Genomic DNA, 65,742 nt, shown 5'->3' with positions numbered 1-65,742 from the left:
TGTTCCTCTGGTGGTCTTGAAAGATGGTTCAAGACCTCCCTTTCTTAGAGGCTCTCTGGCCAATTGTGCCATTTCTGGTCTTGGCTGCTCAAGATCTACCAGCGCGTCCTGTCTGGATGCTTCCAAATCTGTTCCTCTGATGCTCTTGAAAGATGGTTCAAGCCCTTCCTTTCTTGGAGGCTCTCTGGCCAATTGTGGCACTTCCGGTCTTGGCTGCTCAAGATCTTCCAGCACATCCTTTTGGGAGGCTTCCAAATCTGTTCCTCTGATGCTTTTGAAAGATGGTTTGAGCCCTCCTTTTCTAAAAGGCTCTCTGGCCAATTGTGGCACTTCCGGTCTTGGCTGCTCAAGATCTTCCAGCGCATCCTGTCTGGATTCTTCCAAATCTTTTCCTCTGATGCTCTTGAAAGATGGTTCGAGCCCTCCCTTTCTTAAAGGCTCTCTGGTCAATTGTGGCACTTCCGGTCTTGGCTGCTCAAGATCTTCCAGCACGTCCTGTCTGGATGCTTCCAAATCTGTTCCTCTGATGCTCTTTGAAAGATGGTATCAAGCCCTTCCCTTTCTTCCTGGAGGTCTCCTCTGGCACAATTTGTGGCACTCTGCCGGGTCTTGGCTGCTCTCAAGATCTTCCAGGTGCTTATCCTGTCTGGGGATTCCTTCCAAATCTCTTTCCCTCTGGATGCTCATATGTGATGGATGGTTTAAGTTCCTCTTCCTTTCTTGGAGGCTCTCTGGCCAATTGTGGCACTTCCGGTCTTGGCTGCTCAAGATCTTCCAGCGCATCCTGTCTGGATTCTTCCAAATCTGTCCCTCTGATGCTCTTGAAAGATGATTCGAGCCCTCCCTTTCTTAGAGGCTCTCTGGCCAATTTTGGAACTTCCAGTCTTGGCTGCTCTAGATCTTCCAGCACATCCTGTCTGGAAGTTTCAAAAACTCTTCCTCTGATGCTCCTCATGGATGGTACATGTTCTCTTTTTCCTTGAGGCTCTCTGACAAATTTTGGAACTTCCAGTCTTGGCTGCTCTAGATCTTCCAGCACATCTGGTCTGGATGCTTCCAAATATGTTCCTCTGATGCTCTTGAAAGGTGGTTCACGCCCTGCCTTTTTTAGAGGCTCTCTGGCCAAAGTGGTCCTTTCAGGCCTTTCAGAGCTGACATCTGCATGTTTTTGCCATATGCACACATAGGTTTTCTGTGGCCTTAAGTGGTCCACGTCAGCTTCATGCAGCCATGATTCATAGTGTTCCTGCCTGGACTCTTTTTGCCTATGAGAAGCAAATAATTAACATGTAGCACCTCTGGAGCAAATAATCTCTTTTAAAAATCTATTTAAATACCCTCTTTCCAGGTGGTTCAGGCCTTCCCTTTCTTAGGCCCTCTTTGGACAATTCAGTCCCTCCAGGCTGAATGCTGTTTCTTTCCATCAAAATGTAACCCTATTTACAAAGCCTGTTTACACTGTGCCACACAGAGAAACACCTCTCACTATGAAATGCCTCTGAAAATGTCAGACATAGGTGTGGGTGAAATGTTAGGAGCAAAAACTACCAGGCTATAGCCACATTGCCTGGAAAGCCCACAACAAACCTATTTTCTGATAGGAACCATTTTAGAACCTTGCTAAGAAAAAGCAGGGGGAAAATACACTCAAGCCCAGAGCAAATTGTAAAAAGTCTAACACAACCTCTCCCCTTTAGCTCCCCTCTTTCCACTGCCTCTCCTTCCCAAAAATGCCTCTGGACTCTCAGGCCACTAGAACCCAAACAACTTCCAAAGGTGCCAGTCAAGTTCAGATCTTGCTCTGAAGCAGATGCAGGGGGTGACTAAAAAGTGCTTCCTGGGGCAGAAGGAGGGGCCAGGGGGCCAGGGTTTCTTCCTAGCTTTTTTCCTATTGCACAAAAAAGCAGTGCTAGAACTAAGTCCACAATCCCTGTTCTAACTACAAAAATAATGTGAACTAGCGGTACCCGGCCATGAGTTGCAGTGGGTTATTGGGGTGAAATGGGAAAGGAACAGTAGCAGCAAATCAATTGCAGAGGCCAGCAGTACGTGCTCATGCAAACACGCAGCCTGATACTGTGCGATGTCATTAATATGTGTGCCTGCATTCCTGGGGGGGGGGGGGATGGAAAGGCACCCCTCCCACACATCTAGGCTGGCGGGTCATGATCCTTTACCTGGGAGTAAGTTTGGTTGGTGGCAATGGGTGTTGCTTCTGAGGAAACCCTCTGAGGGGCGCGACGCAGCCATTCAAAGTATGTCACGGTTGCTTTACTGAGCTTACTCCTGAGTAATGCATGCCTGGTTTTCTTAACTGTAACCACAGTATTCAGGGAATCTAGGCTGGCTGGCCCCTCCCTCCCGTCCCTTGCATGTCGCCCCTCACTCTCTTTGGCCAACAGGCTTCATGTGTAGGAGTGGGGAAACAAAAACAGGTCACTAGAGAAGAGTCTGTTGCTCAGGTGGAGTGGGGAATCAACCCAGTTCTCCAGATTGGAGTCCAGCGCTCTTAAACACTGCGCCACAGTGGCAAAGGGGTAGGAACACTGAGAACCCAGAGGCACATTTTATGCATATGGAACCGCACTATTTCAAATGAAGTGAGGGAGGAAGAGAAAGTTCAACGGAAACACATTCACTTTGCCAATACTTACAACAAAGCCCACTGCTCAGAGGTTTCCAGCTCATCCAGCTGCATATTGAGTTTCTTAAAAATCAAAACGTGCAAAAGTTAGAAATCAGTAACAATGCTACTTTCCAATACACACATGTATCTCCCACACTGTCCTTCATCTGACTGACTGAAGGTTGGGGTAGGAAGGTCCAAAAAGAGATTTTCATCCAGATTGGTTTTCAGTTGGAGGGAAGTTATCTGGTCAACAATAAATCCATGGTAGAGTTCACTGAATAACCTTTAGGGTCAAACTAGGTGCTCCATGTGACACAAGTTGGATGACCCCCGATTAAATTTGTATTCAGAAATAACAATGGATAACCAACTTTCTCCACTGCTCCAGAGGCCAATTCATCTTGGGAATGCAGTCTTTTCTCTCATGGTGTTTCCATGAGCCACAAATTGCCATGGGGCCCTTGTTTGCCCTGCTGTGAGGCTCTACGTGTACTGCAGCCATGACCAAGTGGACATTTTGGCTCCAGAAAACGATGCAGGAGGGAATGCAGAGGTCCCTTTTCCACCCACTCAATGCTCCTGAATCAACATAGGCCCTGGAAAATAACACCTGAGGACTTCAGTTCCCCAATGTTATGTTGGATCACCAGTCTTTTCTTTCATGCTGCTACACCCCGTAAGGGATATGTATTTTTTTAATGTATCTTTCAGATTCTGGAATATTGGAGATGAAAAATACTGGTGTTCTTGATTTTTCAGGATCACAGGAACAATTTGGATCCAGGTTTTACATGGGATCCAAATTTATTTGACTCCATTATAACTAATAGGAGAGTTACCTTGTAGGGTCGGGGTGGGTGGGGTGTTTTTAAGCTAAACACACCAAAAATGTAGCTCAGCTGTGGGTGTCTGTCCACAGAAGGAACCCTGAATTTGAAGAAGATTGGGTCAGGAGGTCCAATTCTGTGCCTCCCCTGAGAAGGTGCCCTCATCCAACCTCAAGAGTTTCCAATGGAGGAAAAAACACCCTTTTTTTTCCTCCAGGGCAAAAGCAGAGGCATGCTTGCAGCAACCTCTTGGTCAATGCCTCCCATGTCAAGAACCAAAGCCAGCCCAACAGACCCAAAGCAGAACTCGGGAATTCAAACAGAACCACAAGCCAATGTGGCAAGCCCAAGAGACCCATTGTTGAGCCTTAAAATGTAGCAGAACAAAAGCAAATGGGGAGGGGACAGCACTTTTGCCAGCCCAACAGAACCACTGTGTAATCGAGAAGCCCAGCAGAATCCAGGGCCAACGTGGCCATACATGCCCCATAGGACCAATGTCAAACTAGAGAATCCAAACAGGGGTCTTGTGAGGTTGTTTTGCGGAAGGCAAGCGTAATCCACAGAAGCCCAGCAGAACAATCTTATGCATCAAGTATGGCTTTGGCAAACATGACAGAACCAGTGGCAATCCACTGACCATCATTGAATGCCATCACTTCCTCAAGGAGAATCTCAGAAAGAGGGAGGGTTTTCTGGGCACCCAGATTCCCCTCTCTCAGCAGTCTGCATTACCTCATGGGAGGAGCCTTTCTCCTTCCGCCAACAACCCGTCACCACCAGGCCCAACGGACAAATACAAAACATCTAGGAAAACTTTAAATATTTGAAAATAAACCAGTCTTATCGAACCAGCCAATGATCTTCTCCAGGCAGGCTGCGAATGCAGTTCCCGCAAGAGGAATGGGGCTCACTGGTTGGATCCAAGGTCCCCACCATCTTGGGGAATTCCACCCCAATAGGATCCAGGTTAAAATGCCCTGCCGGTGTGAGAGTGCATGAGAGGGTGCACAGGTGATAAGTATGACCACACTGCCCCGCTTAAAATGTCCCTGATAGGTCCCATCTGTGTAAAGAACTCTTTTCTTAGAAGTGGATAACTCACGGTGTGTTTCTTTGGACCCGTCATGCCCTCTTTTCCTCATGCCCTCTTTTTGCCATTAGCTAAAAAACAGCTCCCTTTCAATAACTGGAATACTGAATCCCCCTCTTGATTTGTAGGGAGCTCATGAGATTACTGTTACGCAATGAAGAAGAAGAAGAAGAAGAAGAAGAAGAAGAAGAAGAAGAAGAAGAAGAAGAAGAAGAAGAAGAAGAAGAAGAAGAAGAAGAGAAGAAGAAGAAGAAGAAGAAGAAGAAGAAGAAGAAGAAGAAGAAGAGGAGGAGGAGGAGGAGGAGGAGGAGGAGGAGTTTGGATTTATATCCCCCCTTTCTCTCCTGCAGGAGATTCAAAGGGGCTGACAATCTCCTTGCCCTTCCCCCCTCACAACAAACACCCTGTGAGGTGGGTGGGGCTGAGAGAGAGCTCCGAGAAGCTGTGACTAGCCCAAGGCCACCCAGCTGGCCTGTGTGGGAGTGTACAGGCTAATCTGAATTCCCCAGATAAGCCTCCACAGCTCAGGCGGCAGAGCTGGGAATCAAACCCAGTTCCTCCAGATTAGATACACGAGCTCTTAACCTCCTACGCCACTGCTGCTCCTCCTGTTACGCAATGAGTAGATTGCCAGAGCAGGACCTGAGTGATCCGGGTTCAAATCCCTGAGAGGGGAAAGCCATGTATGTTGCCCAGTAGGAAAGATGAGATAAAAATGTCAAATTTGGTCTTCTGTGTATGGATTGAATATAACTGAATAGAACGTCTGTACCTCAAGATTTTTCTTATGTTCTGACGCAGTTTCTTTCATTTTAAACATCAGCATGTGTTCCTGAAGCACAAATGAAAACACAGCATTTTATGTTTTTGAAAGAGAAATCAGTCATTTATTTAACATGGTACCCAATTTTTTAAAAGCTACCGTTCACTGTGCTATCAGCATCCTCACTGCTACCTGAAAGTGCAACATCATATACAACAGTGTTTTTGGTCGCTTTCCTGAAGGGAGATTACAGGCAGGCCAGAGGGGGGGTGGGACCAGAGAATTCTTCACCAGGGAAGGTGCCACACCTTGCCAGAGAGGAAGGGGCAGGTTGAGCCCAGGTGGAGGGGAGAGCAACCAAGAGATCTGAGGGGGCTTGCTTAGGATACACTGCCCCGCAGGACAACACCCCAACCCCTCTCTTCCCCTTCCCTCCTTGCCCACAACTGCCTGGTAGGCCAACAAATGGGGCATAGAGGCTCACTAATGTTTAAGACCCCATCCCTTCAGAAAAAAGGAATCCATCAAGTTGGAGGAAAAATAGGCCATGTGCGGGTGTGTGTGTGTGTGTGTGTGTTTTCCACACGAGGTGGGTTTTGTGGTTTCCTCATTGCTGGGGTAGCTGCAGATAAACAGCAGTAGCAATGGGGTTTCCACATAGCTGTTTTTCCTCTCAGTTTCCCTGCCCTGGAAATGGCCCCCTCCCACCTCTGGGCCACCAGGGTAATTGCCATTTTTTTTTAAAAAATAAAAATCAACATTAAAATATTGTCATACCAATACACTGTTGTAACTACAGGTATTGCAGGTCCTCCGAATCCCCCACTTTCATCTTTTAAAAAACCCCATTGGTTGCACAGATAAACCTTTCCCCTTTTATGTCCTGAAGGGAAAGGACTAGAAATGAAAGCTGAAAATTCCGAGAATCAGTCGTACATATTTTAACAATGGTATGTCTGTGTCATGACATTCTAGCACAGTGATGGCAAATTGACCATGCTGGCAGGGGCTGATGGGAATTGTAGTCCATAACATCTGGAGTGCCAAAGGTTCGCCACCACGGTTCTAGCATCAGTTTGCTAAAAAATAAAAAGACCCCCAAAGGTGTGGGGAAGAGACGGGTGCCGTGGCAAGGGAAAGGGGAAAAGGCTGCCATGTGGCCTGAAAATACAGATTTTTGTGCCCCCACAGCAACTATCTAGGCTTTCCTGTGGCTTTTCCTACAACTTTGGAGCCAAGCAGCTTTGTGAAAGGTGGGAGAAAAGGCACAAGGAACCTATCAGAAGTGCCAAATCGTGCTGTGATGTTGCAAGAAAGCAAGGGCAGGGGGACCCCACTTCCCCGAAGCGTTGAAATTGTGGCGAGTAACCCATGTGGAAGACCATCAGGGAAAACCTGGAAAGTGGACAATTAAAGGATGGTGCCGTGTGGATCCTCCCAAACACAATTTGGGAGCAAAGATGGAGAAAAAGGTCTGTCTAATACTAATGAGAACAGAACATGTTCCTAACTGTCCCTTCTGCACATGCAAAATAATGCACATTCAATCCACTTTCACAATTGTATGAAAGTGGATTTTGATATTCCACACAGTTAAATCCACCTTCAATGTGCATTGAAAGTGGATTGAAAGTGCATTATTCTGCATGTGCAGAAGGGGCCTGTATCTTCTGTGATCAACCATCCCTCTGATAATTCCTTGTAGGCTGTGGTAAAGGCAGTCCAAACTTTCTCTCCAACCCTTTCCAGGAGGTCATCAATGTCCTTTGTTCTTTCTGCCAGAAGATCTTCATTCTCCATATAGCCAATTCTTCTCAGGCAGTTCAGTTGATATTGCTGCCTATGAAATAGAATAATAATAGCTGCAGATGAGGGGAAAGGAACACTGAGGGTTTTTTTCATGTTGAAGAGTTTACAGAAGGTATTGGGGAACACGAGAGTTTACATGATTTAGCTGCCACAGATTCTAAGACATGAACCACAGAAAGGGCTTTCATGAAGCAAAGATGTTGTGGCATAGTGGCTAAATTCAGTGGACTTTAATCTGGAGTAGCAGGTTTGATTCTCCACTTCTTCCCATGAGTGGCGGACTCTGATCTGGTAAACCAGATTTGTTTTCCCCACTCCTCCACATGAAGCCTGCTGGGTGACTTTGCACTAGTCACAGTTCTCTTTGAACTCTCTCAGCCCCGCCTACATAATTAATTCAGCAAAAGCATCTCTGTTCAGGGACAGATGGCATATTCCGGGCTTATTCAGCTTCCAATTTGCCTTGGGGCAGGCAGGCAAGATAGCAGAGAGGGATTCCTACCTTTCACCTTCCTGTTGATTTTGCTAACTGAATTGGGGCTCCTTGCTTTGTTAATAGCTTTTTTAAAAAAATGCTGTCTTCTTTAATATACTAGGGAACCATTTACAGTAGCTGAGACAAGAAGGCGGTTGAAGGATTAGCAACACTACCCTAAACAGTTACACCCTTGGAAATCTACTGAAGTCAAAGGGCTTGGAAAAGTGTGGCTGTACTTAGTTTTGCTTTGTGAATCTCCTCTGTCTTCCCTGCATGACCAGCGGGCAAATTGAGGCTGTGCACATAAGTGCGCCATCTTCATCACATCTGTTGGAAGTTTCCACCAAGAATGACAGTGGCTACTAATGTGCCTATTCTAACTGCATCTAAAGCAAAACATGACTTACAGCCCAAGAGATGCGTGTATAAAGATGTCTGGATACATTATCCCTGCGCCAGGCACTCACCTCCACACAACTTGTTCCTCCAAAGAACTGCTTTCAGAGCTCGACCGAGAAGAAGAAACCACTCTGAGAGGAGGACAGAGGAAATGGAACAGTTAGCAGAACCCATCCTTGTGCTCATTTGATGCAAAATATGAACCTCCTCACATGTCTGGGGTAGACACAAGTTTAAACAAAAGTTCATTGTACATAGGTTAAATTTTCAGAATTCCTACAGCAAATGAAACCATTATCATTATTCTCCTACCACAGAATGGGGGAGGAGACTGTGACAAAAATCCTGATACTTCCTAAGCAGCAGCAGTGGCGTAGGAGGTTAAGAGCTCGTGTATCTAATCTGGAGGAACCGGGTTTGATTCCCAGCTCTGCCGCCTGAGCTGTGGAGGCTTATCTGGGGAATTCAGATTAGCCTGTGCACTCCCACACACACCAGCTGGGTGACCTTGGGCTAGTCACAGCTTCTCGGAGCTCTCTCAGCCCCACCCACCTCACAGGGTGTTTGTTGTGAGGGGGGAAGGGCAAGGAGATTGTCAGCCCCTTTGAATCTCTTGCAGGAGAGAAAGGGGGGATATAAATCCAAACTACTACTCCTCCTCTTCCTCCTCTTCCTCTTCCTCTTCTTCTTCTTCTTCGGCTCAAGGAGTCCTGCCTAGGGCATTTGGGACCCTAGATCACTTTCAAATAAAGGTTCATTTCACATTGGACCGTCCTGGCAGACTTAATCCCTTTTGGACAAAAGATGATTCAGTTTTGACCAGACCAGGTATTTGTCATGTAAGTTCAGAGCTATTACCAAATGTTTGATGGAGGTGGGACTATATGGGAAAAGTAGAATGTGGCCTCAGAGTTGGGGATTTGTGTTCGATTGGAGACATCTGATTGTCAGTCTCGAAAGGAGGCTAGCTTCAGTCCAGTTCCATTTAGCATAAAGATCTGGACATTTGGGATTTGCGTTTGCATTCAGTTTTCATTATTCAGTCGAAACTGTCCACAGGAAGGGGTGTAGAGATTTTAAGAACTCCTTCAACTTCTTGTTTCCACAAGTAACTCTACACAAGCTCTAAGGAACCAGTTATGCTCTAGGTCCGTGGTGGCGAACCTATGGCACTCCAGATGTTCATGGACTACAATTCCCATCAGCCCCTGCCAGCATGGCCAATTGGCCATACTGGCAGGGACTGATGGGAATTGTAGTCCATGAACATCTGGAGTGCCATAGGTTCGCCACCACTGCTCTAGGTAATATGTTTAACTCAGAGAAACTGCATTGCTTTTCATTTGCTTGTGTACCTGTGGACACCTGTTCTTGTGCTCACTGACATTCACTAGGAATATGGCAGATCTGACTTGGTGTTTTAGCCCATAGCAGAGAGCTTTTTGCTGATTGCCCACAGCCTTTATCACTGGTGTATCTATGGGGGGAGGTAGGGGGTCATTTGACTCAGGCACCATGCATCTGGGTCACATGAGGGTGTACTCTGAATTACATTTCTCCATTGAGGGTCTCTAGGAAAGGCAGCAAAATAGAAATTAAAATCAGATATAATAGGAAAAATTGCTGCCCAGTACATTCCTCACCTCCTCATCTCGTCTCCGATGAATATCTGAAGCCACTGGTTCCTTCTGGAAGCCCCTACAAGCTCCTCTGAATCCATTCTCTATCAAATATGTGGAACAGAACAGCATTAGTGCCCCTAGAGCGGCTATTTTTATGTATGTTGTAAAACTCTTCACATCTATTTTTGTTTCAATAAACAACATTTATACAGACCTTCAACTATATAAAAGCAAGTTATAATGTGTACCTGATCATTTCATTATTGACCCATGGGGCGGCGTCACAATGCGACACTTATTAGGCAGACTATGTTTAGGAAGTGGTTTGCCACTGCCTTCCCCAGTCACCTGCCCTTTACCCCAAGCAAGCCAGATTCAGCTTTTTAAAATCTTTCTATCAATCAACTGATAGATTAAAAATAAAATAGCTGTAATCTCGACATTACTGTAACCTGAGATACTAGAGGATGTGCACCACTGCTTACAACCTATATTGTTACAGCAAACACTGAAAGAACAGCTGTCCTTTGCAATGAAGGAATGCACATGGTCTATTTTCTTCTGCTCCCAAATTTGCTAAAGCTGTAGTATTGTTAAGAGAAATGCTCTTAATCTTTTTATCTACCTTATATACTCGCGTATAAGACTACTTTTTCAGCACATTTTTTGTGCTGAAAAAGCCCCCCTCGACTTATACTCGAGTGAGGGTCCCACTTAATTATTGTGTGGTGTTCTCCCTCTCCCATCTTCGCTCTCCTCTGCCTTCCCTCTTTCAGCAGCCTTCTCTGCCTCTGCCTTCTTCTCAGTGGCAGCCAGCCCCTGGCTCTTGGCGGGTGACAGCCAGTCAACCTGGGTGAGCTGGACAAGCTGCGGGACGGAGAGGTCGGTGGCAGTGACCTTGGGATTGGTGAGATGGGGGGTCAGTGGCAGAGACCCCCAAATAGTGCCCGACCATATCTATTTTTATTTTTGAAATTTACCAGTAGTTGCTACATTTCCCACCCAAGACTTATAGAGTCAATAAGTTTTCCCAGTTTTTTTGTGGTAAAATTAGGTGCCTCGACTTATATTCGGGTCGACTTATACACGAGTATATACGGTAAGTTCTCCCTGAAATCCTGCCTTGTGCCCATTTTCCTCTTTTGAGGAATTTGGAATCTGTTTCTAATCAATTCCATTTTGATCAAAGAAAATAAATCAGAGAGGAGGGGCCGGAAGGGTGAGTCTGCCAAATTTCAGAATTTCACTTGGGAGATGCTCGGAGGCCGGCAGTATGTTCCGAAAACTACCTATCCAACTACAGCACCATGTTCTGATATGAAAGAACTGCAAGGGGTGAAGTTACAAAAGGGTGTGCTGATTTCTCTACAAAGAAAAACAAAAGAGGAATCCCTCTTTTAAAAAAAAGAAAAGAGAGACAGAAAATAAGGGAAATTGCCTGTATCTAAAAGAAGTGGATTGCAAAAAAAATTCCCTCTCCTATCAACACTGTATTGCTGTGGTGGGAGAGAAGTAATGAGCTCTGCTAATAAGACATGAAACCTTCCACTTGGGAAAGAATCCCGTCTCACCTACAAATTATCTCCCAGGATAATAGAACTGTTTTCCTTGTTGTATAGCAGTGGTTCTCAACCTTCATAATGCCACAACCCTTTAATACAGTTCCTCATGTTGTGGTGACCCCCAACCCTAACATTTATCCATTTTACAGATGGAGAACACTGATGCAGAGAGTCTTAGGCGACCCCTGTGAAAGGGTCATTCGACCCCCAAAGGGGCCCCGACCCACAGGTTGAGAACCACTGTTGTATAGAGTGAGCAAGGTACCTGAAGTCACCACCTCCCTCCTCCCTCCTCTCCAGTCCTACTTGACTGCAACTTCTCTAGTGGCTACTTTTAGTGAGGGAAAGCACAATGGCTCTGTGATCTCAGCAGCCACAGCCAATCACCACTTTTAACTCAACGCAGAGCTTTTGTGCATGATAAGCAGCACATCTAAAGCAAGTAGAAGAATAGGGACTACTCTCGGGTTGGCTTGATGTTCTAAAGTTGGGTTGGGTTGGGTTGATGTCCCAAAGTCCTGGTGTTCCCCTAACTAGCAGGGCCCCAGGACATTACAGCTCAATAGCAATGAAGGGAAGAAAGGCTGGAAACAGGTGCCTAAGTTAAGAATAAATATAAGGCAAGGACAGAAGCTGAACAAACAACACAAATCTTTACTATTATGTTGTGACCTAAAAGAAAATAATGATTAGCTCCAGCAGCTCACAGATCCCCAATGGCTGGTAAAATAGGTTTCAATCTAAATTCTAAACTACTAATTTCAAATGCAGAAGAAATTTTCTGCTACTTCCTTGTATATTAGGACTGAACACAGTGCACCTCAGCATCGCAGCTGCCAATTATTATTGAAATGATGGACATTTCCATAGACAACAAAATAAGGCAGCTTGACCAGTTGAATAGCTGGCTGACCAGTTGGCATCAATTCCTTGAACCTTGCACATGACCTATATAACATATATCAGTGTGGACAAATAGATCCCTTAAATTTTTTGGATACATACCAGCAATATCTTCTTCACAGGGTTTCTACCAGCCATAAGGCAAAGACACCAGAAAGAGAATCGTTCTAAGTTAGGAACAAATGCAAAATATCAGGTTTGACAATTTGTCCAGTCTGTTTGATGATTGACCAACACCCCCCCCCCCCCAAAAAAAAAAATCTGCCTCCCGTGGATTTCCCCAAATAAGTGTGCTGGAAGCAGAGGACTGCTAGGGAACAGTATGCAAATAAAATGTTTTCAGGCTGGAAATAAAACATCTTGGGTTAAAATCATTGTGGAACTCCATGGAGTTTCTGCCTCAACATGTTTTGTGTTATGTGGAGTGGACCACTGCGGCCAAATGGAAACTTGTGAATAATGTATGGCCCTTTTTCAAAATGTATCAGTTCTGTCAGGAATGCCGCTGTCCCCAATCGCACCTCACTGTTTGTTAGTAAAACAGCACAATGATTTTCACAACAGAAAAGCAAATTTAATGATGCTTAGAGGAGGATGTCAGTTCATTTCTGGGTACAGACATGAGAGACAGTGTGAAGGCTGAAAGAAATGAGAGCGTGCGGGACCCTTGAACGAAAGCTCATGCATGCTGCTTTTCTTAACTTAGCTGTAGTCAAAACAGCTACACTTCCAAATCATGCCAAAACCAAACAGCCTCCCCTAAAAAGAACTCCAGCAACTGAGGAATGCGAGTCAAACCAATTGGACCTGAAAGCCACATCAAAAAAATGACAGGTTTGTCGTAATAATTCCACAAGTCATTAGCCTCTCCCCCCCACCCCAAAGGAAGTAATGCAAAGAGAGTACAGAGCAAGCTTCGCAATCAATTCCCTCACGACGAGGAAGGATGCTGACGAAGTCGCTCTCAACTCTTGCACGGCTCTTTCCTCTGTTGGTTTTGTTTTTTTAAAAATCTTTACTGCAGCTAAACATAAAATCTCAACCCACAATTCAAAGGCTGCTGGGAGAGGCCGGCACACACAAAAGAATAAACTGATCCACTCTTCCTAAGAACACTATATGCAGCAGTGGTAGCTGTTAAGAGCAGGTGTACTCTAACCTGGAGGGATCAGGTTTGATTCCTTGCTCTGCTGCTTGAGCTGTGGGAGGCTAATCTGGGGATTCAGATTCACTGTGCACTCCCACACCGCCAGCTGGGTGACCTTGGGCTCGCACCAGTTCTTCTGAGCTCTCTCAGCCCCACCCACCTCACAGGGTGTTTGTTGTCAGTGGGGGAGGGAAAGGAGATTGTAAGCCCTTTTGAGTCTCCTATGGGAGAAAAAGGGGATATGAAGCCAACTCTTCTTCTTTTACTGATAACTCCAAGCTCTCTTCTTGGTCAAGTTCCCCATAAGGCATGGAATTGGATTTCCAACACTGCAGAACTAATCTTTTGGCTACTGCTGCCACCTGTAGGATCCATAATCGCTCCCTCCTTCCCAAGGAGTCATCAGATGAAAAAGTCACCTCGCAATAAATGCACTGCTGGAAACCCTAAAGATAACACCTCCAGAACAGAGTTCCTCTAATTTTTCACTTCAGCCCCAGCTGGGCTATCACTGGGCAAGACTATTGAGAAAGCGAGCTTCTGTTTTCTGACCGCCTCCCAGGAGAACAGAAGATTACAAGTGGGAGACCACGAGAACCATGGGAGGATTCTCCACCACACCCATGCCAGTTTTGCAGCAGTGGCAGCAGCCCCCCCACCCAGCTTAACTGGTGGCTGTGGCTCTCCAGCCCTACTACCACCACTAGTGAGATGATGAACCTGGAGTTAGGCAGGATTGGGGTGGGAGGTTGCTGCCGCTGTAAAGCTCCTGGAGCCACACAGATCAGAGTGCACCTGCTCTTTAACCACTACACCACACTGTGTACCCTCAGCCTCGTAATAACGCATGGGGAAACCATGCCGTCATCATGCCAGTGATAAGGCTCCTGGACGCAAACTTAAGCAGTCAACCTCTCCTTTGGGCAGGATGGTGGATGCCACCAAATTTGCAGAGGCTTGCCTGCTATGGAGGTCGGGGTGGCCCAACTTTGGGGAAAACCCTGCTCTTTGCCTGGATTTGAACTGCTTGAGGTATACCACTATTCCAATGTTCTTACTTATATGAAAACCCACGCTCCATGTACTGGCCCTATTTAAAGGCAGTGTTACTGCCTCACCCTATTCCGGTGCTTGAGATTCGCTTTGAAACGCCAGGAGTTTAACTTGGAACGCTGCATCGCTAAACACTGAAATGGGCACTCTTCCCCTTCTGAGTCGCATCCTTCACAGCTGAAGCCCAGCACTGCATAAAATGCAGATTTAGCGTATGAAAGTTGCATGGAACAAACCCGATTCAGAGCGGAGAACAGTTTATGAACATCAAAACACAGGATGTACTTATGTTTCGCATGCTTGAGCATCAGCGATGCTTCTCTGCAGTTACTTCTCTCTGCACATGTTTACAGCAGCAACAGTACTTTTTTTGCAGAAGTATTATACACAGAAAACTGCGAAGTTTTGCAATTAGCACAATTAACTGTATTGATTAGAAGTAGTGCAAGATTTATATATACAATAACATTTATGTACAAGAGTCACCCGTGATGGGCTGCAGAAGCTGCCAGGAACAGGGAACAGTCCGTTAGCAGCAGCCCCAGTACTTAAAGCAGACATATCAGGTTACAGTCCTTCGTAAAAGGAAAAGCTTTCTCCTGCCTGTTTACAATTTACATACAAACCTGTGATGTCACATTTTTTAGTAACGCGTTTAGTTTACAAAGAGTACATAATTCAATTTTTTTAAAAAATCTGGTCTTGTTAAAATGTAAAAATTAATAGGACGAGGTAAAATTAAGAGGGTGTTAAGCATGATCTAGTGAATCCAAGCCGTAAGTGGACAGGTTTCTGCTCTAAAGCACTTCTTCATACAGTATTAGGGGTTCCAGGGGAAGTTAACAAGCACACGTGGCTCTCAGCAAACAGCTGACTCTTTGGGGAAAAAATCAGTTCAAACGGGACTGGAGTACATGATGGAAGGACAAGAACTTTTCGGATTAGGCAATTTCGATCCAATCCAAGAGACGCTTGCAGACACAAGACAGGTTTCGTGAGGTTGCGGAGCACGGGACAGTTTTCTCTTGACCAAATAAATAAATAAATAAATGTTCCTGCTCTCGCTTCCAGCAGCAAGTCCACGGGGCAGGCGGCATTATAGTCCAAGCGTGAAATTCGCGAGTCCTGAGCAAATCTGGATTCGGTTTTCACTCTGTCAAGGAAAGCCACACATTTGTGATCAGGAAAGGCGCGCCAGAACAAGATGCAAACCTGATTAATTCACCGTCCTGAAGTCTTGGGCCAAGTGGTCACAAAGTGCAGATAAGGGGACGGACCAATTCCCTTGTCTCCGTGTTTCTCCATGCAACCCTTTTCTCTTTACCCACAGCAGACTTCTGTGTCAAAGAGAAGGCTTCAAAGTCTGTTTTTCCCTTTGTCTAGCACTCTTTCTATGTTACCCTTCTTCCGTATTGAGAAGCATTCACCCCATGACCCCTCCACCTGCAGTCTGAAGCAATACAGCCAGGGAAATAACAAAACCAAACCAGGTTTACTCTCATCTGCAGCTGATCTGAATATAATCTTTTGAGACTTCCGAAGATAAAGGATTATTATCAGCCCCTTCCAGCATGGTGAATTGGCCATGCTGGAAGGGGCTGATGGGAATTGTAGTCCATAACATCTGGAGTGCCAAAGGTTCGCCACCACTGATCTAGGCTGACCAAAAGCGACACACACTGGTCAGTGTCTTGTAACATCTATTCCTTCAGGGTGACAGCAAATAGGGAAAAAAATGCTGCAGAAATGCATATTTACTTCAATATTTTGGCACCCTTTCTGGCATTCAAGATTGATGTAACGATCGAGCAACTATAAACTAGGCAATAGTAATTTGCTTGTTGACTGCAGGTGGCCTAATGCTCAAGCTACCCAATGAATGCGTATCAGATGGAATAGTAACATGTCAGCTGGGAGGGGCAAGTGAAGATTATGTTACAGTTCCTTACTTTTGTACCAATGCAGTAGGCAAGGCCTACTCACATATGACTTATTTTCTGTGAGAACTTACCTGTTAACATATCTGCTATACAACAGGTTTCTCGCTGTCCTGTTTTTCATCAGATTCTTCATCAGACCCTTGGAAAGGCAAATAAAACAAATAGCATCAGGCTCAAATGAAACCGATGGGTGTTAAGATGCAAACATGATTTGCTTTGTGTTACCTGCTCCCAAATATTAATCTACTCATCCTTAAAAAGGCAAGCAAATACCAGAAATGTCGGAAGAATGCCAGAGGGAAAAACACAGGAGGCACAAAGGTGATTCAACTCCGAATTAGCACAGCAAATATCATGAACTGCGGAGATTTTGTTGTCACCTTCAAACACAATGGAGAAATATTCAAAATGCTGCCTCCCACATTCCAGAAGCACAGCGCAAAAAGAACTCTGCCGTGTGAGCTTTCTGAACGTGAAGGTGAATAAAGTCTCCAGATTGCTGCGCCACAGTTATTGAGCAAATAGAAGACCAATAAAAAATTGCCGGGATACTGAATTGCAGCAAAGCCTTTGGAATTTTGATCCTTAAAGGGCCGTTTCCTCATCTCCACAAGGCAGCAGGAGTGTCTCACGCTATAAATCTGTTTCACTAGAAGCCCAAGACAAATAATAAGGCAGCTGAAAACCTCTCTGGCAGCCAAGAAGAAAATTCCAGCATGAAAATACTCTGGAAATGTTGGGCTTCTAGTGCAAAACCAAAACCTGCTTGTTCTAAAACACATGAAAGGGAAAACTACCAGAATCAATGGATATTTTCCTAAATTGCAAATGAAAAGCTGATTTTCCTATGACAGTGGTGGCGAACCTTTGGCACTCCAGATGTTATGGACTACAATTCCCATCAGCCCCTGCCAGCATGGCCAATTGGTCATGCTGGCTGGGGCTGATGGGAATTGTAGTCCTTAACATCTGGAGTGCCAAAGGTTCGCCACCACTGTCCTATGACATAACTGCTTTCCTTGTTAAAGACAGCATTTTACTGTTGTTACGTCAGAGTATTTAGAAATTTTTGGAACACTTGACAGATGGCCATCCAGCCTCTGCTTAAAAACCTCCAAAGAGACTCCATCACCCTCCAAGGTAGCATATTCCACAGTTGAACAGCCCTTATCATCAGGAAGTTCTTCCCAATATTTAGGTGAAATCTCTTTTCCTGTACCTTGAATCCATTACTCCATGCCCTAGCCCAGTGGTGGTGAACCTTTGGCACTCCAGATGTTATGGACTACAATTCCCATCAGCCCCTGCCAGCATGGCCAATTGACCATGCTGGCAGGGGCTGATGGGAATTGTAGTCCATAACATCTGGAGTGCCAAAGGTTTGCCACCACGGCCCTAGTCTCTGGAGCAGCAGAAAACAAGCTTGCTTCCTCGTCAACATGACATCCCTTCAAATATTTAAACATGTTTATCATGTTACCCCTTAACCTTCTCTTCTCCAGACTAAACATAACCAGCTCTCTAAGCCACTCTAGGGCATGGAATCCATTTACCATTTTGGTCACCCTTCTCTGGACCTGTTCCAGCTTGTCAATATCCTTCCTGAACTGTAATGCCCAAAACTGGACACAGTATTCCAGGTGAAGGCTGAGCAATGCAGAATAGAGGTACTATTAGAGAGGTATTATTACGTCCCTCGATACTATACTCCTATTGATGCAGCCCAGAATCGCATAGGCCGACACTGCTGATTCATGTTCAGTTTCTTTCTACTGAGCTACACTGGGCCTAAAGACCTGTGGTCTGACCTAGCATATAATGTTAACTTCATTAACTTTATTGTATATATGAAAACGGCTTTTTTCTGAGATGGAACAAAATGTGATGGAGCTAGCTGCAACTCCTGCAGCAGCTATTTTACGATTGTGCCCACCATTCAGAATTCAAAAAGTGCTCACAAACTTAAACTAGTTCTAGGATCCCCATCCTAAAGTTTTGTAATAACAGCCTTGTAATAATGAATGCATCTTACTATCCAGTTTACTATTTTAAACTATACAGAGGAAATCTTCAGAGGATGATTTCTTCAACTTTACAGGTTGATTCTTTAATTGTGTTCCATCTGCCCCCACATGAACTGTCTCTGGCCCTTCCGCCTCCCAAGTCAACTAAAGGTCCCAGATTGCTTGTGTTGGGGGCTGTTCGAGAAAAATAAACAGGTCCATAAGAAGCTTGCAAAGTGTGTGCTACTTTGTATGTTAATTAATAAGTATTGTAAGATGGAAAAGAGGCCTACATTTTGTTTAGGGCACAGATGGGAGGGGTGCACATATTATTTTGTAAAGTCTCATATAGAATGACTGAGCTGTATGTTTATTTTCCCATGGACGTGTGTCAAGCTGTGATCTCCACTAGATGGAGCCAAAGGGAAAGATTATTTCCTCCCAAAAGTTCTAAGAAGGTATCCAAAGATCACTGTTTAATTCGGTGTCAGCTACTAACCGATACAATGCACCATATTTGAACCTTCACCTATATGTCACAGGCAAGTACAGAAATACTTGAGTATTTCTTTGCAATTCTTTTTAAATCTGAAAACATATCTGCCCCTTCTCCGATTCAATATCATGCTTCCCATTATTCTACTGCCAGCCTTGTTCCTCATTTTAAGCTATTCTTCATTCTATTTTTCCTCTGGAAGAAGTTCAGACATGCGAACTTTTATGTGTTAAGTCTGCTCCTAGCTTTACATACATCTCATGTTTTAACAGTAATGTTATATGGAGAGGAACATAAACTTGAAGAGTACCATCTTGGAGCACACTGGAAAAAGATCATTTAATTCAAAAATCTAACAGCAGTTGAGATCTCTGCTTTCACGGCACAAAACCAGCAAACGCTTTGCAGCTCCTGTCTCCCACATCTACTAAAAATAACATTCTGCAAAAACTGGCAGCAACCACACTTATGCCAACATACTTTGAACAGTTTACTGATTTTTTAAAAAAATCAGGCGTCTCTGAATGCAGTTTTTCAGAGGCCAAGCTTCCCAACAGTCAAACAAAGGAAGCTGGTGCAACTGGAATCAACTCAACCCAAACAGAAAATTTCAGGAGCAGAGTTGGGTTCGTCAGTCGCGGTGGAATAAAACTGAAGTCCGGCGACACCTTAAAGAGCAACACACTTTACCAGAACACCAGCTTTTTGTCAGCTTATTTCATTTGACAAAAAGAGCTCTGGCTCACAAACACTTATCTCCTGGTAAATTGAGTTGGCCTTCAAGGTCTCAGAAAAAGATGATAGTAAGATGGAATATTCCTCCATCACAGAACTCAACATGCCAGATCTTTGTTGCGGAATGCTCTGCCTACCAGTTTGCAAAAGGCAAGTATTGGTGACGTTTGTTCAATGAATTATAAATGCGCTTGCATCAAAATGCCATGTTCAATAGTACACAAAATAACGGTTTTGACAAAGGCAGTGTTGTAAAAATGAATGATAATTTTCATACTTCAGGACTATATTCTAATGCAAAAGCATACAATTTTTATCCATCGCTGAACCTCAACTGACAGTACTAACACCTCTATCTGAGACAGAGTACACCAGACTCGACTTTTGCTCGATTCTGAGCAGTTTCCTATGTTAACCTCTATCTTGGAAGGAATGTTAGTTACCTGCTGCAGATTCCGGTGGTGAATAAAACTGCCCGTCAGAGGGGAGGCCGGGCTGAATAAGGGCGGCTCGTTCAGAGGCATCTTGCACCATCAGAAGTCCTATAAGGACAGTCAAAATAGTGTGAATCGTCGTCTATTACAACCATGTCTGTCAAAGTCAGCGTCCATCTAGATATAGCTGTAACTTTGCTTCAATACACTTCTCAGGAAATAATGTTACTACTATAGTTAAGGGCTAGCAAAGCAGTCCTCTCTTACACAGAGGCGGAGCTGGGCCAGAGTGTGCACTCTGTGTTTCCCCCCCCCCCCCACCTTAGTTCAGTCTGGAAAAGCGGCCTGTTCCCTTCAGGCTGAAAACGGCCTGGTGGGAACTACACTTCCCACGAGACCCTGAACTCGAAAGGTCCCCTGGAAATTGTCGTTTCCACCAGGCCATTTTCAGCCTGAAGGGAACAGGCTGCTTCTCCAGCCTGCACTGTTTCATTAAGGTAAGTGTGGAGGGGGGCGATTTTCCACCACCACCACCCCAGGCTCGTACCCTGTGCAACACATGTGCGCATGCGCACGCGCACACACATACACCACCCCCTGGTAGCTTCGCCTCTGCTCCTACATCCCAAGCACAGAGCAGGGATGCTACACGTTTTGCAGTTTTTCCTGTTTCCAAAGTCCTTGAAAGTAACGCATAGCACAAGGAGGAAGCTTACTGTTTTCTTCTTCTGCTTCTTGTGGTAATACTTTGAAATCCAAGAACCAGGTTTCTATCCAGGCAAGGATGAAAGAGATGATGGGTAGCACATAGCCAAAAGCACCTTGAGAGAACAGCTGAAAGAGGGAAGAAAATGTCCGGTTTTAAAAAGCCTCTCACAGTTGTATTGTGGAAATGGAGAGTGGGATAGCATGCACTATGATGACCCATACCTTTGAGAGAATAACTTTTGCTAGTAAGAAGGCACTGGTCACTGCTGTTGTAAACTGAAAGACATATCAGAAGTTAGGAATGCAGCTTTCTTCTCATTTCCATCATGCATCATCCTAAGCCATTGCTTATCATTAAGTGCTAAGCAACAGTCAGCCAGATCATTTAGCGAAGCCAAGAACTCCGCAAGCTCACAATAATACATTAACTACTGAGCAAAGGTCCTTTAATGTATTGTCAAAGGCTTTCATGGCCGGATTCAACTGGTTGTGGTGGGTTTTCCGGGCTGTGTGGCCTGGTCTGGTAGATCTTGTTCCTAATGTTTTGCCTGCATCTGTGGCAGGCATCTTCAGAGGTGTATCACAGAGAGAAGTCTGTTACAATTTTTCTCTGTGATACACCTCTGAAGCTGACAGGCACAGATGCAGGTGAAACGTTAGGAACAAGATCTACCAGACCACGGCCACACAGCCTGGAAAACCCACCATAAAGATCCTTCAAATTTTGCACTGCTTTCATGGCAACAAACACAGTACAGTCACAGTAACCAGGCTACATGCAAAATACAAAAGGATCAGTATCATTTATTCCCCTATATATGCACACACACTGTGAAATACACACACAAATGTATTAGATGATTCTATAGGAATGAGCATGCTGCTTTGATGTGGTTCTGAAAAAGGGCATGTATAAAGAGAAAATGAAACCAGGAAAATACGGTTATCCCTTCCACATCGCTGGGGTTAGCAGCACAGCGCCCCCTGCAATATGGAAATCTGTATCCATTTTTTGGCCCTCCCTTCGTACCAGAGAATAAATCTGACCGTTTTCTTCTTCTTTTATTTTAACTTTAAAACAGTCATTGTGTATATTTATGGTAATAAAAAATAAAATGTTGAAATCATACAATATCATTATGTGTTTCTGAGTTTCTAAACTTTTTTTCTGTTGTCTGCTGGCCTTTGTGTATCGTCTGCAGCTTCTGCAAAACTCCCCCAAAAGTCCCACTTAATCTCTTACGCCAACCCGCAATATATCGAGACCTCGATGGGGAAAGTTGCCATGTGGAAAGTACAAGTGTAAACCGGTGACTCATCACCTTGTTCGTTCATTACAAGGGGCAGCTTGGTGCCAGTTTGTAAGAAGAAATTTTATTGGACCTTTATGATTTACTATGAAGAGCTAATCAGAACTAAAGTAAACTTATTCTGGACATTGTGAGCAGCAACTTTGCATAGAGAATTAGCTGCACTATTCAATTTCAAGCTGCTCTATTTGCTGGGTATGTGTCTGAATGTTATATTTTGAACAACATACAGATCTTTTACATATGTATTTCACAGGAGTTACTGGTGCATGTTTACAAGTTTAGAGGAATAAATGATGTTGATCCTTTTGAATTTTGCATGAAGCTTGGTTACAATGCTGCTTGCCTTTTTGGATATAATCTATAGCCGTGTTACCCCTCACAGCAGTCAGTGGACCTCACTCATTGTTTAAAGGGATGTTTTCTTCAAAATGGATGTGAGCCATACACTACCAAAAAGTACATTCCTACCTCACAAACAATCCCCACCGCCGAAACTAGCAATTTTGCAAGAAGTTCTCCCTACAATTTACAAGTTGCCCTCCACAACAAAGATTCAATGCATGACACTGTTTTTAAAAATAAGCAAAATGGGTTTCTCTCCCGCCCCTTAAGCCAAAACAGTTTCAAGACACAGAGATAGACTCAAGGGCCAATGCAGAAAGAATGGGAAAGGATTCAATCAAGCCCCAAGGAAAAACCTTCATAGCAGGGTGCCAGCAGTCAGTAGTAGGGACTTAAACTCCCCTTTCTGATTGGACCATCAGGGGCTGGAATTGGATGGAGTAATCCTTGAGGTTTCCCCGGGTTGTTCTTTGCCATGGCACATGATATAGGATGGAGTTTGTGGCTTCTTGCACCAACTTGAACTCCTGCTGATACTGTTATCATTATCTCCATAGGACAGTGTCTCCAGACGATTTAGGGACACCAAATAAATTGGAAGGGAGCCTGGTTGACCCCCCCCCCCCCAATTCCTTTGGAATTGCCAAGTGGCTTTGATAAGGAAGCAGTTGGTGAAGAAGTAAATGCTTCTCAGCACCGGTCTGTTCCCTGCATACACAGCAAGGGACGAGATAAAGGCAGTTGCAAGCAAGTCCCCCAAACAAGGTCATAAATTCCAGTGACAGTGTGTCATGACAGGAACTGTACAGCACTCCTTGTTGAGACACCTTTGCAGTACTACCCCGCTGTAGATATCATTATGTTATTAGGGTCTCAGTGAGGATATTAAGAGAGTATGGGAATGTCTAGACAACACTTTTCAACATCTTAAAGTCCAGTTCAAACATTAACTACTCACCGCTATGGCCCACCAGTGTTGCAGTCTGCATAGTGCATAAGCGAGTATCAAAAATTTAAATCGAAACACCGCCAGCAACTACGACAAGGGGAGAAAAGGAATGATTTGTTTTTTTAAAAAATCAGAAACTTCAGATTATTATTTTGAGACGACTGCTTTGTCGTTCCCTCTCCATGTCTCCCAAGAGCTCCTGAAGACAGAACAGCCCCCCCCCCCGCCCTTTCTGCAGCTTCAGGCAGTCACTTCCTTATTCCAGTTTTAGCAGAGGGGATTTCCCTCGCCTGGCTTCCCAACTACTTCCTTAACACCACAAGCTAGGTGATCAAGCACTCAAATACGGCTGCAGGCTTACAAATGATAATCTTTTTTTAAAAAAATCATTCAATGTCTTATAAGCCACTTTGGTTAATCATCTGAAGCAAATTTCACAAGTTTTACATATTACACCCCTCCTAAGTCACAAGTTCCCAGACGACTTACTTTAAAAGAACCAGATTCATTTGCATTCTAGTCCAACAGATCCTCTTTGTCTCTGTCCCTCTTGCCTCAGTGATACGGCTTTTCACAAACCCCTCCCTTTAGTCTGTTTATCTCAACTCCAAGCCTCCTCTGTCTCTCTTCTGCAATACCTCATCTCTCAATCCTGTTTTTCTTCAGATATCCGACCCAGCCCCCTTCTGAGTGTCACCATGTTTTTGGATTCAAGGTCACCTTATTCCCCTTTCTTGGGGGATTTTTTTTCCATTTCTGCATTCCAGACCAGAACCTCCTACTTTAGCTCTTGCTATCCCAAGGCACGTGAGGCTACTCCTCAGCTCAGTTGACTTTGCACTTTCATCAGAAACCACCATACAAGACTTCACTTCCTGAACACTTAAGTGTCTGGATGTTTTACAGCCCCCTTCTCTCATCAGTGGGGACTCAAAGCAGGTCACCACACTTCTCTCCCTATGTGGTAGGTTCGGTTGAAAGAGAGTGACTGGCCCAAGGTGACCCAATGAGCTTCTAAGGCAGAATGGGTATGGAAATCCAGGTGTTTGGAGCCCAGGCCAACAGCCTGATCATCACAATGTCTGTGAACAATTTAAGACACCACAACAATTGGCCTGCCAGTACCTACAATTCCATACCACAAATTTGTGAGTAGTTTCCAATCCTGTCCACCATCTTGGAAATAGATATATGGAATGAGCCATTTGAAACAAATCAAAAGGGGAATGTTTAGCCCTTTGATGGGAGACCACCAGAGGCTTACAGCCTATAGGGACATGGAGTCACCAAAATGAGTGCACCCCAGCTGCACGACACCATGCCCTACCCCCCCTGCCTCCTTGCAGGCTGCTGAGAGGCCCCCCCCCCGGGGCCTCCCTGCAGGCTAGTTTTTGCCAGCCCCCTCCGTGCAGGCTGGCAGGGCCTGGGCTCAGCGCCCCCAAGCCATGCCCCTGAGCGCCGGGGGGGGGGGGGGGGCACCCGCAGAAAGGGTTGCCTCCAGGCACCATTTCCCCCGATATGCCTCTGGAGACCACCAAGGAAGACCAGAGCAGATGAGTGGCAAAGCATTTCTGCTCATCTCTTGCCTTGAAATTTTCATGAAGAATTGCCAAACGAAGGCTATAACTCTACAGCACACTTTACTTTCCCCCAGGCTAGCCTGATCTCATCAGATTTTGGAAGCTAAGCAGGGTTGTCCCTGGTTAGTAATTGGATGGCAGACCTCCAAGGAAGTCCAAAATTGCTATGCAGAGGCAGGACTCAGCGTTCTTCTCTTCTTGCCTTGAGATCCTTATGGGGTCTCCTTATGTCAGCTGTAACTTGAGGGCTGTAACTTTCCGTCACCACCATTACAATTAAAAACCATTAAATAATTAGTCAACATGTCCAATCCTGAATGAGGTCCCTAGAGTTTGATTCAAGATATCCTCACAGTGAGAAGGGACGGGTATGAGCTGCATTTCTGAAAATGAGGGGGGAATCCCCAGGTTTGAAGAAAAATGCGAGAAGCACATGGAAAAATTGGGTTTCGCGTGACACACACAGAAACTTCAAGAAATACAACATCACACCTGGCACTGGGTTATTAGAAATATTTATGGAGTGGCAGGAAAACATGAAGACAGGGAAGGTTGTGGAGAAAAGAGAAGTGGCAAGCTAACGCTTCACCAGAAATCGGTGGGGGAGGGAGGAGAGAAGGCAACCGTGATGGTGATAACAGGACAGGAAAGCAGTGCAAACAGGATGCGAGGACCAGCACACCTGACATGCTTTCGTCAGAGCCAGACCTTGGTGGTCATGATCCCTTTATTAAGAACGCCCTCCCCAGATACCTATGCCAACTACTGAAATGTGGTGATTTCTATTTTTTTTAACCTACCTGGGCTCTCTAGTGGGGAGCTGTATCGATAAACTGGCTTAATTTCTACATGAAAGAAAAAAGGTAAATATTTCTTCACAATTAAAAGATAGAACGCAAATACTTACGAAGATATCAAAATAGGAAGAACGATAGTCATAGTGGAGGACTTCTTTTTTTAAATTTTCCTCAATGCCACCATTTACCTACAGAGAAACAAATTTTTCTATTTACTAACATAATCTGAAAAGAAGTACATATTTTAGAAGGGGGTGTGGTGTAGCGGCTTCATCAAAGCTCTCAGCTGTTTTCATGGCTGGGAGGGAGACATGATTGTCCTCTTCTGGGGTGGGAGACAAGAGCATGAGCCACTGCGGTCACTATAGACAAGCAAGCAAGCAAGCAAGCAAAGGGAAGGATAGAATGCCCCCCACCAGAGTCTGCATCGCAGCCTCCCATCATTAAGGAGGAAAGATGGGGATGGGGGGAGGGAGGCACTCTGCCCCTTCTACTGCTGAGGCAAATAGGCACAGTGGTGGCATGGAGCAGTGGCTGTCAGTCAAGTGAATGAATGAAAAGGCCAGCCGCCAGGCACTGTTGCCACTGCGATTCTCCCTCTCCTCTGAGTTTCTCATGAAGCACTGAATATTGCTGAAAAGTCTTCTTTTTCAGATTGAAAGTACAATAAATGATACCACAAGCCATTACAGAAAGGATAACCCTCAGCTATTCTGAACTGCTCCTCTTGTTATCATTTTAGTAAGTGACAAATGAAATTGCTCAACTTTGTGACCTCTGGCAGAGGGGCTGTTTAAATCCTGTAATTCTGCTAATGTTGAATTAGGTTTGACAAGGGTAAGATTAACAAGAACTACAGTTGTGACTGCCGGGTGCATCAGCTAAGGATGCTTGTCAAATACTTTGCTCTGTAATAACTTTTTTAAAGGCCAGTCATTTCTGAATAGGGGCCTGTTCAGTTGGCAGCTCTGAGAGCTGTTGCTCTGATCTGATAAGAATAACTGATCACTGCTGCAATCCACAGAACTGCGGTGGCGGGAGAAAGGGATTGCATACGCTGACACCCTTGTTTATTTTTCCAAACTGTAGTATTTCGGCATTGCTGCTTAAGTTTCCATCCTTACACCCACCCTGAGTTTGTTAAAGAAATTTGAAATAAGGGACAGAGGTGCAGCAGTTCAAAACCAGACAACCAATAATCCTTTGAATGCAATCAGTTGGTCTTACTGGATCTCTGCTGTTGCTTCTGTTGAAATATTAAGAAAAAAATTAAGTTTACTGTAATCAAGAATATGAATAGCTGCGTCGGAGAGTCAATTTGAGAAAAATGCTTGGGACAGACTTTTTTTTGTGCTTCTACATAAATGCTGAATTACTGCCTAGTAATTGTACCTCTAGCACTTTATAGACACACTGTCAGGCTTTCATAAAATGTTTTGAACCAGTTAAGGCTACAAATAGAATATCAACTGACAATAACCATAAACAAACAAAATACTAAGGACATGTAGAAAGTTTGCTGGGTCAGATAACATTGTTGTTTAAGAGGCTATGACCTAATGACTGTAAATTTCAACATCAAACAATTCTAAAAATAAACAAAGAGAGATTCCTGTAAGATTTATTCCGCACAGATATAAAAGAAGTTCAATAAATGACAGAGAAACCATCCGCATATCTCCTCAAATGAGGTAAATCTCACTGAGTCTAGTGGGGCTTATTCCCAAGTAAAATATGCATAGGAATTCTCTCCTGACATTTCGCCTGCAACTGTGGCTGGCATCTTCAGAGGATCCTCTGAAGATGTCAGCCACAGATGAAGGCGAAACGTCAGGAGAGAATGCTGCTAGAACACGGCCATACAGCCCGGAAACCACACAGCACCCCAATGATTCTGGCCGTGAAAGCCTTCGACAATACTTTTTTTATCTTCGACATTGTTGGCATACACCTATCAAGTTTGTAGCCTGGAAGCACAGCACACCTCAATAATTTTGCCACTCTTTTGCAGAGGCAACCTTTCCCTTACAGATCAATATTTAAGATGCCTTAGATCTTATAGAGAAATGTGGGTTATTAACTGCACAAATTTACAGCCACATAAAGGCCAGAGGGCTCGCAGACTGGACAGCAACTTTATAAAAAGAAGACACCGTGTGCTCATCCCACTTAGAAGTCAAGCGACATGTCCTTGCCTGGGGCAGGCGACGGAATACAGCAAGGAAAATGCACTGCCCTGATGCAATTCCACAGGGCCTGTTAAGACAGAGCTGTTCCACTAGGCATGTGGTTGAGGTAGCTAGTTTTCCAACCAAGGCCTCCCTCCACCCCTCCCTTAACTGGCTTGGTTTTACTGAATGGAACATAATTTCTGAGCGTCTGGCTTATTTTAGGATAGTCAGTCACCATCCACATTTTAACATATTTAATGCATGCTTTATGGGTTTTTTATGTTGGAAGCCGCCCTGAGACTGTGAGGGGAAGGGGCAGCATATAAACTGAAATAATAATACTCCTGACAACTACAACAACAACAACAACAACGCCTGCAGAAAAAGGTGTTAAGTGCTGTCCTGCTGACATCATTCCTTTTTCTCTATTGCACAGTTCATACATAGCCACTGTGAAGCCAAAGCAAGGCTGCTGGGCCTGGCTCACCCCTTTCATCAACAATGAAGTAACTAGCTATCCTGTGGCAACTGATCATCAGTTGAGATCAGAACAGGGAGATAGAAGGCACGTGGGAACAGCCAGAAGGCCTCCTATGAAAATTGATGGCTGCACAGGAAGCCACAGGAAGAGCAGCATGTCAGATGAAATGGAACCATCCCCAAATTAACTTTTTTAAACATTCTGCATCAGTCATCTTAGGGACCCTTCTGGATCTAAAGGCAGGACAGAAATAAAACCAATGAAATGGACCATTTTCTTGTATGAGTTTCTAAACTAGATTAAATGACAGCTTGCTCCTGTTTAAAAAAATCGTATTTTTTCTGGATTTCCAAATAGGAGCTCCAAGTTACGACAGAGCAAGTAAACAGTTTTATCTGAAACATATATTATGCACAATGTTCTTTTGTATTCTTACATTAATTGAATGAATAATTATTTTATTGTTTATTTTCTGTCTCAGCAGGTAGGTTAATCATCTGGACAAAGACTGAAATAACCTAAAAATTGGTCTATCAAATGATAGTTATTGTTTCCAATAATGCTCATTGAACAAAACCATTCACTTATTATAAATAAAACTGAGCTTTAAAACATGAGTTAAGGTAATAGTGGAGCAATTTCTCGGAGCGAAAAAATATTTCTTAAAGCAACTCACATTTAACTCTATTATCCACAGCAAGGTTATAAACAAGAGGTCGAAGGTGACAAACAAACAGAAAGTCCTTCGGACATCAGATATGCCTTTTTTCTCTCTGTTTTCATAAGCCTCAATTCTTGCCATTAGCTGTGCAGGATTGATGGAATGAACATCCCGTAAAGAAGGACAGGACCCCAGACTGCTGCTCCGGGCATTTTCTGGATCGTCTGACAACCGACTCATCATCACTCAAGTTACAGCAGCTTTCTTCCAGCTTCAACATCACTTCCAAACGTATCCATATAAGAAACTGCTCTACAAAAGGAAAATTCCATAATTAGTCACGCTCATCTGACTGTTTTTAAAATCAGGTTCTACTTTATCATGTAACATATTCTGGGATTGCTGTATCAGCAACAAAATACATTCTTAATGATTTTTTCTCTAGCAGAAGTTCATTATAGCTTCAGGGAAACATCCAATTCTACACACACAATATTACTACACAGAAAGGAAGGCATCATAGGTGACTATTATTCAGCAGCTCCCAAAGTTCCAGGTTCTTGAGTGTTAGAATAGTGAGCCTTCATTCCAGCCTAGGCTGGTCTTTTCTCCACTAGCAGGCTCCTTCAGAGCAGGATCTGTTGTGGATTTAAGGGACAAAGCCAAGAAAAAGTCTTATTTCATTCTTCAGTTTCTCTAGCAGACAGAAAGACACACACACACACACACACCCTCTCACATATTGAAATGTTTTCCACTTGCTCCTGAGGTTCTTTGTATTCCAGCCATAGTTTCCCACATACTGGCTGTTGTGGGTTTTCTGTGTGGCTGTGGTCTGGTAATTTTACCCATATCTATGGCTGGCATCTTCAGAGGCATAATCTTACCATGACACACCTCTGAAGATGCCAGCTACAGATGTGGGCAGCAAAAACTATCAGACCTTGACCACACAGCCTGGAAAACCCACAATAGACAGTTGATTCTGGCCATGAAAGCCTTCAACTGTCCCACATACTGCTAAGTCCTAGAATTCTTGAAGGTTATAGTGACTATCCTAGTACAACAGAATGCCACAATACTGTAACATAACCAGAAAATTAGTGGACTCAAAGCAGGATTTGCACACTGAACTAAAAGGAAAAGCAGAATTAATTAATTCAAACCAAAGGATAAAGCGATTAACTCAAACCAACAGAAATGATCTGAAATAGACCTCTGCTCAAAGGAATTGCGGAACAAGCAATGTAGTATCTTTTACTGTACCAACTTCTGTCAGCACACACCTACTAACATGCACAAGCATAACAGTTTTAATGGGACATACCGTGTGATTGGATTACATTTTATACATAGGATTCTGAAACAAAGTAAACGTAGGGCCATATCATCATACATTCATAATGCTTACAATGGTTTTCTTTAGAATTATGAAACCATTTATGTTTTCAATGCTAGTTGAGAATGGGTAAGAATCCTCTTTCAACTCACACACAAGAGTTCAAGCCTTGACTGTAGTCCAATTTACAGAATAATTTAAAAAAGAAGCTATTCCAATTGTCTTAATGTCCTGCCTGTCCTAGCTATCTACAAGATCAGCCACATTACAGCTCTGTGGGATACTTCCATAGTACAGCAAACATAACAGAGATAATACAATACAGCGTTTCATCATGGGCCAGCCGGGACAGATGAAACAAGGGGAGACCCCAAACTGCAACACAATACCAAACTGCATTCAAGCTTCTCTAAAATTTAGTAATAAGCTACCATGCCTTGAGTTCCGTAGTGCAAGACAAGATAGGATGCAGGCATGATAAATGACTGCTATTAAACAAGTGCATAAAGCTGACTCATATTCAAAAACGCTGCTTATTGATCCCATTATCTACCTATTTGAAATGTGCAATGCATTTAGTCATCTTTATATGTAAAAGGTCAGCTGTTGTGGCAACGACTCATTTCCAGCCAATCGCCATCATCGCCATGCCATCATTCGTCAACACCCAACCACAACCAAGTTTGTTTTATTCACATTTCATGTTTGTAACTATTTGACTTTTTAATATAGTACCACGCATGATTGGATTGTATTTTTTAAAAATAAATGAGTATGTAAAGAACTGTTTCTCTTTTGTTCGGGTGCGTGTGGGTGGGTGGGTGACAGGCCAGCAGAGCCAAGTCAGGCATTTTCCGAATTTTTGACATGCCGAGCACAAAAGGTTCACCATCACTGCTCTAACATAAAATCCAAGAATTCAAAAATATCCCTTGTGGAACACAGTGGAGTCAAAGAATCATAAACGAGGCTTCAGGAATTACCTCCCATTCACCAGCTAGAGCAGTGGTTCTCAACCTTCCTAATGCCGCGACCCTTTAATACAGTTCCTCATGTTGTGGTGACCCCCAACCCTAACATTTATCCATTTTACAGATGGAGAACACTGATGCAGAGTCTTAGGCGACCCCTGTGAAAGGGTCATTCGACCCCCAAAGGGGTCGCGACCCACAGGTTGAGAACCGCTGAGCTAGAGAATTTTTGTAAACTGAAAGGGTGTTCCCCACCTGCCAAAAACATCAGCATTTGGCAAACAATTATTAGTCCAGGTCTCATACGCAAGGCTGCAGTCAGCTACGCCTGTTAGGGCCTGAACAACTCAGCTGCCTTCTCAGTCTAAGTAATAGTTGGAGAATTGGGATTCTTAAACTGGTAAAAGATATTCTAATCTGCCCAAGTCTGCCTTGGCTTTCACTTTTTTCTCTTTGGAAAAGATACTCATTTTCACAGTAGGCTCAGGGTGACTGGTTCAAAGTCCCATTGCACCTTGAAACTTCTGGGTGACCTTGATCCAGCCACCATTTCTGAGCCTAACGTCCGGCAGAGGGTAGTAGGGAGGACAAAGGAGGAGGGATGGAAGAAGAGTGGGATAAATATCAATAAAGATAAACACCTGATTTATCACAAAGCAAAGCCACCCCCACAAACAAATATTAAAATCCAAGCACAGGAATCTGGAGTGCAGTCTGCTTACTAAACACTGTAAAACACTAACAGCCCTGTTCATGAGCCAGGTGCCCAACTGCAGCGCTGTAGCTGTGCCCGGCCAGCCGGCTCCCTCTAAGAGGCTTCCTGGAGGTGCGGGGAGGTCGAAAAGCCTCCCCATCAACAAGAAGCCGCATTGGGCTGCATTGCACTTATGCCAGCCAAAGGCTGGTTTAGGTGTGGACTGCGGCCCACCAGCATACTGCCAGCAAAGGCCAAGAGGAAGCCCATTAATGTTGCCTCATTCACTGGCCCCATGCCAACAGTGCCACATGCCAACAAAATCACTCCTTGGCCAGGGTAAGTGCCCTGGGGAGGGCGAATCCGCCAGAATGTCCGGCGTGCCACTCCCTCAAGAAGATCCACACACGCCCTTGGATGGGGCTCTCGGTCACAATAATATCTCGCTTCAGTTTCTCCTTTCCTGATTCAATTAAGCTTGTTCATTCAAAAAAAAACAAAAACTCCCGAAATTAAATTTTCGACCAAGGAGCAAAATCACAGATGGCTATTTAAGCAAACAAGTTAAGGCCAGCAGGCTTTCCAGGAGAGAAGGGGCAAATCAAATACTGTCTGCTCTTTTTCTAAGACAACAGGCTTTGAAGCCACAACAGGTTTGGACAACTGTAACCAAAGGAAAATGGGAAGTCAGAACTGCTTCACATATTCAAACAGTGTCTATCACACATTTTTGACCATACCTAACTTACAGCAGGAAGTAACAAACACAAACCTTTACTGTGCTGTGGCTGAAAACATGCCTTTATTGCACATATACACACACAACAAAACTATAATAGGCTTGAACTAACCTTAATCAACAAGTGGCCACAGATCCTTACCAATTCCATTTAACTACCCAGCTGGTTAAATGGAATTGGAGGAATGCCTTTGAAACCATCTGCACTTTGAAAACTACCCAGAAACACTCTTGATACGGGGAAACTAGGATTCCTGTAACCAATTACTGCGCTCTGATATTTGTGTGGGAGGAACACAGACTCCTTGCTCTGGAAATCATTTGAATAAGCAGAATTCGTGCAAAGACAGCCTCAATATTCATTTGATGTGGACTGTACAACTACTAAGATCAACTTGATGTACTGAGATCAACTTGATGCATGTACAAAAACACTAACCACATATGAATAGGAAATAATTATGAGACATAAGTTGTCCTGATGTCTCAGTGACTTAATTCAAAAAGTTACTCATTACTATAGCACTTCTCACATAACAAGCTTGCTAAGTAACCCACAATTATTTGCATTGTAAAGATGGGAAATAAATATGGTGAGTGACTCAAAGGACTGGGGACAGCAACTTAGTGTTTCATTCTTTATGGCACAATAGAAACAAGAGTGTCTCAGTTCACTGTGACTTAAACATTTTGCATAAGTAAGGAGAACTGAGAAAATTAATGCTGTATATTTCTCTCTCGTTCATGAGTTTCTCTCTCATTCATGAGTGAAAGACAACAAAGCAGTAGTGCTTAATGGCTGCACAAAGCAAATTTCACAGCTCCAGACTTTATATTTAACTAATATACAGAGGAAAACTCAGAAAAATGCCCTTGTGCTAATGAAATAAAGCCCATTAGCTAAGCACAGTAACAGGATCTCACCAACTTGATTTTTATGGAACTGTAGTAACGGCAATGGAAAACAACCAACCAAAAAGCCTCAGGTGTCCCACTGACCCTGTAACACAATGCTGTCTCCCTTGAATTTTGAAATATTTATTCAGCCTTCTTCTAGCAGTGGGGGGAAAAACACTCAAAGTATAAACTCCCTTGGCTCCACTCAACAGCCCAGCTGGATGACCAGCACTGCAGTTTCTGAGGAAAGCAAACATGGGATTACCTGCAGCCTTACACAGAACAAAAGGGCAGGAGTTATGCGCTGTTGGACACGAACATGAAGGAACAGAGTTCACATGGTGGACAGGTTCAAATCAAACATTGTGCATGTGGAAGACAGACTAATGGTTTTGTTTTTAATAACACACAGTAACCGAGAGAGCAGCACATTTCTGCAGAGGAACAACAGCAATTCCTCAAACTTCTTTTCCACCTGCGGTAGAAGATACAAAAAACAGCTCGGGAAGGGCGGATTCTGGGAAGAAAATAGCTAATGAGAGAGTTCAGTTAGTTTTCATGCAAGTTTTCATGCAAGTTTCCAGCTCCTCTGATTGTTTTTTGCTGCATGACAAACAGTCAATTTGAGAGATTGCTACCCACTGCTACACCTATACCACTCTGTCCAGGTTCCAAAATTCACAAATCCTTTCCTCCAGGGACCAGATTTAGTGATGGTGAGGTGAACCGAAGTGCTTTTCTGGCGCGGCACTCCCCCCACTCAATCCCCTGGAAGACAAAGTTGGTTTCATCCCTGCAAGCTTTCCAGAGTGAACTGCATTTTCTCTTCCAGAAGACCTTCAAACTGGACCAGACAACACTTGTTGCTTGTCTTGTTTAGTTTCTTTGTTTCAGCATCATCAACTCAAAAAGTTCCCAAGGTTTCTACAGTTGGAAAAAACACCCCCCCACTGCGAAAAAAGCACCCTTTCCTGCACTCCCAACAGATTTGAATGATTCCAATAAATAAATGATCAATGAATCATGCTGCTTTCATTACAGCAAAAGTAACTTTATAGAACAATGTTTTGCATTTCCTAAAATCAAATCAAAGGATTAGTATTATTAACATGTTTATATCTCATCTTTTCTCATAATTCAGGATGGCTTACAATAACTCACATACAAGCCCATACTTTGGTTGGTATTTTACCCAAGTTCAGGCTGTCCACATTTACAAGAAGAGATGAATTTGGATTTATACCCTGCTTTTCTCAACTGTAAGAAGTCTCAAAGCAGCTCACAATCACCTTCTCTTCCTCTCCCCACAACAGACACTTTGTGAGGAAGGTGAGGCTGAAGAGAATTCTGAGAGAACTGTGGTGAGCCCATGGTCACCCAGCAGGCTTCATATGGAGGGTTCACCAAATTCGGTTCACCAAATTAGAGTCCACCACTCATATGGACAAGGGGGGAATCAAACCCAGTTCACCAGATTAAGAGTCCCCCACTCCTAACTGCTATATCCTACTGGAACCCAGGGCTTTGTTTTCCCTGGTGGTGTTGAGTTGGGGCTTTGTGAAGATGGTTTATTGTTTGACAGTGCTTCACCGAGTTTTCAAAGACAGGATAGATGTTTTTAAGCAGTAAAATATGAAAGTGTGCATTTATGAGCATTTATGAGCTTTGTCTTGACAAGGGCAGTTTTGTTGCTATAAAGACTATCATATAGCAGCTGCAGAATCTGTACAACTCCGTCTGCAAGTTTTACACAAACGCTTTCTGCAGAATCGACACAGTGAGAATCAGATAAAACTCTGACACTTCTCTCATCACATGGTCCTGTCTCATTAAACGATAAAAATGTGGTCGTTAGGCAGAAGTAGGTGCTTCCATATGAAAAAATATTCACTTGGGGGAAAAGTTGGAGGAGGCTGCCCCCTCCCTCCCCGCAGGCCCAGACCAGGACATCTCTCCCCTTCCCTTCCAAAGAAAGTCACCCCTTGCCTTTCCAGGGAGGGGCAAACAGACAGGGTCTGGCTGTTTCTGCCTCAGAAGCCTAGCGGAGGAGGGTCAACTTTGCAGCAGCAGGCAGGAAGAGGCAGAGCTGGAGATGCCTGCAGCCAGACATGCACCCTCCTTAGATTAGGGGTGGGGGGCAAAGAGGATTGTTGGGGTGGCTTTAGGGTGACCCCCCGCCTCCAAAGCACAGAGCTGCTGAACTAAAGCGCCTTGTTGGGAGCTAAGTCCAGCTGCCGTGCACAGGAACACAGCCTGCCCAGTGCCCAAGGCGGAGTCGGTGCAATTCCTGGGAAGCCTGCAGCTTGCACCTGGCCATGTGTTCACTCCTTGACCTGGTCAGTCTGTTTCAGTGCTGCCCCCACAGCTCGCTGCTTTGGGGGGCTGCTGAGTGAGTTGCCCAGGATCAGGATGCAAGAGTCCTGCAGCCTCGCTCCACTGGAGGCCACTTGAGTGAGGAGCATCACGGCCATCAGGCAGCCTGGCGCAGCCGAGCAGATGGCAGTGGTGGCAAGGGAGCACGGCGTAGTGGCCGCCCCTGCAGTTACCCTCTGCTCGAGTGTTGCTGGCCACTTACACCCAAAGGGGGCGAGAATGGAATGTGGTCCAGTTGGCTGCCCAGCTGGCTTCAGTCACAAGCGGCTTCAAAGGTAGGAAGAAAGAACGTCCAGCAACTGGTGGCAGATTGATCCCCATTGGACGTTTTATCTTCCAATGAGACATGGTATAGCCTTGATGAGAGCAGCCAGGGTTTGATGAGAGCAGCCAGGTTGAAATTTGATGAGAGCAGCCAGGTTGAAATTTTGTAAAGAAGTAAATGTTAATTAGATATGGACCTGTTCACAAGAGAAACAACTTAGCAGTTACTATTAGATATCATGCACTTGGAGCTCAATATGGAGCTGCATCTAACATGTTGTACAACTCATGAATTTTTTCTTTCTTTCACTAGCTGAAACAACCGCCCATACTCAAGACGAAACATACGTCTCTCTACCCATCACACGATTTTTAAAAAGGAAGTAACCCTTACAGAAACAACCACAGGCCTTGAGTTAAGTTCCCACATTAAAACAGCCCTGAAGTACCTCCTCATAAATATGGGGAAACTGTTTATCTCCATCGGCCAACATATAATTAAGTAGGCTATTTGTGTTTACCACACAGACAGAAATGAGGAAAGGGATAACATGCCATCTAATATATCCTCCTTGCCCCCAAGCAAGAAGAGTTTAATCTACAGCACTCTCATTCTGACACCCTTAGGGGCTTAACTTCACAGTTCTGCAACCTGTAAATACAGGATACATAATCAGACCCATTGTAAAGTACAATTTCCTTCACCTGATTTCAGTCACATTTTTAGATGGACAGCTAAAAAGTACACATTCATGTGATAAACACGTGTCATCATTCGAGAGTGTTTTCTGATGTGTAAAAGAGACCCTAGAAGTGATCCAAGCCTTTAGGATAAACATGTTTTTAAATGGTATAATGAGAACCAGGATGGCTCAGAAGAGGCTCTAGTGCCATGGTGGCGAACCTATGGCACTCCACATGTTCATGAACTACAATTCCCATCAGCCCTTGCCAGCATGGTCAATTGGCCACACTGGCAGGGGCTGATGGGAATTGTAGTCCATGAACATCTGGAGTGCCGCAGGTTCAAATCCCCACCATTTCATGGCGACTCACCTAAGGCGTCTTTAGGTCATTCATGCCCTCAGCCTAATCTACTAAAATGGAAAGGAGAACGATGATGCAAGTCACTGTGGCGGGGAAAAAACAGGGCGCAGAAAGCTAAAGGAATTATAAGGCTTTGCATAAACTAAGGAAAGATAAAGGTTGGAAACGACAACCATCTAAACACTGGAACCTCAAGGAACCCATGTTTTATAGCCTGATTCAGTTTATACCAAACAAACCGGCTCCGCCCACTAGACAGAAACCTCTGGACCCACTTCAACTCTCTGCAACCTCTGCCCCACCCATCCCTCGCCAAGGGCCATTTTCTTTCCATAGCTCGCTATTCTTTATCAGACCTCCTCAACAGGGCAGGTTATAAAAGCCCCCTCCTCGGCCATCAGGGCCCCCATCCAGCTGTTGCCTCACGCTGCACACTGGGCAGAGGCCAGAAGCACATGAGGCAAACATGTAAACCATAAGAGGCCCATTACTCACTAGCAGCACGGCACTGGGGGAGGTGAAGAGGGGGGGGGAATGAAATGCTGACCTTCTCCAAGCCCAGAGGCTGCCTGGGGGGGGAAGAAGCAGCAGACAGACATGGAGAAGACCTCGAGGGAAGGGAAAGGAGGGACGGACAGGAAACCACCACTCGCTGCTTCTTATGGCCTCACGGGAGACACCCTAAAGAGCCTGGGGAGGGGGGGAGGGAGGGAGGGGGGGGGGATTTCGGCTCCAACTACCTTAAAATGGGGGGACCTGAAAATGAGATGCCGAAGGTGTGAGGGGGGGGGGTCTATTTCCCAAGCCACGGCAAGGACGCCCCTTCTTACCTGTCCTCTTCTGGCGGGAGAAGCCCAGCGACCCGCTCCGGAGGCGACCCGGTCCGAGGCTCCGCTGTCGCTGACGAGGCGACGGAGCAACAAACCGCCTCAAGGCCCGGCCCGCAGCGCAGAGGCAGAGCTAGGCCAATGGCCGTAGAGACCAAGGGGGCGGAGCAACAGAAGGGGCGGGGCTGCGTCGCTAATCTGCCTTGCGGAAGAGAAGCGTGTAAGAGGAAGGGAGGAAGCCGGCATCCTGGCGGGAGGCGGGGCTGGAAGGGGCGGGGCTTCTACCTGTCTCCATGGCAGCCCAGGCTGGGCGGAGGACTGATTTCCAACAGAGACTAAAAGCACGCGCTGCCTTTGATTGGGACCCCCATCAAATTCGTGCTGCCAGGCAGTGTTTTGCAGAGACCTGGTCTGGTGGTTTCTGCAAAATCCTTTCAGAGGGACGGGAGAAGCCTTGACAGGTTGTTCACACCTGCGCATTCATCTGCATAAAAACTCTGGCCCCTGGAATGTGGATTATATCTTCTGCTTGGAGGATTCTTCACACTTAAAAGCAGTTCTTTTTCTTTTCTTTGGATTTTTTCCTTTTTCTGGATAGCTTTAAAAACGGCTTGGACAGATTTGTGGAGGAGAAGTCGACCTATGGCTACCAATCTTGATCCTCCTTGATCTGAGATTGCAAATGCCTTAGCAGACCAGGTGCTCAGGAGCAGCAGCAGCAGCAGGCCACTGCTTTCACCTCCTGCATGTGAGCTCCCAAAGGCACCTGGTGGGCCACTGCGAGTAGCAGAGTGCTGGACTAGATGGACTCTGGTCTGATCCAGCAGGCTTGTTCTTATGTTCTTTTTGTTTTGCAGTAGGGTTTGTGGTTAGATTTACATTTAAGCAGATTAGATTAATTTCCATAGATAAAAACCAAGCACATACAGCTCTGCGGCTTTTTATCCTAAGGAAGATAAAATGCAGGCGAGTCAGATCTGCCTCTCCTAAATTGTGCAACATGCAATCTTCATTGTCAATTTGTGGAGAAATGTTTGTTCTTTGGTATCTTCCCACAGTACACGTGGGAAAGGACCACATACAGGCTAGTATTGTGCTTGCTGTTGTTTTTGCCACTGTTCCAGAGACTTAACTGCGCGCATGCACAAACATGCACATGCAAACTGAACAGTGGCTTGCTCCTCCAATAACAGTACCTGCTGTTCTGAGAAGGGGTGTGAATGTCAGATGAGGATCTGTGAGACTCCAGTTTGAATCTCAACTCTGCCATGGATGCTTTCTCAGTGATCTTGGACCAGTCACTCCCTCTTGACCTAACCTACCTCACGGGCTTGTTGTTATAATGAGGAACTAAGGGGAGAATGGTTTTGCAAACTGCTTTGAGTCCCCACTGGACATAAAAATGGACTGTACAGAAAAATGCGTCTCTGCCTGGATTCCCGTATTTGGATCTTAATCGATCATTTCTAGTTCCATCCACAAACTTGCTAAAGAGCATCCTGATCCTGTGTTTCCTTGCAGGCAGGCACTGCTGATTTCAAGCGGGCTTAAGTATGTTTAAAGCTTGCAAGCCTATAGTGTTCGAATGTAGGTTTAGGCTGAAAGAGGCTGTTTAGCTGCAGCTAAAACAGCAATCACCCTGACCTGGATGGCCCAGGTTAGCTCAGTCTCATCAGATCTCAGAAGCTAAATAGGGTTAGCACTTGGATGGGAAACCACCAAGAAAATCTAGGGTTGCTATGCAGAGGCAGGCAATGCAAACCACCTCTGTATGTCTCTGCCTTTCAAAATGCTGCAGGTTGCTATAAATTGGCTTTAACTTCACATCACTTTCCACCAAAGCAAAAGTCAGATCTATTATAACCTCTATTCTCCTGTCTACTAACCAGTCAGAGCACTGCCAGCAGTCTCTCTCCTATATCTCTCCTTCGGTCCCCTCCTGATGCATGTGGTGTTTGAGGCAAGATTTTATTACCATAAGGATATTATAGTATGTAAAAAAGTTTTGGGGAAATTTTCTGAAGTATATAGAGAAACGAATTAGTGAAAAGTGGACAATCTGAGTATAAATAATGAAGTTTATTAATGGGTACGGAATTAATAGAAGATAAAAGGGTAAACAGAACTCTGGGACCAAATGTACAAAAATGATGATTAGAGCTGCACATGCAGTGATAGCATTGGGCTGGAAAGATAATAAGAAATGGACAATCTCAAAACGGTTGGAATATGTATGGGAACGAATACAGTTAGAAATTTTTGAGATGATGGCAAAAAATATGCCATGGCAAGAGAAATTAAGAGATATTACAAAGATATGGACAGTGTTTGTGACCTGGATGAGAGAAGCCGGATTTAATGAAGAATTCTGGAAGAAGACAATATGAAGAATGGATCTTCTGCTGCTTGCTTGAACAACAGAGAAAAAGAAGAGGGGGAGGGAGGGAAAAAAGGGGGGAAATGTATAGTTAGAAAAATGTATGGCATGTAACAGTTATATAAACATTCTATACAATAAAAAATTAAAAAAGGATATTATAATATGTATATTAGCTGACCAACTATGCCTATACTATGATGTCATGAATGTATAAAATCTGATGCATAAAATCTGAAACAAGTGGAAGACAGATGCATTTCCTCAAATATCTTTCCTCAGTGCTAAACTTTGGAATTGGCCTCTGAAGTTGTTTGGAAGTATGTTCAGGATAGGTGAAAAGGAAGTGCTTGCTTAATCATTAACTTGATGACAACTAGCTTAGGCGGCTTAGGTTTGTTCGTAAACGCCCTAGACAAATTAATGGAGGCTTAGTGTCTATCATAGATGTAATCCCCAAGATGACTCCACTATGCAGATCGAAAAATATGCAGAATTGGGCCACATTGGGATAAGGGAAATGTTTCTAAAAACTTGCGAGAATCACAGGTTTGGGGAGGGAAGAGTAAAAATTTAAAGCAAATGGGGGCTTAAGACATCTCTTTTCAGAGATGTGACCCCAAAGTGCAAACAATTTTGGATGAAAATTGTTAAAGGGAATGCATCGTCTGGAGGAAAGTACATTGTTGTAGGAATCAGTGACCTGTGGGATGGGATTTTCCCTCCCCTACAAGTCCTTGCATGTCCCCTTATCATTACTCATAATAACTAAAGGTAGTCTTTATGTACATAGGCTATATACCTGAGTGCCAAATGCTGGGGTATGACCATCACCTTCAGGTACTCTTGTTTTCCTAGAAGCCGTTTTTATGTTCTAAATTCTTAATCTAGTCACCCAACAATTTAATAATTCATTAAAGTTTCATAAATTATTCTCCCACTACCTTTCAATATGATAGTATGGTTATTTATGGACATTACTTTCATTTATAACAGAACATTATTTTCAGCATTTGCAGACGTGTAACAGGAAATGCAAAACGATTGACTGCAAAGGGATATGGATAGATACTTTCATTGGAAGCCCTGCAGTTTCCAGAATTCAACGGCATCTGCAACTTGCGCCACCTAGTGGCTGTTTTTTTATAGGGAAGAAAAGAAAACGAACAATGCATAAATGGATGTATTTGCTGTAAAACAAGCGAACATCCTGGAAATCTTCTGAATAGTAACAAAGTTTTTTTTTAAGTGAAACAGTTTCTCCCCAGGTTAAAAGAGCAGACTCGGACGGTCCACTACACAGGATGGAATCCTGCAGCACTCTGCTAGCCAGAGGTTATAGCAGAAGACATATCCCCAACCCATTTGTTTAAAATCTCTCCACCAGGAATAGAGTTGTATTATCCATAAGACTGACTAGACTAAAGCCTAGGAGCCCTGCAAAGGCTAGGAGCCCACCAGGTTTTTTCATAAGTAACACACACACACACACACACACACACACACTCTACTTTAATGCCATATTGTTTCACTGGTTCTTTTTTTGTCAATATCTTTATTACAATACTCAGTCGAGAGTAATAAAAGGTGGGAGATGCTTCGTTTCAGTTTGCGTCTGCTCCTTCACTTATTTTAGTCCACTTCTATGAAATTTTTATTGTTTTAAACTTCTCCACTTGCCTGTGGAATGTTATCGAATTCCTACAACCCCTTTTTGTGCAGCCATATGCTGAATAAGCAGTTACTATGGAAAAAAAATGAGAAGTTGCAGGGCACACTGAGGAGTGTTTGGGGTCAATGGTGTGTGTGTAGCGACAGCAGACCAAGAGCATGCTACCATCAGGGTTGTGACATCACGCCGTCTGCTAGTACACCTTCATGAGTAATACAGTCTAGTTGTGACCTGAAAGCCTAGGAACCTAGTCATAGGTTGGTACAGTCCTGAACAGGAAGTACCAAAAACATCCCCCCCCCCAAAAAAAGAATAAGCCTCCATAACAATACCACCTCAGTAAAGAAATCTAGAAGAATACTATGGTCAACAGTATCAAAAGCCACTAATATATCCAAAAGAACCGCACGGAACGGTCTTCCCCTGCATTTCTAGGTGCAGGAATGTGCCTCATGCAGCCCCAACCCCAAAGCTAGGTTGGGCGCCAGGCTGGAAAAAAAAGAACATAGGTCAGGGGGGTCTTCAAGAGGCAGCGTGTGAGCTATTGGTAGGGTTGTTAGCTCTGAGTGGGGAAATATCAGCATCTACCCTGTGCAGCCTCTCTAGGAGTTCTGTTTCTCCTAGACTTTATGTGGGTTTGTCAGCTCCAGCTTGGAAAATTCCCAGAGATTTGGGAGTGGTTCCTGAGGAGGACAGAGGGAAGAGCGCTCAGTGGGGATCTGATGCCTTCAAGACTGCCCTTTGAAGCTGCCATTTTGATTCTGGAAGAACTCCAGAATGGCATAACATAAAGCCTGCGCTCCAAATCCCTCTGGAAGAATTGAACTCTGCAGACTGGATATCAGCCGTAATTTTGGAACCTGCATATCCTCTTCAGTCTATACTTGCTTGGCTGCGGGGGTCAAACAGGTTTTCCCATTGGATTGTATATGAATCTTACTCCTTTACATTTACCCGATCTCCCCAATTTATTTAGATTACACTACTTGCTGGACAATCCTGATCCTTCTCTCTGTATGATAGTGGCAGACTATCTCCTGGAAATTACTAAATGCCAGTAGATTTCCCTCCACTTAACATTTATTTCCTGTACTGTATATGTTTTTTATTATTGCTGTACTGCTGTCTATGCCAATAAAGGCTTGCTGCTGGATTGTGGTATCTGTGAGAAAAAGGATTTTAGCTTCTGCAACATAACTTGGTAAAGCGAAGTGTCTTTTAAGTTGCTTGTCTAGGTCACGTAGCTATTGTTCAAGTAGTTGGAACTGTGCCTATGGGTGCATTTGGTAAAATACACTGTGTTCATTTTTCTTTCCTTGCCTCTTAGTGTACCACTCTTAAAACCCACTGTCTGTTTCATTCTTGAGCTGAACGATTAGGAACATGGAGTCTGAGGGAATTTTGCTATTTCTAGTTTTTGCCTAAACATGCATCTCACGCCAGCCAGGAGCACTGCTGCCTTAATCAATTAAAGTAGCCGCCCAAATGCTGAAGACCTTCCTGGCTATTTACCTGAAAGAAAGGCTAGGTTCCCCTCTACCCAAGAACGCAATAAAAGAAATAGGGGTCATCTTTAATTCACATGCAAACGATAAGCGTGGACAATTGTGAAGTGTCATATCTAAACTTTTTTAAGGGGTAGAAGTCATCTTATAGGCTGTACAATCCTGAGGAAAGGGGAATCGCCCTCTGGAGCTGACACACTCCTGCACCAGTGTGGATACCCACTCCACTGGCAAAAGGGGCAAATGCACCTGCGGAAGGGGAACTTAGCTGGGTGGCTAGGAAGGCACCGTGCAGGTCTGCAGCACCCGATCTGGAAGCCCCCACTCATTTCCAGGCACTAGCAGGCCTGGGGCATTCTGCGGCCAACTAGGGGTGGAGCTGACTCTGGTCAGTTTCTTCTCGGTCTTTGCTCACCAGTACACCAGAGGTGGGGATTTCAGCTTATGCCACCGTTTTCCAGGTTTTCAAACAGAAGAGTTCACAGTTGTGCATGTCAGGTTGCAATGTACAAGCCACGTGCTGGCCACAGGACAGAACCAAGCTGATTCCCACCTCCAGAGACCCTGCCCCAAAGCCCCATGACTAAAATGGAGATCATGTGGCAACTAGAGGCATTCTTTCCTAGATCTAAATCACAGGCACAGAATCCTTAATCTGGCACAGAAGGGGATTGTGGCTGATAGATACTATCACTTGTCACACAAAAATGCACAAGATCAAATAGCCACTGACAAGACTTACATTTGAAACCAGTTCACTTTGCCCTGCCTGCTGAAAGCTTCCTGTCGTACATTATTCTTAGTTTGTGGATTATGAAGCTTGTACAAATGTTTCCAACTGAGCTCTTGGGCCTGATCAAACAAACAGCAGAAAATGGGCACATAATGGCATGCTGGAAGCTGGCTGAGTCATCATATCATAGAACTGCAGAGCTGGAAGGACCCTGAAGGTTGACTGAGGTTGCAGACGCTTGGGGCTACAAAACAAACATTCAGAACTACCATTGTAGTGAAGTCTTCCAGTGACTAAGTTACTTCATAATGTTAGCAGGGAAACACAGATTGGAAGAACCCCCGTCTAAACTTCCTGTTCCTAGGAACATAGCACATCAGAGGAATAATATATTGTTTATTAATGTTATTTGTAGTCTCCCTTTCTCTCTAGGGTTCAAGGCAGGTTACAAAGTATAGGTCAATACAGTCAACAGGATGGTACAGGCAACAGATGATGTGATAGGACTGTAGAAGTCCAGAATCAGTGAGAAAAATAAGCAGACGTGAAGCAGAACATAAATAGTCATCCTAAAAGTACCCAACTATGTCTCTAACACACTCCTACCAGAAACCGGTGAATGTCCCCTGACCAACAGGTTCTGCTTTGGAGCACTGAGCCTTTGGCTCAAGATAAGGATCTCCTCCAAACAAAAATGGGAAAAAGATAATTTTCTAGAAGAAGAAAAAATAGAATAATGGACAGCATGAAGAAGTTAAAGATTGAAAAATACGTGGAACTAGAAAGAAAGGTTTTACTTAAATGGAATAGAACCCCAATACAACTAGCCTATATGATTAAAGGACTAAGCCCAAAATGTTGGCATTGCGGAGAAAAAGGAGCATATTATATACATATGTGGATAGAATGCAAAGTAGTGAAAAAGTTTTGGGAGAATATTTTGAAATATGTAGAACTATTGGTAAAAGTAAACATTGATGTAAATAAAGATTTATTAATTGTGGGGATAATAGCTAGGGATATCAGGAGTTGAATAGAAGTTTTGGGAAACCAATGTATAAAAGAAATATCGATGATTTCAGGAGCAGCACACTTGCCCAGTGTTGAAAAGGTTGGGCTGGAAAGATAATAAAAAATGGACAGTTTCAAAATGGTTGGAATATATTTGGGAACAAATACAGTTAGAGATGTTTGAGAGACTGACAAAAACATTTTATGGAAAGAAAAAATAGAAGATATCATGAAGATATGGACAGTGTATGAAAAATGGATCAAAGAAGTCGGATTTAACAAAGAGCTATGGAATAAGAGAATAAGAATGAATCTCCTACTGCTTGCATGAAATAACCAATAGAAAGAAGGGGGGAGGGGAGAGAAAATGGAAAAAATGCATAGATGGAATAAAGATATTAAATGTAATAAATGCACAAATACTCTATACAATAAAAATTATATATATATAAAAAAAGATAAGGATCTCCTGACAGGGCCCAGGTTGATGAATCTACCCAGCCCAGGATGATTACTCCAGTAGCTGGATGAAAACAGCTGTCCAAAAAGCCACCTCAATTGATCATTCTTCCTCTTGTCTTGCCTTTTCTGAGATACGGTTTAACATTCAAATTAAAAAAGCAGAGACTATGGGATATTACTACAGCTGATCTTTGGTTTTGTCGCACACTGCTGGCTCTCTGGCCTTTTTTTCGTATAAACTATGTGACTCCTTTTTTCCGTGGAAATTATTTGAAGTCCCTGACTGTTTTTCATTGTCGTAGGCTGTTTACAAAAGAATGTATTCCCATCAGAAAACCTTCACGGTAGGGTTACAGGTGTTCCGTACTCTCTCAGACTCTGTCCCTGTAATTCCTAGGACATTGAAACCGGCTTGGAGGGGAACAGTTAAAAGGGAGGAGTCAGCAGGAAGGAGTGGGCTGTTTGGAGTGAGAGGAAAGGTGGAGCAAGTCAACAGTGCAGAAGAGGGAGAACAAAAAGACCTTCAGGGTGAGGCAGAATGAGAAGCCTCAGAGGGAAAGGTTGTGCGGAAGACTGGCGAGGAGGGCTAGTGGCAGAGTCAGCTGCCTAAACTGTGGTTCAAGAAATTAGGAGCTTTGCAACGCTTCCTAAGACCGGGAGTGAGGACGGAAAATCAATGCCTGTGAAGGGATTGGTGGGTTGGAACCAGCCCCAGAAGCAGGGCCCAAGAGGCAAGGCATCACTTTGTGGAGAATTCGGGTAGTAGAACTGTAGGTGGTGCCCGGCCCCTCCTAAATCTGCCAAAGCCCCTGGGTTGGGTGGAGCGTGCTCAGACTTTTAACCACTACACAACATCTTTGCTTCATGTAAGCCCTTGCTCTGGTTCATGCCTTACAATAGTGGCGAACTTATGGCACTCCAGATATTCATGGACTACAATTCCCATCAGCTTCTGCCAGCACAGCCAATTGGCCTTGCTGGCAGGGGCTGATGGGAATTGTAGTCCATGAACATCTGGAGTGCCATAGGTTCATCACCACGGTCTTAGAATCTGTGGCAGCTAAATCATGTAAACTCTAGTGTTCCCCAATACCTTCTGTAAACTCTTCAACATTAAAAAAAACCTCAGTGTTCGTATCCCCTCATTTGCAGTATTCTCAGCTATTATTCTGTTTTATAGGCAGCAATACCAACTGAACTGCCTGAAAAGAATCGGCTATATGAAAAATGAAGATCTGTTGGTTGAAAGGACAAAGAACATCAATGTCCTCCTGGAAGAGGTTGGAGAGACAGTTTAAACTGCCTTTACCACAGCCTACAAGAAATTATGCTTTTTTTAAAATAAAAAAATTAGTTGGGAACTATCTTCTTTATATGAAATGCCACACAATTCATAGAGTAGAAGACTCATATTTGTCACCTGCAATTTTTTAGACATCAAGTCCTACACAGATTATGAATGCATTGCATATAAATATACAAGTTAGTGAAAATCATTTGTCTTGCAACATATGTCAGGTTGGTGGTTTGTACTAAAAATACTCATATTTTCTTTATAATTATGTAAAAATGCTTCTCAGGTAGGATTTTTCAAAATTAACTTACAGAAAACATCTGTTATAGTTTAATAAACAAGAGATCTCACTGATCTCACAAAAGAAAATGTAAGCAAGATGCAATTCAGTAAAGTCACAAAAACTAATTAAGCTGCTGGTAACTTAGTGAGAAATACATGTACCTAGTGAAAAGTGCTTCTCACTCAGAAAACATCATCAACAATCTTCATATGTTTTATGTTTTATTTCGTATTCTTTGTCAAGCCAATCTGCAAAAATAAGTATAAAACCAAAAATATATAAATATGATTATATCGTGTTACAACTATAAATTTATAAATGCTCTTCCATGAAAACTTACTATATTATATCAATAGCCTGAAATAAACAGATATTTCAAATGCAGGCTCTTCTTCTGTAAAAGTAAAAATGTGCAATCAATATATCAAGACAACTACCTTTATTAGGCATATTAAAATAGGCTCCAAAGCATTACAGACATTTCTGAAGTACAAATCAAAAGTACATTCAAAACACAGAAAGATAAACTGTATCTAGCATTGGATGTTACTTAGAAAATTCTGTCACTTGTAAAAGAAATTTTGCTTCTTTTTCCAAGATGTGACTTTAAAGTCTTTAGATAACTAAGAGTATACATATCCCTTCGTGTAATCCTTAGAATCAAATTTTTTGACTTTGGACTTTGAATGATCTCTGCTTTGATTGACTTGTTGACAGGATTGGAAAACAGCCAGAGATTGTAATACCTGATATTGGAAATAATTCAAAATCACCATACCTTTTTAGGAAACGGCGGAGAAACTCACCAGCCGTCCCACCAATTATAAGAGTGCAGAGAAAGTCCCCATAATCATCACCATTGTTCCCAGCATCCCCTCTGAACCTACAGAGCGTAAAGACAAACTAAGCGGGGTAGGTGTATATTATTATTATTATTAATTAATTAATGGTTCCACTAATTTCTGCATGTTCTAATGAGGTATGCATCCTTTGTTCCTGTACGTTTTAATTTGGGGTTAAACAAGGTTGCCCTGTGGATTCTATCAGGATTTTTGACTTTGGACTTTGAATGATCTCTGCTTTGATTGACTTGTTGACAGGACTGGAAAACAGCCAGAGATTGTAATACCTGATATTGGAAATAATTCAAAATCACCATGCCTTTTTAGGAAACGGCGGAGAAACTCACCAGCCGTCCCACCAATTATAAGAGTGCAGAGAAAGTCCCCATAATCATCACCATTGTTCCCGGCGTCCCCTCTGAACCTACAGAGCGTAAAGACAAACTAAGCGGGGTAGGTGTATATTATTATTATTATTAATCAATTAATGGTTCCACTAATTTCTGCATGTTCTAATGAGGTATGCATCCTTTGTTCCTGTTCGTTTTAATTTGGGGTTAAACAAGGTTGCCCTGTGGATTCTATCAGGATTTTTGATTTTGGACTTTGAATGATCTCTGCTTTGATTGACTTGTTAACAGGACTGGAAAACAGCCAGAGATTGTAATACCTGATATTGGAAATAATTCAAATCACCATGCCTTTTTAGGAAACGGCGGAGAAACTCACCAGCCGTCCCACCAATTATAAGAGTGCAGAGAAAGTCCCCATAATCATCACCATTGTTCCCGGCGTCCCCTCCGAACCTACAGAGCGTAAAGACAAACTAAGCGGGGTTTGACCTCACACAGTACATTTTATTTAACCACTTAAATTTCCTTCTCTATCTTATTTTTAATAAATGAAACAGCAGAGTCGTTCCCAGCGAAAAGGAAGTGCAAGATCCTAGACCCTTCCTCTCCCCGCAAGCAATGCCTGAGAGAACTGTGATTGGCCCAAGGTCACCCAGCAGGCTTCATGTGTAGGAGTGAGGAAACAAGCTTAGTTCACCAGTTAAGAGTCTGCCGCTTGTGTGTAGCAGAGGAGAATCAAACCTGGTTCTCCAGTTTACAGTCCTCTGCTCGTCACAACTTTGCCCTGCTGAACACGTGAACCCATGAAGCTGCCTCTGTGCGCATCTCCCAACTCCCAAAGGGACACCAGACGTGTGTTTTTGTGTATTGAGTGTCATCAGTTCGCTTCTGACCATGGATTGCACATTCCTTTGCTTTTTGGATAAGACACCACACACAATGCCTGTGTACATTTCCTACTGAGTACAAACTTGGCTGGGAGCAGCTGCCAATCCCCACTGTCTGGCACATGCTCTTGTATAACACATTTCACTGACTGTTATCATTAGATACCTTTTTTAGTTTCTTTTCTTTTTGCCGTCAAGGAAGGTTTTCAAGGCACAGGGCATAGGGAGGTGGTCTGCCATTGCCCTGGACTTCCTTGGTGTTCTCTCATTCAAATACTAGCCAGCGTCAGATCTGAGATAGCGCCACTGACCCAAGGTCACCCAGCAAGTTTCTATGGCAAAGTGAGAATTCGAATCTGGGTTTCCCAGAGCCTAGTGTGTCACCTTAACCACTACATCATGTTGGTGCTTCTGTTAGATACTGATACCCCGCTTTTTCCCACAACTGAGACCCTGATGTAGCCCAAGGAGTCCCTGTCTTCGGAACCACCTGGCCGGCTTCCCTGGGACTTGCATCAGCAGAAGAGGATTTGCTCATTTCCTCCAGCTGCAGCCCAAAATGATTACTGAAATGTTCTTCCTAAGGGGCAGAACAGAATGAGGGGGGATTTGGGGATCCACAGAGGGAAAGGCGACTGGCAAGAAGGTGCTTTCCCTTTCCACCAGGGGAAATGTTCCACAGAACTTAGCTCCTGTATGTGCCAGGAGCTGAAATAACTCGGAATCATTTGCCTATTCAAACTAATAGACTACATTTATTGTAGGAAATCAATTTCTAAATGGGGTGGAGCATATATAGTTCCTTAATCTATTCTAACTAACTAGGATACAGTGGGACACAGGACCTGTGTCTTGCCCTCATGGCTGCAAGGTGGAGAAGTCAGCATGCATGAGAGCCGAGGTGTGAGAAGAAGACACTCCAGGTGTTAGGCAAGCTAAGGAATGATGCAGCTTAGCTACTTGAGGTACTGGCTAGTTAAAAATAGGACTAACAATGTGGCCTAGCCCAATTTTCACCAAAGTCCCTCAGATTATTAAAGAAGTACTTGCCGTTACTGAATACGGAAGTTGTTCCATTTGATTTTAAGACCACAAATTCCCTGAACTTGAAAAAGATGTTTTCATCTCCAGGCGTTTTGACTTTTTTTATCAGACCCTCATAGCAGACCACTACAGGCTAGAGAAAAATTGGATCAACAACATGGCCTGACCCAACTTTCACAGAAGTTTCTCAGATTATCAAAGAAGTACACACTGTTACTGAAGTTGTGCCATTTGATTTTAAGACTGCAAACTCTCTGAATTGGAGAAAGATGTTTTCATCTCTAGACATTTCAATGTTTTTTAAAAATCAGACTCTTGCAGCAAAACTCTAAACAGCCCGTTTGTTATCTGAGTCTGTCGCCTTCACGTCCACCATTAGGTCTGTCCACACGCTCAAGCCTCGAACTTCGAAGTCCCCATCTTGGGCTTTCAGTTGATTCAGTTTGGTCTCTATTGCGCTGCGAAGAGGCTCTGGTTCTTGGAGAAGGCAGAAGACTCGTTCCCGCATCTCCTGCCAGGGCACTTGGTCCTCTCCCAAGTCACTGACTTTCCATACACCTTGTAGCCAGTCGTAATTTAAGCAGTTTCCCCAGGAGGCTAAGAGGTTGAAGTAATGGGGGCGTAGCTCAGGGTAGCGGCTGCACAATGAAGCCACCCACGGGGAAGGCAGGAGGCGGCAAAAAGCAGAGAGGCTGCCTGGGTCCCCCATCAGCAGCCAATGGAGCAGTGGGGCTGTTGTCTCAGCTTCTCTGGGGGGCTCCAGCAAGGCTGCCGCCACCACCCTGTAGAGCATGAGCCCCTGGGGCAGCTGGTCCAGGAGTGCAGAAGAGAAAGAGATACCACCTATTGCTTCTTCCTCTTGCAGCCGCGACAACAGCAGCTGAGCCTGGGCCTTGAGCTGTGGAGGCACCTGGTGCTCAGCGCAGGCCTCAGGAGGTGGCACCAAATGCAGGCCGAGAAGCTGAAAGGCAGCCCTGCGCCTGGCCAGAAGGACGAAAGAGTTTTTGTCCTGGCCTCCCGGGAGCAAGAGGCTGCGCAAAAGGCGCTGATAGGTGGCGGAGGGCAGCGCCCGGTTCTCCAGCAGGGCCAAGCCCAGCAGCTCTGGGCAGCGCCGCATATGGCCCAGGCTGAATCGATGGCCCCGGCACAGGCGTCTCTCAACAGCGGTCCTGAGACCCGGCTGGAAGTGGAGGCGGGTGCTGAGCTGCTGGAAAAAGTGGCTCCAGTCCAAAGCCAGCTGCAGGGTCTCCACATCCCAGCCTTGCACCAGACCTGAGCGGGACTCGACTAAAAGGTCGGGCACCTGCTCCACCTGAGAAAGCAGAATCTCCATCCCAGCAACAGCAAAGAACACTGAACACTCCTGCCTGCCTTTGGCGCCTCCGGTTTGACCAATGGCGAAGTCCTCCTTTTTCAGCCTACAAGAAATACACAAATTAACCTTAGAATAATTACAAGGGGGGACTGCGAGACTGACAAAGAAGTTGAAATCTCACATTTCCACCTCCCCTTGCCCAATCGCTTACCCAACAGTCATGGACTCGCCTGATAGCGTGACTGACTGGCTCACACAGGGCCAGGAAAATAAACCCAGCCTCCCTCTCTTATGTCTCCCAGCCTGCTGAGGGTCAGGCACCCTGGTGAGATTGGTGGTGGCTCCTCTTCCCCCCACTTCCAGCCCTACCCCAGAAAGCAGGGGGAGGGCAGCGGCTCTCTCTCTGCCTGCTCCTCCTTCCCCACTGATCCCCAGCGCTCCTGCGGAAGTGGCCCTGATCCACGTTCTCCTTCTGACCCCCCCCCCCCCGCTTTCTGTGGCCAGAAGCACACTAGGCAAACATGCCAACCACACGAGGCCCATCACAAACCATAAAAAGGTCCATTACTCACTAGCTGCAGGGCACTAGGACCTGGGGGTGGGGGAATCAAACGCTGACCTTGTCCAAGTCGGCCTGGGGGACAGACGCAGCAAACCGGCATGGAGAAGACCTCGAGGGAAGGAATTGGGGCGCGGGGAACGACCGTTGCTTGCTTCCTATAGCCTCACGGGAGACATCCTGAAAGGCCAGCGGGGGGCGGGGCGAGTTTCAGCTCCAACTGCCTTAAAAGGGGGGGGGGCTGAAAATAAATTGATTATGGGGGGGGGGGTCCATTTCCCAGGCCCTGGCAAAGATGCCCCTTCTTCTTATCCGTCACCTTCTGGCGGGGGAAAACCCACCGATGTCGCTCCGCCTCTGACTGCCCTTTTCCCGCTCCGGGGACGGAGGCGACCAGGTCCGAGGCTCCGCTGTCGCTGAAGAGGCGGCGGGAACTACAAACCGCCCCAAGGCCCGGCCCACAGCGGAGCTAGGCCAACGGCCGTAGAGACCGAGGGGGCGGAGCAACAGAAGGGGCGGGGCTACGTCGCTCGCTTGCTTTGCGGAAGGGAAGCGTGCAAGAGGAAGGGAGGAAGCCGGCGTCCTGGCGGGAGGCGAGGCCGGACGGGATTGGGGGCGGGGCTTCTACCTGTCTCCATGGCAGCCCAGGCTGGGCGGAGGCCTGATTTCTAGCAGAGACCAAAAGCACGCGCTGCCTTTGATTGGGACCCCACATCAAAATCATGCTGCCAGAGTCAGACAGTGTTTTGCAGAGACCTGGTGGTTTCTGCAAAATTATATAAGCGGGAAGGGAGAAGCTCTGACATGTTGTTCACGCACCTGCACATTCATCTTCATAAAAACTGTGGCCCCTGGAATGTGGAGAATATCTTCTGCTTGGAGTGTGCAAACAGTCCACAGTTTCTAGCCTAAAATATAATGTGGCACATGCACATCAGAGGCCCTGTTTCTCACCAGCTGCAGCGGTGATTTTAAATGGATCCTCATGAATTCATATGATTTTTGCGTTGTATTGGAAGTACTAGCACCATCGGGACAGAAGGCAGGCAATGGCAAGCCACCCTTGATGGCAAAAACCAACAAATCCCTAACTACTATTGACAATGCACTCTTCTCTGATTGTGTCGTTTGTGTTTTTGAGTTTATGTGTTTTCAGTAATTGCTTAAATATTTGTTATAGATTTGTTTGAAATGCTGTTTTAATGTCTTGGTGTTTTAATGCCAAAATGTTGTTATGCCTTGAGGTTGAGCACCACCTTGGAGACCTTATTTGAGTGGAAAGGTAGCATAAAATGTTTCAAATAAATAAATAAATAATATGTTACTATATCAATTTTGAAACATTAATCAAGCATATCACAGACTATCTCGTAAAGTCCGTTAAACAGAAACCTCCATACAGCACTAGAGGTGCCCCCTGGTTTGACAAAGAGTGCCATGAATTAAACAAACTAATTCGTGCATCTTACCAACAATTCAAGAGATTTAGAAATCCTGTGTCGTGCAATCAGCTAGTTCAATATAAAACTACTCTTCATTCTTTAATGAAAGAGAAACAGGTCCAGTATGCGCAGAATCAGTGGGATCGCTTATATCAAGCTGTAATCTCCAATGACTCAAGACAGTTTTGGGCCTTGACAAACAGACTTGACTCCAAATAAAATGAGGGCGTTTTCTTCTATTCTCCCTGAGGTTTGGATAGATCTTCATTTTGAAGGTTGTTCCAAAAGGAAGAGACTAGTAACATTTAATCATCCATCACACCATCATTAGTATCTTTTATCTTCCAAATGGCCTCCCTGTTACAACTCTAGGGAAATCATGGATCTCGAATAACTGAATTGAAACCCCGTGAAAGCCTCTGGCCCAGATATAATTCTCCCCAGAGATACTGAAGGCGCATATAGAGTGAGGTGGGCACTTGCTTTTTCGGCCAATTCTATTCACTCCAAATCAAGTGACTCAGGCCTCATTCCTAAAGCCTTTGGCTATCTGCAGTCATTGTACCTAGTTCCCATAGTAAAGGTGCACCCATCGGATCCTGCCAACTTCCTACCACTATTAGTTTGACATCAGTCATTGGGTAATATTATATGCTAAAGACACTCTCTAGTGCCCAAACGTCACAGGCTCTGGATGATTCGTCATCAGAACATCATTGGCCCAGAATAAAATAGGGCTTCTAACGAGGGGGAAATCCACGTTAGACCATGCTATGCTTCTTACGCATTTGGTTAATAAATACTCCAAAAGTCCTAAGAAGCAAGCACTTTATGCGCTGCCTTCATTGATTTGAAGGCAGCTTCTTGGATACAGTCTCTAGAGAAGGCGTCTAGTGGAATAAATTGGCTAAGCTACAAAGGAATAGACAATAAACTTCTTTTTCTAATCAGGGCAACTTCTTTATACTCAACACACAAACTGCAGAGTTAAGTGCCTTCGCGCGAAAGGTCTTCATGACTGATTCTATTTCTACCTTTAAAGGAAAGTGGAGGCAAGGCTGTGTGTTAGCAATTCAACCCTTTTCAATTTCATTTTTTGGTGAGCACCTCTCCATCCGGAGCCTTATTGGAAATTAACAACCATGCCCCCCTAAATTAGGCTCAAGGCATATTCCAATACTTCTATATGCTGATGAGTACCATGGTCCCCTTCTATCTCGCTTTCTAAAAGAAGTTGGACTTAGTCGACTGCTGGAATAGATGTGGGCAGTACTGTACAGATAAATCGGATTAGTCTGAATCAATTATCAAAAGCACCAAGATTTTGATCTTTGCCAAACAACATACAAAGAAACATAACTGGCGATTGAATAATGTGCCAGTGGAGCAGGTTAACCAATACAAATATCTTGGAATTACATTTTCTTATAACCTCTCGGCTGGTTTACCTCCACAAAAAAGCCGTGCTATTGCAGCTGCTACCATCAGTTATTCTGCCATTTACGTACGCTTCTTTTACATGGAAAGGGCCACTCCCTTGTCCCAGAAAGCAGCATTAAAAATCTTTAACTCTAAGATATAGAAGCGCAGTTACTTTTATGGAGTAGCCTTATCTGGCTCCAAGCAGTTGACTGACTCCTTGGAATTACTGTCCAACTTCCAAATTTTCCTTCCTTCCGATGAAAAATTCATGGGCCTGCCAAATTGTGTAATCAGTGATCACGCCCCTCTGTTTTAATCGAACTGGCAAATGCCAAAATTCATTAGTTTATAGGGCTTGGTTGAGAGCTTCTTTAAATTCCTTGGCTCTAGCTTCTGCATTTCTCGCATGATGCAGCACCCTATTTATCGCTAATTCCACCTACTCTTTAAGTCTGGATACTTTGCAGGCTAATCCATGGATTGCCTCTTCTGATCGAAAGAAAGATTGAATCACTTGGTATATCTCTCGACTTCGCTTTTCTCCTCAGCTTACACTCAGTTCAGAATCCTATAACTTGTTAAAACGTAAAAATTGTTGGAAAGTTTAGATGGATTAATTTTATTTAGGGCCGCTGCTATGAAAACTTGTTCCTACCCTTTACCCATCTTTCAATACCACTCTATATCAAAACAGGATGGCTCCTTATCTTGTATTTTTTTTGACTAATCCAATGCAGAGAAGAGCCCTCCCACACTTTGCTCTCTTCAATGTTTCCCCCTCCGGCCTTTATTAGTGGTAGATTTAACAAACTTGAAATGAAGGCGAAAGGGTATGCTCTTGTGGTGAACAACAAATTGAAAACATTGGCAAGCTATCAACTAAGCTTTCATAGCTGCTGCCTAACCATCTGCTAATATCAGATCTAGAAATATTCCAATATTCTTTTCTAGGATACCTAGTGAAATGGGAGAATCAGGTAGACTTCCTTTCCTTCTGGACAATTCTGACAATGAAACTTGCGAATTGGTAGCACAATTTTTACTGGAGGTGATGCACAATCAATAATTTATATTCTATTTTAAACCTTTGTATTTGTATACCTTTTATCTCAGGTTTTTTATTGTGTTATGATTGTTGTTATGCCAAATAAAGGCTTATTATTATTATTATTATATCAACTGTTAATTTATAAGCATAATAAACTTAACAACAAACTTTACATTGATCTTAGTGGCACTCATTTACACAGTAGATTTTGAAGATAGAACGATATGTTTATTACGTATGTGGTTCTTTCAGAGTCCTTTTACATTACTCATGCCATATTACAGCAGCCCCGTAAGTTAGGCCTGTATTCCTGTCCCCTTGTTTGCAGATGAGGGATGAGTTGATATGGAAATTATTACCAATGAAAAACTCCACACAAGGATGGCTAATAGCAAGCTAGGTTTATTAGCATGTCTGCAGGCATGGAGTAGCATGGAGTAGCACCATTTCTGGGGTCTGTATCGCTGTACAGCTCATTTTAAGACATCTCTGAACTGTCCCTCTGACCACTCCTGGCCAATCCCGGTTGTCCACACATGCTCACAATCTTTAGCATAATCAGCACATTCCAATATATCTGTAAAAGAAAACATTTGAAAAGCATGCATTCAGCATCACTTGGTTACTCATGGAGTTACATATATTTTCTGTTCAGTAAGCATAATCAGCAAAATCTAACTAGTTGGGTTAAACTTCTCTATAGACTTCAAAACCCTAGGTCAATGCCTACACTGCTGACCTTTCACCTACACACAAGCAAATGTCTACCGATTCTTGCAAAATAGCTAACGCAGCAGATCCAGCAGCACTCAGTTACTGATTTCCCAAGTGTAACCGCAAAAATGTGTTTTCAGCTATGAATATTTCTCAACTGTGGTCTTGCAATAAGCATAAGTTTGTAATTTATTTATTTTTATTTATTTTATTATTGGGTTTTGTATACCGCTCTACCCCCGAAGGACTCTGGGTGGTGAACAACATAATCATATATATACAGTAACCCTTAAATCCATTAAAACAATTTAAAACACAGCGATCAATACAAACAATATCCGCATTAACACTCATTAAAACCCTTCCCAGAAGGGGGGAGAAATGGGTCCCATAGATAATAGAGACCAGAAGTGAAGAAGAGGAGGAAGAGGGGGCACCTATCAACGACTGGACACTCCAAAAGCCCGTCGGAACAACTCCGTCTTACAGGCCCTGCGGAACTCACCAAGATCCCGCAGGGCCCAGACAGCTGGAGGAAGAGTGTTCCACCAGGCAGGGGCCAGGGCTGTAAAGGCCCTGGCCCGTGTGGAGGCCAGTCGCATCATTGAGGGGCCAGGGACCACCAGCAGATTGGCCTCTGTTGAGCGCAGAGGCCTAGTAGGGACATATGGGGTAATTCGGTCCCGAAGATACGAGGGTCCCAGGCCACGTAAGGCCTTAAAGGTAAGCACCCATACCTTGAAGATGATTCGGAACTCAACCGGGAGCCAATGCAAGCGACGCAATACCGGTTGGATATGGTCACGGAAGACACCCCCCGTGAGCAGGCGAGCCGCTGCATGTTGGACCAGTTCCAATTTCCGGATCAAACGCAAGGGTAGGCCTGATTTCTATATCAGAGGCCGTTTCTGCACGGCGACGATGGGGGTTGGATTGGGCGATAATTTTGACTGGATTGGGAGCAATCCGTCAGCCCAGCTGACTTTTAGCTGTGTCTGTGGCCATTCATGGCAGCGTTGCCATGCATAGCCTGGGACACTGCCCCCCCTGCCCTGCGCCAGTGCTCCTGGGCCGTGCGCAGGGGTAGGGCGCTGTGGTCCCCAGGCCTCGGCCGCCGCATTAATGCGGCCTATGGACGGCCACAGACACGGTAGGTGGAGGGTGAAAGGGGGGGAGGGCGCCTTTGAGCTGCTGCCGTTCGCACGGCAGCAGCTCGAAGCCGCCGTTTTCCAAAAACCTTGCTAGGGAAGCGAGGTCGGAAAACGGCGGCTTCGCGCCGGTCGGGCGGCGCGAGGGCGGCGCGGCTGCGAAGCAGCTGCATCCCCTGTGCGAACGGCGCTCTGGGGATGGCGTTTTTGACCTGGGTTTGTTCCCCCGCTCCTACACATGAAGCCTGCTGGGTGACCTTGTACTAGTTTCAGTTCTCTCAGAACTCTCTCAGCAAGGTGTCTGTTGTGGGAAGAGGTAGAGAGGGAGTTTGTAAGCCATTGTGAGACTCCTTATGGTTGAAAAAAGTGGGGTATAAATCCAAACTTTTCTTATGGCCAGTACACTGCACCAGTTCTTGACATAAGGTGTGTCTTTTATTTGTGAGTCATCAATTCAACCACAGAAAAAGTATTTCTGGAGGCACGGATATTGCAAACATATGCCTGTTCAGGTTGTCAGTTTTGGGTTGGGAATTCCTGGAGATTTTGGGTGGAGCTGTGCAGGGAACGATTACAGCAGAGGAGAGAGTTTGATGGGTTATAATTGCATAGATTCCATCCTCCAAAGCAGCCATTTTCTTGATGGGAACTGATCTTGCAACCCTGCAGATCACTAGTAATTCCTGGAAAGATCCACCCTGAATGGAAGTTGGTCACCCTAAATCAGTGATGGCGAACTTTTTCAAGACCGAGTGCCCAAACTGCAACTCAAATCCCACTTATTAATCGCAAAGTGCCAATACGGTAATTTAACCTGAATACTGAGGTTTTGGCTGGTTTTCCGGGCTGTGTGGCCGTGGTCTGGTGGATCTTACTCCTAAAGTTTCACCTGCATCTGTGTCTGGCATCTTGAGAGGTGTATCACAGAGGGAAGTCTGTTACACACTATGATACACTCTATGACTTCCCTCTGTGATACACCTCTGAAGATGCCAGACACAGATGCAGGCCATGGACCCTGTGATCCATGGGCAGAGAAAGCTTGATGGGGGTGGGGGGTGGATGGATCATAGGAGACTGGAGCGCCACTCTCTCTCTGAGAGGTAGCCTCTCAGAGAGAAGTGGGCTCCAGCTTTTCCTCTCAGAGAGAGAGGGGACCTCCAGGCTCTGCATTTGTTTGGGGTTTTTGTATGCCGAGAAAGGGTCCCTTTCTCAGCTTAAAAAAATGCCCAGGCTGTAGTGTTGGAGGCCACCGAGCAGGTTGCCGCCGCCGCCTCCCCCTCTGCCCAAGTAAGAAGGCAGCCACCTTCTCCCTTGGGCAGAGGGGGTTCCCTGCGCCACGAGAGCAGGGGGCCCCGAGCAGGTCGCCGCTGCCATTCCCCCTCTGCCTTCTCACTCGGGCAGAGGGGGAATGGCGAGGCGACCTGCTCGGGTGAGGGGGAGATCTGGGCACTCACGTGCCTGGCGAGAGAGCTCCACGTGCCACGTGTGGCACGCATGCCACAGGTTCGCCATCACAGCATTAGGGCATTTCACTGCTCTCCTTGCATACCAGATCCCAGGAACCACTACCTTCACTTTCGTAGCTGAGGGGTTTAACTATCCCCCCCCTTTTACGTCTCTCTGTTTCTGGGTAAATGTGATGTGACCCATTCGGGCAAAATTGTGTGTCACAGAGGTTCAAATCATAGAATGCAGTGGTAGTGGTTTTTACAAAAGGGCGCAGATCGGGGGAGGGCGGTTTATAAATACAATAATAAATAAAATAAAAGATATGGCAGGATTTGATTGACTGATTGTCACGGATCAGTAATAAACACTGATTAAAACAACCCAAGTTTCAGTATAATAAGATGGAAGGCATTCAAGGAAAACAATAAAAACAATAAAAACATTAACTTGCTATAAAAATGTAGAAAAATGAAATCTGATTATAAGCCTAGCTGCCATTTTGGGCAGGAGCCCAGTTTCGGACAGCTTAAAGCTTAAAGGAAATCCAGGGTTGCTATGCGGAGGCAGGTAATGGCAGCCCCCACCCCGTTCATCTCTTGCTTTGAAAACTCCACCATGGGTTGCTATTACTTGATGGCAGATTCACTCGTAGATCTGAACCCAGAGCAATAGATTGTCTTAACCTTTGGTGACAACTCCCTAAGGACTAGATCCTTATCCCTCCAGGTTCTTCTTGGCTCAGGATCAAAATAGGCAGTTCTCAGTGCCCCATCTCTCTGGGTTTGTTATTTTATTCCTAATGCTTCTCGTTTGCCACTCGGTAAAGGCCACAGAACTATTAATGCACTTCTGAAGCAAGGGGACCAAAAAGCTCAGCTTTCAACACAAGTTAAGAGTGTGGCTGATGTAAATTGCAAAGAAACAGTGGCCTGTCTCTTCTCAGAGAATTATTTCATAATGAATATACGCAGTGAAAGAGAAATGTCTCTAGGATAAACAATACACAAAGAAATGGTTGAAAATGAGATGGCTTCGGGAAGAACTGGTATCCCTGGTTCTGACATGGGAAAAATGAATTTTGGGCTCATTCCGCACATGCAGAATAACGCACTTTCAAACTGCTTTCAGTGCTCTTTGAAGCTGTGCGGAATGGCAAAATCCACTTGCAAACAGTTGTGAAAGTGGTTTGAAAATGCATTATTTTGCGTGTGCGGAAGGGGCCTTGGGGAAAATAATGGGTTCAAAGAGGACAGGAGAGCATAAATTAATCAGTAACTTCCCATCTTTTTAGCTGTTTGCAGTTTTTTTTAGTCCTTTTGCACCATTTTAAACCATTTTACACCGTTTGTTTTCATACTGCTGTTTTTGGCCCACGCGGAATCCGCCTCCCACATCTACCATCACATCGAGGGATCTTTGTGGATTTCCTCCTGCGCTTTGCAAATAGCTGCAGTTTTCCTGGTTTATGCACTAATTTACACAGTATGTGAGACTGTGTTTTAGTTTGGCAGAAGGGTGGTTTGCATTACCACGGGGGGGGGGGGCAGGGGGGCTTGTCACAGTCAATCTCCGCAGGAATCCCACGTTAATTCCTCCTCATGAGCCTCTGTCTAGAAATGTGGTGACTTTGAGAAGCACCCCTGTGTTTGAGGGTTTTGGGGGTTTTTTTGCATTTCCCGACAAGCATTCTGGGGCGGGGTGGGGAGATATACAGGTTATAGGCCAGCGATGGCGAACCTTTTCGAGACTGAGTGCCCAAATTGCAACCCAAAACCCACTTATTTGTCGCAAAGTGCCAACACGGCAATTTAACCTGAATACTGAGGTTTTAGTTTAGAAAAAAGGTTGGCTCCGAGGTGCACGTTACTCGGGAGTGAGCTTGGTGAACCAACCATGCAATGCTTCGAATGGGTGAATCACAACCCTAGGAAGGTTTACTCAGAAGCAAGCCCCATTGCCAGCAACCAAGCTTACTCCCAGGTAAAGGATCGTGCCCAGGCTAGACTAGATGTGTGTGTGTGTGGGGGGGTGATTTTCTGCCCCCCCCACATGATGAACTCTGTGCACATGTGCCCACAGAAAGGGCTCTGAGTGCCACCTCTGGCACCCGTGTCATAGGTTCGCCACCGCTGTTATAGGCAATAACACATAAACTGTGCCTACCTCTTCAACGTCTTTGTGACATCAGCTGTCACAGCCGATCACCACCTTTAACTCAACCCAGAGCTCAGTTGAGTGAAGGGGGAGAAACAAAATGGATTATTTCCTTCATAGAAAACGAGCGCCCATGCGAAGGACAAAGATGGAATAAAATAGACCCAAATTGAAAAATAACCCGTTGTTATTATTATGCTGTGTGGAAACGACTCAGCCTTGCCTGGGCTATCCAGCGCAGGGCATTAAATTAACCTAATGATGGTATTCTAAGGATGATGATCAACAGGGTACTATCCAGTGGTGGGGTTCAAATAATTTAACAACTGGTTGTTTACAAGCACCATTTTAACAACCGGTTCTGCCGAAGTGGTGCGAACCTGCTGAATCCCACCACTGGTACCATCCTTGAATTCGATGTCAATTTCATTTCTACCCAGCCTTTCTTGTCAGTGGGCCCCAAAGCGGCTTGCATCACATTAGAACAACATACATTCAATTTTCGGTGCACAGAAGGTGAAAAAAAAGAACATTTAGGCATAATCCTTGATTCTGGTCTGCAGCTAAGAAGGAGGGGGACTCCTGTAAGTTCACTCTGGTTTGCAAAGGAGCAGTGTGATTCTCAGCTCCTAACCGGCCTGTGGTGCCGCCTAGTGCTGGATAATTGAAATTCAAGAACACATAAAACAGAGCAGACTTTTTTCAACAAACGTGCATTTTGTGTGGTGACTCCTGCTGAATAACCGATCTTCAGTTTTCTGACAATACTTGACTATGTTGTCGCTGTGAACTTTCCTGGGGTCCACTGCGTAACAGAGAAGACGATAAACGAACAGGAGGTGTGAATTTCTTAAAGGGGGATGAAGTTGATTTGGGGGAAGAGCTTAGGGGTTAAATTCATGAGTGACCCCTCAGCAAGAGAGTTTCACAAAGAAAGAGAGAGTTTATGATGTCACCAATCACATCATCGCCAGAATTCTCAGGGGAGTTACTTACATGGAGTGCCCCCAAAGAACCCTAGCAAAAGTTAGTCTTTCCTCTGTATGCTGTCTTTAACTGTGCTGAATGACAGAATAATTTACTTTTCATTTAAGCAAGAATTCTTGCAACCAGAACTATCAAATCATAGGCATCATTCAGCGGAACAAATGCAATTTTCTGAATGCCAAAACCCCAGCTTCTGGCTGATAAGCCACAAAACATTCAGATTTCTTTGTTTTGGCACATAATCTCTCATCTCTCTCAGTATATTTACTTATCTATTAAAACATGCAGAGCATGTATCAACAATATAGACGGTGTCCTAGTGGCAGTATCGGATGAAAACAGAAACCATGGGAATCTATAGTGTGGAACACAAGCTGAGAAATATTTGGAGCAGAGTCTGTTCTCGCTGTGAACTTTCCTGGGGTCCACTGCGTAACAGAGGGCCACTCCCCACTCACCATAAGCCGCGGGGTCACCTCTTTAAAAGACACGAGGAGGATGGACGTTCCCCACGTCACCAGCGCCCACTGCGCAGCTGCCCTTAATTTGCCGCTCTCCCACCTCCTTGTCGTGTGGCAAATTAAGTCCTCTGCAAAGAGCAACATTTTCAAAAACCCCGCGGGTGCCGTAGGGGGGGGGGGACCTCGGCTGTTTACGCGCAGCTGATTCGCTCTGACGCGCAGCTTCTGGCCAATCAGGAAACAGGAACCACCATTTTGTTTAGGGAGGGTGTCCCCGTCAGAAAGTGCTCGGAAATTGAGACGTGTGCACAACAAGACGTGCCACGTGCCTCTTTTGCTCTTTTTGCTCGAGCTCCACGGTTTTGCAACAGCAGAAGTGCCGCTGAGCGAGCCTGGGGTTGTCAGCCCGGTGTAAACCGACCTATTTTACTTTCGTTTTTCTGCCCAAGCAATTTGCAATGGGTAGTGACGTCAGCATGCGCAGACGATCTCAAAACAATGCGCTCAGCTTATCCAAACCAACTTTTCGGTCAGCCAATCAAAATGGAGCCCATGCCCGATGGCTGCAACTCCCACGTGTAAATGACGCACACACGTGCCAGCCAATCAGAACGCTCGATTGCCTCTTTGACTCTTGATGTGGAACCCCGCGCTATGTCCTGAATGGAAAATGAGTGGGGAACAAATGTCTCCGTGGTCAAAAGCCACGGAGGCTTTTCTACGAGGGGTCGCTGCAGGGTTACACTCAGACGAGGTAAGTGGGGAGTGGCCCAGAGAAGACAAGAAAAGAACAGGAGGTGTAAATTTTTCAAAGGGGGATGAAGTTGATTTGGGCGAGGAGCTTAGGAGCTTAGGTGTTAAGTTCATGAATGGCCCCTCAGCGTTTAATTGCGTTTTCAATTAATGGTATTGCAATTAGAGAAACGTGTTATATACCACTTTTGTCTAATGTGTGGTAAGTTATTACACAAATGTGTTGTTATACTAGTATACTATCATACTATTCATTGAACATACACAATATTTATTGGAAGACGGAGTATGACGTATATTATATGATAGACTTATATTTGTTATCGATAAACATGTTACTAACTATACATAATATTGTAAAAGTGTATATATTGTTTTAATTATGTAATAATTTCATGTTTTGTAGAAATCCTGGTTATTTGGCCAAAGGAATGTACTAAGGAATGAATATTCCCTAAGAATAAGGGTGATACTTATATTTTCATTTTGACTTTTACTTCTCTTGAGGAAGAACCTTTGAAAACGCAATTAAATGCACAAGGCGTTTGAGAAGTTTTGAAACATTTGAGAAATTGAGGTCTGATCCATTTGTGAAATTTGTAGCATTTTTGCTAATATAAGACTACTTGGAACCAGGACATTATTTGTACTATACTCTGTGGAAGAAGCAGTATGTGAATGGAACATACATTGAGGTTACACGCCACCTTGTGGAGAAAAATGAAAATCTTTAAAAAAACACGGGCCGAATGTGCAGCAGTGGAGAAGTTCCGGGGGGGGGGGGAGGGTAACTCCGGGTTTGGGTTTCCCACTGCTGATAGTGACATGGATCCTTCCATTCAATCAGGCCATGGCGGGGTGTGCACGATGCCTTCTTTTTTTCATTTTTGCACCCAAAACAGACGTCTACACGAGCCCTCGCAGGGATGAGGAAGTTTTCATTTTATTTTGGCTCCTTAAAATGATGGAGAAAGTCAATTCTGGGGTGCTGTGTGGTTTCCGGGCTGTATGGCCGTGTTCTCAAAGATACCTTATCTTTTGGGTACAACTGGATCTTGAAAACAGTTTGGCTTGCACATTTTGTATAACTGTGAACAAAGGGGCATTTGGGAGCTATTTGGCTAAGCTAGCAATAGTAAAAGAATAGTTTTAAGGCCTGCATGATTTCTTTGGTCAGCAGTTTTATGGTTGCCATCTCTCCATTATAGGAAAAATAATGGAGGGAAAGAAGAAATAACGAAGAAATAACGAAGAAATAACGAGAAATAAAGAAGAAATAACAAATTTCTTGTTGAATCCAAAACCCTTTCCCCTGTCTCTCTCTGACTTTCTACCACTTGCTCTGACTTTCTACTACTTGCTCTGACTTTCTCTTTCTTCTGCGCCTACACACTGAGCTCCGAGAAGCTGTGACTAGCCCAAGGTCACCCAGCTGGCATGTGTAGGCTGACCATCCGTCCCGCTTTTGGCGGGATCTGCCTCGGATACTGGATATTAATTTGTCCAGCTGGTCCCCGCTGGAGTTGGCAATACAAATTGTCCCGATTGAGCTGCCGCCAACTGCCTTGGGGAAGAGCAGACGGTGCGCGGTAGCCTTCTCCATGCGGCGCTTTCCGACATGGGAGCGCGCACAGGCTTCACGGGCTTGCCGCTTGTCGTCAGCCTTCTAACGGGCGCAGCTTCTCCCTAGAAGCTCCTGACGGCCTCGCCGCCATTGGCTGCATCGGCTTCTGGGCTCAACTCGGCCGTTATGCCACTCCTTGTGAATTCAGATCAGC

At 44.6% G+C, this 65,742-nt stretch overlaps 2 protein-coding genes across 5 annotated transcripts; both read right to left on the bottom strand.

Annotated features, from left to right (window-relative positions):
• Positions 1-15,375: 15,375 nt before the first annotated feature.
• Positions 15,376-38,195, bottom strand: STARD3NL (STARD3 N-terminal like). The gene is made up of 9 exons (XM_048510315.1): positions 38,050-38,195; positions 28,911-29,207; positions 25,693-25,770; positions 23,215-23,292; positions 20,824-20,877; positions 20,610-20,727; positions 19,903-20,001; positions 16,297-16,364; positions 15,376-15,438 (listed from the first exon to the last, which is right to left on the bottom strand). Exons 2-8 carry the CDS (start codon positions 29,136-29,138, stop codon positions 16,312-16,314), a joined length of 708 nt encoding a protein of 235 aa, XP_048366272.1. The 5' UTR covers positions 29,139-29,207; positions 38,050-38,195; the 3' UTR covers positions 15,376-15,438; positions 16,297-16,311.
• A 9,428-nt stretch (positions 38,196-47,623) lies between these two features.
• Positions 47,624-52,865, bottom strand: FANCF (FA complementation group F). 4 transcript variants are annotated; one of them, XM_048511924.1, is made up of 2 exons: positions 52,397-52,865; positions 47,624-51,927 (listed from the first exon to the last, which is right to left on the bottom strand). In XM_048511924.1, the coding sequence occupies exon 2, from the start codon at positions 51,840-51,842 to the stop codon at positions 50,838-50,840; it is 1,005 nt and encodes a 334-aa protein (XP_048367881.1). In that variant the 5' UTR covers positions 51,843-51,927; positions 52,397-52,865; the 3' UTR covers positions 47,624-50,837. The 4 variants fall into 4 exon arrangements, with proteins under 4 accessions (XP_048367881.1, XP_048367878.1, XP_048367880.1 ...); XM_048511921.1 differs by having other exon boundaries at positions 52,444-52,865; XM_048511923.1 differs by having other exon boundaries at positions 52,703-52,865.
• Between the last annotated feature and the right edge of the window lie 12,877 nt (positions 52,866-65,742).

The sequence above is a fragment of the Sphaerodactylus townsendi genome, linkage group LG11 (genome assembly GCF_021028975.2).
Source record: "Sphaerodactylus townsendi isolate TG3544 linkage group LG11, MPM_Stown_v2.3, whole genome shotgun sequence".
Classification (NCBI taxonomy): domain Eukaryota; kingdom Metazoa; phylum Chordata; class Lepidosauria; order Squamata; family Sphaerodactylidae; genus Sphaerodactylus; species Sphaerodactylus townsendi.
This window is presented reverse-complemented; position numbering and strand designations above follow the sequence as displayed.

Excerpts from the sequence above, each read along its gene's own strand:
- STARD3NL (XM_048510315.1), bottom strand. The coding sequence starts at position 29,138 with ATGATGAGTCGGTTGTCAGACGATCCAGAAAATGCCCGGAGCAGCAGT. Across the intron at positions 20,878-23,214 it reads AACACTGGTGGGCCATAGCG|TTTACAACAGCAGTGACCAG; the intron begins GTGAGTAGTTAA and ends TATGTCTTTCAG. Across the intron at positions 20,728-20,823 it reads CAAAAGTTATTCTCTCAAAG|CTGTTCTCTCAAGGTGCTTT; the intron begins GTATGGGTCATC and ends TCCCTCTTTCAG.
- FANCF (XM_048511924.1), bottom strand. The coding sequence starts at position 51,842 with ATGGAGATTCTGCTTTCTCAGGTGGAGCAGGTGCCCGACCTTTTAGTC.